This window comes from Pristiophorus japonicus, chromosome 8 (genome assembly GCF_044704955.1).
Source record: "Pristiophorus japonicus isolate sPriJap1 chromosome 8, sPriJap1.hap1, whole genome shotgun sequence".
Taxonomy (NCBI): domain Eukaryota; kingdom Metazoa; phylum Chordata; class Chondrichthyes; family Pristiophoridae; genus Pristiophorus; species Pristiophorus japonicus.
Window position 1 is genome coordinate 118,879,024 of NC_091984.1, and position 72,089 is coordinate 118,951,112.

The 72,089-nt window shown below is 45.1% G+C and overlaps 1 protein-coding gene across 2 annotated transcripts; it reads left to right on the forward strand.

Moving 5' to 3' along the window:
- Positions 1–9,323: 9,323 nt before the first annotated feature.
- On the forward strand, positions 9,324–52,764 carry LOC139268157 (coiled-coil domain-containing protein 190). 2 transcript variants are annotated; one of them, XM_070886201.1, is made up of 4 exons: positions 9,324–9,443; positions 31,838–32,047; positions 35,049–35,202; positions 50,700–52,764. In XM_070886201.1, exons 2-4 carry the CDS (start codon positions 31,852–31,854, stop codon positions 51,388–51,390), a joined length of 1,041 nt encoding a protein of 346 aa, XP_070742302.1. In that variant the 5' UTR covers positions 9,324–9,443; positions 31,838–31,851; the 3' UTR covers positions 51,391–52,764. The 2 variants fall into 2 exon arrangements, with proteins under 2 accessions (XP_070742302.1, XP_070742303.1); XM_070886202.1 differs by lacking the exon at positions 9,324–9,443 and adding an exon at positions 10,143–10,274.
- Positions 52,765–72,089: the final 19,325 nt, after the last annotated feature.

Genomic DNA, 72,089 nt, shown 5'->3' on the forward strand with positions numbered 1-72,089 from the left:
TCAAAAGCAATTACTTAGTTTTTTCTCACCTTTGCGCAATAACACATGTAGGGGCTCTAAAACGGTGCTTAACCCCGGTAGGAAGTTACCAAAATAGTTGAGGAGTCCCAGGAACGACCGCAGCTCCGTGACGTTCTGTGGCCTGGGCACATTCCTGGTAGCCTCTGTCTTGCCGTCTGTGGGCCGAATGCCGTCCGCCGCGATCTTTCTCCCCAAAAACTCCACTTCTGTTGCCATGAAGACGCATTTCGACCTCTTCAGCCGCAGGAGCTACACGATCCAGTCACTGGAGGACCTCCTCCAGGTTTTGTAGGTGCTCGGCGGTATCCCGACCCATGACCAATATGTCGTCCTGAAAGACCACCATGTGTGGTACCGACTTGAGTAGGCTCTCCATGTTTCTCTGGAAGATCGCTGCAGCCGACCAAATTCCAAACGGGCATCTGTTGTAGATGAAACATAGAAACATAGAAAATAGGTGCAGGAGCAGGCTATTCAGCCCTTCTAGCCTGCACCGCCATTCAATGAGTTCATGGCTGAACATGAAACTTTAGTACCCCCTTCCTGCTTTCTCGCCATACCCCTTGATCCCCCGAGTAGTAAGGACTTCATCTAACTCCCTTTTGAATATATTTAGTGAATTGGCCTCAACTACTTTCTGTGGTAGAGAATTCCACAGGTTTACCACTCTCTGGGTGAAGAAGTTTCTCCTCATCTCGGTCCTAAATGGCTTACCCCTTATCCTTAGACTGTGACCCCTGGTTCTGGACTTCCCCAACATTGGGAACATTCTTCCTGCATCCAACCTGTCCAAACCCGTCAGAATTTTAAATGTTTCTATGAGGTCCCCTCTCACTCTTCTGAACTCTAGTGAATACAAGCCCAGTTGATCCAGTCTTTCTTGATAGGTCAGTCCCACCATCCCGGGAATCAGTCTGGTGAATCTTCGCTGCACTCCCTCAATAGCAAGAATGTCCTTCCTCAAGTTAGGAGACCAAAACTGTACACGATACTCCAGGTGTGGCCTCACCAAGGCCCTGTACAACTGTAGCAACACCTCCCTGCCCCTGTACTCAAATCCCCTCGCTATGAAGGCCAACATGCCATTTGCTTTCTTAACCGCCTGCTGTACCTGCATGCCAACCTTCAATGACTGATGTACCATGACACCCAGGTCTCGTTGCACCTTCCCTTTTCCTAATCTGTCACCATTCAGATAATAGTCTGTCTCTCTGTTTTTACCACCAAAGTGGATAACCTCACATTTATCCACATTATACTTCATCTGCCACGCATTTGCCCACTCACCTAACCTATCCAAGTCACTCTGCAGCCTCATAGCATCCTCCTCGCAGCTCACACTGCCACCCAACTTAGTGTCATCCGCAAATTTGGAGATACTACATTTAATCCCTTCGTCTAAATCATTAATGTACAATGTAAACAGCTGGGGCCCCAGCACAGTACCTTGCAGTACCCCACTAGTCACTGCCTGCCATTCTGAAAAGTCTCCATTTACTCCTACTCTTTGCTTCCTGTCTGACAACCAGTTCTCAATCCACGTCAGCACACTACCCCCAATCCCATGTGCTTTAACTTTGCACATTAATCTCTTGTGTGGGACCTTGTCGAAAGCCTTCTGAAAGTCCAAATACACCACATCAACTGGTTCTCCTTTGTCCACTTTACTGGAAATATCCTCAAAAAATTCCAGAAGATTTATCAAGCATGATTTCCCTTTCACAAATCCATGCTGACTTGGACCTATCATGTCACCATTTTCCAAATGCGCTGCTATGACATCCTTAATAATTGATTCCATCATTTTACCCACTACTGAGGTCAGGCTGACCGGTCTATAATTCCCTGCTTTCTCTCTCCCTCCTTTTTTAAAAAGTGGGGTTACATTGGCTACCCTCCACTCGATAGGAACCGATCCAGAGTCAATGGAATGTTGGAAAATGACTGTCAATGCATCCGCTATTTCCAAGGCCACCTCCTTAAGTACTCTGGGATGCAGTCCATCAGGCCCTGGGGATTTATCGGCCTTCAATCCCATCAATTTCCCCAACACAATTTCCCGACTAATAAAGATTTCCCTCAGTTCCTCCTCCTTACTAGACCCTCTGACCCCTTTTATATCCGGAAGGTTGTTTGTGTCCTCCTTAGTGAATACTGAACCAAAGTACTTGTTCAATTGGTCTGCCATTTCTTTGTTCCCCGTTATGACTTCCCCTGATTCTGACTGCAGGGAACCTACGTTTGTCTTTACTAACTTTTTTCTCTTTACATACCTATAGAAACTTTTGCAATCCGCCTTAATGTTCCCTGCAAGCTTCTTATCGTACTCCATTTTCCCTGCCCTAATCAAACCCTTTGTCCTCCTCTGCTGAGTTCTAAATTTCTCCCAGTCCCCAGGTTCGCTGCTATTTCTGGCCAATTTGTATGCCACTTCCTTGGCTTTAATACTATCCCTGATTTCCCTAGATAGCCACGGTTGAGCCACCTTCCCTTTTTTATTTTTACGCCAGACAGGAATGTACAATTGTTGTAATTCATCCATGCGGTCTCTAAATGTCTGCCATTGCCCATCCACAGTCAACCCCTTAAGTATCATTCGCCAATCTATCCTAGCCAATTCACGTCTCATACCTTCAAAGTTACCCTTCTTTAAGTTCTGGACCATGGTCTCTGAATTAACTGTTTCATTCTCCATCCTAATGCAGAACTCCACCATATTATGGTCACTCTTCCCCAAGGGGCCTCGCACAATGAGATTGCTAATTAATCCTCTCTCATTACACAACACCCAGTCTAAGATGGCCTCCCCCCTAGTTGGTTCCTCGACATATTGGTCTAGAAACCCATCCCTTATGCACTCCAGGAAATCCTCCTCCACCGTATTGCTTCCAGTTTGGCTAGCCCAATCTATGTGCATATTAAAGTCACCCATTATAACTGCTGTACCTTTATTGCATGCACCCCTAATTTCCTGTTTGATGCCCTCCCCAACATCACTACTACTGTTTGGAGGTCTGTACACAACTCCCACTAATGTTTTTTGCCCTTTGGTGTTCTGCAGCTCTACCCATATAGATTCCACATCATCCAAGCTAATGTCTTTCCTAACTAGTGCATTAATCTCCTCTTTAACTAGAAATGCTACCCCACCTCCTTTTCCTTTTATTCTATCCTTCCTGAATGTTGAATAACCCTGGATGTTGAGTTCCCAGCCCTGATCATCCTGGAGCCACGTCTCCGTAATCCCAATCACATCATATTTGTTAACATCTATTTGCACAGTTAATTCATCCACCTTATTGCGGATACTCCTTGCATTAAGACACAAAGCCTTCAGGCTTGTTTTTTTAACACCCTTTGTCCTTTTAGAATTTTGCTGTACAGTGGCCCTTTTTGTTCTTTGCCTTGGGTTTCTCTGCCCTCCACTTTTCCTCATCTCCTTTCTGTCTTTTGCTTTTGCCTCCTTTTTGTCTCCCTCTGTCTCCCTACATTGGTTCCCATCTCCCTGCCATATTAGTTTAACTCCTCCCCAACAGCACTAGCAAACACTCCCCCTAGGACATTGGTTCCGGTCCTGCCCAGGTGCAGACCGTCCGGTTTGTACTGGTCCCACCTCCCCCAGAACCGGTTCCAATGCCCCAGGAATTTGAATCCCTCCCTGCTGCACCACTGCTCAAGCCACGTATTCATCTGCGCTATCCTGCGATTCCTACTCTGACTAGCACGTGGCACTGGTAGCAATCCCGAGATTACTACTTTTGAGGTCCTACTTTTTAATTTAGCTCCTAGCTCCTTAAATTACGTTTCGTAGGACCTCACCCCTTTTTTTACCTATGTCGTTGGTACCAATGTGCACCACGACAACTGGATGTTCTCCCTCCCATTTCAGAATGTCCTGCACCCGCTCCGAGACATCCTTGACCCTTGCACCAGGGAGGCAACATACCATCCTGGAGTCTCGGTTGCGGCCGCAGAAACGCTTATCTATTCCCCTCACCATTGAATCCCCTATCACTATCGCGCTCCCACTCTTTTTCCTGCCCTCCTGTGCAGCAGAGCCAGCCATGGTGCCATGAACTTGGCTGCTGCTGCCCTCCCCTGATGACTCATCCCCCCCAATAGTACTCAAAGCGGTGTATCTGTTTTGCAGGGGGATGACCACAGGGGACCCCTGCACTACCTTTCTTGCACTGAACAGTCCCTTGTGTGCGTTGATGCAGGTGAGGCCCTTCGAAGACTCCTCCAGCTCCTGCGTCATGTAGGCCGAAGTCAGGTGGAGCTTGGCGAACGTCTTGCTTCCTGCCAGCGTCGCAAATAGGTCGTCTGCCTTAGGTTGCGGGTATTGGTCCTGTAGCGAGAAACGATTAATAGTTACTTTATAATCGCCGCAAATCCTGTCCGTGCCATCACTTTTGAGTACTGGAACAATCGGGCTGGCCCACTCGCTGAATTCCATTGGGGAGATGATGCCCTCGCGTTGCAGCCTGTCCAGCTCGATTTCCATTCTCTCCCTCATCATGTGAGGTATCGCTCGCACCTTGTGGTGAATGGGTCGTGCCTCTGGGACCAAGTGGATCCGCACCTTCGCTTGGAAAAGTTTCCAATGCCTGGCTCAAAATGGGAAGGAAATTTGTTCAGAACCTGGGTACATGAGGCCTCATCGACATGTGATTCGCTCGGATGTCATCCCAGTTCCAGCGGATTTTGCCCCGCCAGCTTCTTCCAAGCAGTGTGGCGCCATCGCCCGGGACAATCGAGAGTAGCAGTTCGTGCACCGTGCCCGCGTAGGTGACCTTGACCATGGCATTGCCCAGGACAGTGATAAGCTCTTTGGTGTACATTCTCAGTTTTGTGTGGATGGGGCTCAGGGCTGGTCTGAGTGCCTTGTCGCAGCACAGTCTCTCAAACATCTTTTTACTCATGATGGATTGGCTAGCACCGGTGTCCAGTTCCATGGCTATGGGTAAGCCATTCAATTTTACGTTTAGCATTATAGGTGAACATTTTGTCGAAAATGTGTGCACCCCATGTACTTCAGCATCTGCCTCCTCTCTCTGAGGCTCAAAATTGCTTTGATCCACCATGGACCGATCTTCCTCTGCCACGTGGTGGTTAGCAGGTTTTGCAGAGCTTGCAGCTCGTTTGCAAGCTCGTTGGAGGTGCCCCATTGTTCCACAGCTCTTGCAAACCTATCCTTTGAAGCGGCATGAATAGGCTGAATGGAAGCCTCCACCACGCCAACAAGATGTGAATTGCCTTGCATTCATCCTTTGTTGCAGACTCTGAGTCACCTGGATCACCTGAGATCTGCTGGCAGTTGCAGACTCGTGAGTTCTGCCCTGTACATTTCTGCTCGCAAACACAGTTCCAGTTAATTTATGAACATTGCTAGCACTTGTGTGCTGAGAGATTTGTTTGGTGTTATCACTGGTGGACATGAACTCCTGTGCTATCGCAATGGCCTTACTGAGGGTCGATGTCTCTACAGTCAAAAGTTTTCGTAGGATGGTCGCGTGGCCAATGTCCAGTACAAAAAAAGTCTCTGAGCATTTGCTCCAGGTAGCCATTAAACTCACATTGTCCTGCAAGTCACCTTAGCTCGGCGACGTAGCTCGCCACTTCCTGACCTTCAGATCGCTGGTATGTGTAGAACCGATACCTCGCCATCAGCACACTCTCCCTCGGGTTAAGATGCTCCCGAGCCAGTGTATACAGCTCCTCATATGACTTATCTGTGGGTTTCACCGGAGCCAGAAGATTCTTCATGAGGCTGTAGGTCGGTGCCCCGCAGACTGTGAGGAGGACCGCTCTCCTTTTTGCAGCACTTCCTTCTCCGTCCAGCTCGTTGGCTACAAAGTACTGGTCTAGCCATTCGACATAGGCTTCCCAGTCCTCACTCTGCGAGAACTTCTCCAGATGCCCACAGTTTGCTGCACCTTTGCGTTGGATTCGTATTCTCGTCGCCAGTTATTGTGTTCCTAACACAGCTGAGGCTGCACACAGGGAGGTTAAAGTAACAGTGACCTCAGTCTTTAATAAGACACTCCAGAGTGAGGAACAGGCCTTAGGGGCCGGTTTATATACAGTGCTCCCAAGGGATGCTGGGATCCCTTGGGACTTCAGGGGATGAGCTCCCTGGTGGCGGAACATGGGAGTGCATGCTTTACAGATACACAACACTATTTTTATGCATTTATGTTTGTACATTTTTGAAAAGGATTTGACTACAATTTGGACATTTTGAATTTTTAAAAGTTTTCAGCGAGCAAAAGTTTGAAATAGAAACTTTTAACTTTTTTCTATTTCAGAAACTGAGTCAAACTGAGGACAGATGAGACAGACAGGAACTGAAATGTGCAGTGGGTTGGACTTCCCTTTCCTCACACCTCTGAGACCTGTGTTTCAATCCAGGTGATTAGACTGATGGGATGAAATTCTTCTCCATCTAATGACTGTGAAAGGCTCTAATTAAAGAGTGGGCCGTCAGCATTAACCTGCCTCTAATTTGACCCTAATCGACAATGTTACTCATACAGGTCTGAGGATGGTTAGTGTGGGAATGAGGAAATCAGGATAAAATGCCACACTGGCACAGAAGAGGAGTGGGTCTGAAGCACATTGTTGAGGCAGAGTAGAGGGAACTATACTCTGAAGCTGGTTGTGCTATACATGTCTTGCTTTGTCATTGGATGCCTGGAATGGAAAGTATTCATTCCTCAGCACTGACTTCCTTCACCTTGATGAGCAGGAAAAAGAAGCCAAAGAGGTAGACCAAAATACAGTAAAAGCTCGGCAAGAATTTTAAAGAACTGAAAACTAGTTTCCCGGATTCCAGCTGGGAATGCTATTGGGAGAAAGACGTAAGGCACAGGAGCAGTGAGAGATGGCAGCAGAAAGCAGGAAAGTGGGAAATCCAGCCAGTGCATGCAAGCGTGGCGTGCAGAAGTGGCAGCAATAGGAAGCTAGGAGAAGCCCGGTCTTTACAGGCCTCAGGTGCGGCGGACCTTAGAGACAGGGGGTTGGGGGGAGGGGAGGGTCACAATCAGTGGTACGTATAATAAATTGTTCCATTTAAGCATAACAGACAGAAGTGTGACAAAAATAGCATAATGGAAAAAGCCTGACAGGAAAGTGATGCAAGAAGTGTTAAAGTTACAGGAACTGCATGCAAGAGTATTAGTTTGTTATGGAGATATATATTTACATGAATAGATAGAAAAATAAAGCACAATTAAAAAGTGGAATAATGCTCCTTTAAACTTTTATGTCAACCTAATACCTGTAATGGCTAATTAACTTCGATGTCTGTTTTTTTTCTATATACCTGTACTACGTATAAATTTTTCTAAGACTAGAAATTATGCTGCACTATATAATGGCACCAATGCTTAAAGTAAGCCAACCAATGCCCCTGTTATAATAGCTGACAGAAGAATTTGCTATGCAGACATTAGGCCTTTGTACAATAATCTCGCACAGTGTAATTTCCAGGGTAAAACGAATGCTAAACAACTGAGATCACATGGAGTTTACAGCACAGAACCAAGCCAGTCTGCCCACTCGTCTAGGCTCCACCATACTTTATCTAACCCTATCAACATATTCTTTTATTCCTTTCTCTTTCATGTATTTATCTAGATTCCACTTAAAGGCAGCCATTCTACTTGTCTCAACTATTCCATGCTGTAGCGAATTCCATATTCTCACCACTCTGAGTAAAGAAGTTTCTCCTGAATTCCCTATTGGATTTATTAGTGACTATCTTAGATTTTTGACCCCGAGTTTTGGACAACCCACAAGTGGAAGCATTGGCTCCGATATTTACCTGGGTAGGATTTTCAAGCGGTGGGGGGAGGAGTCCTGGTGAACACTGTGGCGCTTTAACTCCACAGTGTGTGTTTTTTCTTCAACGCAATCCCTGCCTGGCAATCGCTGATTGACAGGCTTGGCTCCCTGTTGGGCAGGGAACGTTATCGCAAAGGCCACAGCCCAGGAGCAAGTAGGTTTCCTGCTGCTCGAGGTAGAGATCGTGGGGGGAGGGGGTGGGTACAGCGTGGTTTGAACGGTCAGGTAATGATCAGGGGGGGGTTCGAAAAGAGATTGGAGGGAGAGATCGGAGTGGGAGATCGGAGGGAAAGATCGGAGGTCGGAGGGAAAGTCGATGATTGCGGGGAAGGGGTCCAATTGCTGGAGAGGTTTATTCGTTTGTTTTAGGGGGCCTAGGAGGAAAGCACTCCTGATCTTTCTGGCCCACAAGCAGTGTTTTAAAAGCACTTCTCTTTTCTATGCAGCAGTCTTTGCCTTCTTTAATAGTCCTCTGGCTGCTGGGTTTCCCTGAAACACAGATAAAATCTTAGGCACACAAACTCAATTAAATATTTAAATGAGCGTCCCATCTCCTGTAAGTGGGTTGGTCGCCCTCTCCCATCTCCGTTAAAAGTGGAAGTGGGCGGATTCGAGGCGAGTTGGGGTCGGGTTTGAGTTTTTTACATTTTAATTTCCCACCAGACCCAAACCCACCTGTTTTTGAGGGTTAAAATTACCCCCACTTTCTCTACGTTTACCCTATCAAATCCCTTTATAATTTTAAAGACCTCTATCAGGTCACCCCTCAGCCTTCTCTTTTCTAGAGAAACGAGCCCCGCCCGTTCAGCCTTTCCTGATAACCTCTCTGTTCTGGTATCGTCCTTGTAAATCTTTATTGCACCTTCTCCGGTGCCTCTATATCCTTTTTGTGATATGGGACTGGACTTTCCTTAAAGCCCCTCAACGCCCGATTGCCACCCAGAAAAACCGCTAACATTCTGCAACTAACCCGGCGAGAATTTCCATAATTAAGGTAAAAAATATCGCGAGAAAATGGATCTTGCACCAATATTCTCGGCACTTTTTCGGCGGTTAAAGGCAAAACTAGGTGAAACTGGAGGTTCTAAAAAATGTTTTTTAAATTTACACCGAAGCTGCGGTTGGGCCTAGGGAGGGGGGGAAACTTAAAAAAAAATTTCACCCCAAAAAATAAAAAGTTAAAAAAAAACATTCCCAAGATAGTTTTACAGTTAATCGCCATTTTATAATTAAAAAAAAAATAAAGAATCTTTAACTTACCTTTCTTTGCCGAGTACTCACCTACCTCCCTGTTTAAGCAGCTTTCATAGGGCGGTTTTCTCGGTGATCTGGACAGGCTTCTGTTGAGGCCAAACTTCCTGGCGATTTTCTCGGCGGTGCACGTCAGCAGTTTTGCTCCTGGCGGGCGTTTCGAGATGTGGGTGATACCATTTAAAAAGTAAGGGGGACTCTTTCGCTGGCCGGTTTCTCTCCCAAAAACAGCTGTACCGCCGAGAAAACCACCGAAAATGAAGCCGAACATCTCCCCCTTTGGAGACCAGAAGTGTACACAGTACTCCATGTATGGTCTAGCCAAGGTTTGATACAAGTTTAACCTAACTACTCTGCTTTTCAATTATATTCCTCGAGAAATGAACCCCAGTGCTTGGTTTGCTTTTTGTATGGACTTGTTAACTTCTATCGCTACTTTCAATGCTTTGTGAATCTGTACCCCTAGATCCCTTTGCTCCTCTGCCCCATTTAGATTCTGGGGTTTAGATAAAAGGATTGGACAATCTGAAATACACATCTAGTTCAGCAGCCAGGAGAGAGGTGGTGTAATGAAAGTGGAGACGCTTACTGAGAACCAGGGAAGGCCCAAGGATATGTGAAACCACTTTCTGAGCAAAGGTTCCACCGCAAACATTGAACCCTCTTTTCAGACCTGCTGTTTGTTTCCTGAGGGATTTTTTTCAAATTAACCTAGGGCTCTTATTGTCATGCACTGGAAAAACGTTCTCTTGCTCATTCTCCACCCCCTCACATTACAGAGCAATTTACTTTCACAAAGTGGAGTTGCAGAGAAATAAGAATAGGCTCGTGTGTCAAAATTTGACGGACACCTCGTTCCCAGTGGCAACGCTGAATTTAAAAGGCCGGTGTCCAGCAGCGTGCCATTGAGATGCTGATTTATACAAGGGGCTGGGATCGGCAAACAGCAGCAGAGAGTGAGTGAGTGAGTGAGCAAAGAGAGCCCAGGCAGGCTGTCTTTAGCACAGCAAAAGCTCCGCCACCGACTGAGGAGAGAGACCCAATGTGACCACAACATAGACTCCATCTCCGGGGTACACTGATTCTCTGGGGAAAGAGAGAAGGTGGCCTGAGTTTTATTCCACGTTATTTTTCCACCCAGCTTTCCCCGAGGGGGGGTAAGTATAACTTCCTTTGAACATTAAGGCTGGTGGAAGGGACATACAGAAACTAGGCTGGGAAAGTAACATAAAAATAGCGGCCAGGAGAGAGAGAGGGGTGTAATGGTTTCAATGTAGTGTCTGCTCCAGTAACCCTTGATGTGCAGTGATTACTGTGCAGTGATTACTAATCTTTCCAATTGCAAACCCTGTTCATTTTTTAATTTAAATGGCTATTTATTACAGTTTTTGTATCTTTTCCACCCTCCATACATGAACTTTGCTGTCAGAATTTCTGCCCAAATGCTATTTATCTGTCTATTAGCTTTTTTTAAGTAGTGACTGTTGTAATGTAAGAAATATAAACAGTAATGTGATAATGATTAGGATACTGGAGTGAACTCCACCTGCTCTTCTTCGAATAGGGCTATGGGAACTTTACATTCACCTGAGAGGGCAGATGAAACCTCGGTTTAACATCTCATCCGAAAGACGGCAGTGACTCTGACAGTGCAGCACTCCCTCGGTACTACACTCAAGTGTCAGCCTAGATTTTGTGCTCAAGACTCTGGAGTGGGACTTGAACTCACAACCTTCTGACTCCGAGGCACTGAGGCTGAGAACGAGTCAGGTCTGCAGTATTGCAGAGGCAGTGTTGATGACTGAACAGCCACCCTCTCTTGCTATTGGAACCTAGAGGAGTCGGCCTGTTGCTGGGAGCTGGGATTGTTCTCACTCATTTCCATAGAACATGGCAGGCCAACGGGTCCTAGCTGGACCACTGCTCAGTTTTGGTAAAACTGCTCAGTTTTATCTGATTAGATTCTGTCAGAATCCTCTGTGCGCACTTGGGGACCCCTAAGCCTTGACTCTGCCTAAGCTCTCAACAACAACAATTTGCACTTGTATATATGCCTTTAACATAGAAAAATGACCCATGTCACTACAAAAAGGTATATTCAAAAGATTAAGCCCCAGTTTAAACTCGGTGAGAACGGGGTGCATTCGGATTGGATGCCCCATTTACACCTTCTCCATTTTCGGCTCCATTGGAGTGGAAAACGTGGCAGGGTGTAAATCAGGAGTCCAACCAGGACATGCCCCATTTTCGTCGGGTGCATTGGCGTTAAAATGGAGGATTAACTCTGGAGTTAGTCAAATGGGTTGTCTTCCTACAGAGAGAGGTTTTCAGTAACTTGGTGTGGAGACTATTAAACTTAGTACACTAATGGATTTCCATGCATGGCTGACCTAACTGATCAGGCTGATCAGAACAAAACTGAAAAGATAGCTCTGCCAATATCCAATTTCTTATATAAAAACACATGGAAACAACAGATAATCCTAGCTTGTCCTATATACAGAATTACTTGTTCATAAAAAGAAATAATCTCAAGTCTACAATTTTACCAGTCACCTTAAGAGTTCCTAACAGATGGTTAAAATTCAGTCGGACAGTGGTCCTCGGCATCTAGCATGACACCCATTAGCAATAAGATCATTAATACTGAAACTAATGTCAAGATGTTTTGTCATTCAAATAATAAAGACTGCTCAAGTTTCCTTCTCACAGTTTATGCCATCCTCTAGATTTCTGACTAGTTATAATCACTTCCAGTTATCCATTATTCTCTTTTAAAACTGGTCGGACTCAACCTGGGAGCAGATTTTTGTGTTGAATTCCATCTTCAGTGACATCACATAGTTCCTTCACAGTGATGATATGGGCCTTGTTTACAAGAATACCTGACATTATTCTGTCTTGTCACAGAAGGCAGAATTCAGTACAAACTATCTTCTCCCATGTTGCATATGACCAGCCATATGAAAGAATAAAACATGGCAGGGACTGAGATGCGCCAGTACGTGTACAGATAATTCCCTTTTATCATTTAAGGCTACATGGCACTTTTGTAGAATACCTTTGCTTTGATAAAAATAAAACATTATTTCTATACACAAACAAAAATAAATAATACAAAGACTTGACCACGACCATCCTCGTGAAGCCATGAGTTCAAACATTGTGCATACTTTCAGGCAGATTTTAGACTGATTCTTTGTCAAAGGAACATCATTACACAACTTTGAAAGGTTTGCTGTGTATGATTTTAAAAGATTCCCTTTCCAATGATGTAAATATTTTCAATGATTTTGTTACCACAAGATTAATGATACATGCTTGGTAGTTTAGTCAACATAAAACATGGTACATAAGTATAGTCAACATAAAACATTTCAGAATCACTTACAACGGACACCAATAAGTGAAGCTTATAGCCAGGCAGCTAAAAGTAGAGTCAAAAGTGTGATGGAGCAGACATTACAAATCGTAGTGAATGCCATCATTGTAACAGCAACAGGATTGCCTCATTGTTTAACTTTTTTGTGGCTACAAGAATTATCAAGTGGATGTGAAAATGCTTCAGTAAGATTAGTTCATGCTACACTTACACCTCCAAACTACCAAGCATGTATCATTAATCTTGTGGTAACAAAATCATTGAAAATATTTACATCATTGGAAAGGGAATCTTTTAAAATCATACACAGCAAACCTTTCAAAGTTGTGTAATGGTGTTTTTCTCCTCTAATTTGTTGTCGAAAAGAGCAAAGTGATCTATGAGGAAATAAACATATAGAGACACATTGGAGCAATTTATATTTGTGGGTCATAGATGTTTTTAATATTGACTTACACTTGGGAAGTGAGTCACTCACCTCTTCTCATTCCCAAGATTCTGGCTCTGCCCTGGTTATTCGAATAAAACGGGGGAAGATCTCCTCAGTATAATATGTAATGAAATCGTAAATGCGTTTGAGAAGAGCAAAGGAAATCTCCCACCAACGTGGTAATAGGAGACATTCACAAGCTCTCCAAAGGCAATGGTGCAAAGAAGGCTGTAAAATGGGAACTTTTTACTCAGCGCTTAATATATAGTGTACTGAAACAATGTTGAAATTCACTGGGGGTATTTTTGCCCTCACTGCCTGGGCGGTAATCCTGGTGGACCAGATCACCCCACTGTTGTAGAACCCGTCCGGATTTCATCCTATTGGTGGTGAAGGTGAAAACTACCTCCAATATGTCTGATTCTGTTAACTCGAGTTTAATATAAAGCATTGCGGCGCTACAGATGAACACATCTTTATTACTGATACAAGAACCATCAGAGAAGAGCACAGCCCATCATTTAAATTATTCATTTCTTTTTTTGTGTGGATGAAAAATGATTTTATGAGATATTTTTAATGAAGAGTATTATTGTGTTATCACTGTCCTCATGAAATGAAAATGGCAAGCGTTAAGTGATTAGTACAGAATCAATCTTCAAATTACAGAATGAAAAGAAAAACAAAGAAACAGAAATAAAACAAAACTGCAAATGCTGGAAATACAGAATGGGTTCGATTAGTCAATATCTGAAAGAAAATAAGAAAGATGGGATAAGGTTTTGGGTGCAAGCCCTCATTGGAGTCTTTGCCTCAAGCTGTGTAGGATTTTGGGTTCACTGCTCATTTGATTAATTACCAATCACGTCCTGTAGGGGTAGGAGTACAACAACAGCACTTCAGCAACATGGATAAGAACAGAGAGTGTCTACTTTAGGAACAGTGATTGATCCCTATAACCAACAGGGCAGGAAGAATGTGTTTTCTCAGCAGGGTTTATTTCTCATTAATTTTGAAATGTTTTAAATTCAGTTAAAACACTAAATATTGTCTGCTTCACTCTCCTTTAAAGTTGTCTACAGGTATCACTAGGTTTATTTTTAAATCAACGTTATTCAGATTTAGAGCTAATACATTGGATAAGGAGGTTTCCTGGTTTATCTGACAGCCTGATCTCGTTGTTAGCAAGATAGTTTCCTTTTACAGCAGGATTAATAGCCAGTGAAGATAATGTCACAAAGTGAGGGGGAAAAAATCAATAACAAATAAGTGAGCTTTGCAAAACACTGCAAGGGTCTTTGTTTGAAATTCTGCTAGGTGCTATGAACAGGAATTTGCTCCTCCCCTGTTTATCACTGCAGCTAAGATAAAGGGCTCAATTTTCCCCAATGACTTTTTTTGGCGTATTTCAAGAGTTACACCGATTTTTTTGGGCCCCAATTGCTCCAAAAAAAATAACTTGCAAGTTTCCTGGTTCTAATTTTTTAAATTGCCGCTGTGCAGCCTGTCCTTTAGCTTCGGGGGTGGAGCCTAATGTCTGTGCTGAAAAACGGTGACCCCCGGCCCCCCCACCCTTCTCACATGCGCGGAAAAAAAATGACATTTTTTATGTGACTGCTCTGGGCGCGCATGCCCAGTACACCTCCCAGTCTGCATTCGGCCATTTTTAAAGAGCCAGTTGTGTGTCAGAACTTTAATTCCATCCCTCAAATTGGCTACTGGCATTTTTAAAGAGCCTGTTTGTGTGCGAGAACTTTAATTCTTAGTGGAAAAATCAGAGCTGCAATACAATATGCAACGCGGCTCAAGGACCAAGAATTTCTCACAGGACGAAGTGGAGGCACTAATTACTGTAATTGAGGCCAGATGGCACAAGCTGGACACCAGCAGAGGTCACATAAAAGTTTCACCAAAAGAAATGAAGAAACGCTGGAACCAACTTGCAGAAGATTACTGTGCAATGGTGACCACCCCGAGGTCTGGAGGCCAGTGCAAAAAGAAGTGGCAGGATCTTGGTCAAATAGTTACTGTAAGTAATATTTCATTTATTCACTGGAATTGCAATTCTAAATGTGATCATCTGTATGTCCCACCCAGCAGAAAGACACCCTCTCTAAAAAGTTATATTTTCATCTTTGCAGAGGAAAGTGGCACACAACAAAAGAGAGAGAATTCGAACAGGAGGAGGCCCAGCAAATCTGCACCCACTGACACCCTTGGAAGACAGGGTCGCTGCTTTGATGGGTCCTGCCTGGAGAAAAGCAACCAACACTGCACAAGCTGGCCCACACTCGAGGGAGAGGGTAAGTCCTGCAAATTCCACAGTCTGGCTTTGATAAAAAGTTAACTACGGTGCGGGCTAGCCATGCAGAACTTGAGGCCAACCCTGATGCAGCTGAAACCGATGCAGAAGAAGATTCATGCGTGGATGAGCCTGAAGAGAGTGCCTTCCAATCCTACCTTTCAGATCAGGAGCCTGGGGGTGAGGGGGAGGGGGAGGGGATGGGGGAGGATGAAGCCCCCACTCTTGTACTCACTCTGGAGGAGGTACTGGTGCCGCCCATTGAGGTGCCAGCCCCTTTCCTGAGTGGTACGAGTGTTGGGACATTACATGGTTTCTCACAGTCCGAGGCTGCAGGTCCCAGTGGGATGCAGCGAGGCACACCCAGAGTGAGGAGGGTAAGGAGAGCTCAACAGCACTCTCCTGAGGTGCAGGATGTAACAGATGTGGTTCAGATGATGGCAATGAGTGCAGAGAGCATTGACCTTACGCGATCACTCCTGGATACTATCAGTGGGGTGGGTGATGAGGTATCGGGACTGTCGGGAGAAGTAACAACACTCTCTCGAAATGGGAATACTGTCCGGGCACATTAGGGATGGAATGTTGCAGGTAGCTGATACAATGTCGGTGCACATGAGGGATGGAATGTTATAGGTAGTTGAGACGTTGTCGGGGCACATGAGGGAGGGAATGTCGGAGTTAGCTGCTGCAATAAGGGAACATGCCCAGACCTCGCGGCCATTGACAGAATCAACTACCACTCCCATTCCAATCTCCAGACCAGCCTCTGAAGAGGCCCAAGCCGGATCTTCCACATAACCGCCTGCCTACACCTCAAGCAGTGCGCATTACCCAAGATGCTCAAAAGAATAATCTTGGTACCAACCCGAGAAACACTGAGCCACCACCTGCGGGCAGAGGTGGAGTCACCAAGACCAAGCGCAGCGGGCTTAAAATAAGGGTGAGTAGAGATGGGTGCAGCCTTTCTTTGCTGCTGTTGTTGTTATTATTGTTGTTACTGTTGTAACGGTTCTAAAATTAAGTTTTTTGTAAGTGATGTAAGTTTAAAAGTTTGTAAGTGATCTTAAAGTTTGAAAGTGATCTTAATTTTGAATAGTTTAAAGTTTGATACAAGAATATTTTTATTAAAGTTAACTTAAGTACAAACAAGTGTTAAACTTTTGAATAAAATCTATTTTAAATTATAACTGAATCATTTCCATTATTTGTTCCATTATTAACACTGTTGTGTATCTGTAAAGCATGCACTCCCATGTTCCGCCACCAGGGAGCTCATCCCCTGAAGTCCCAAGGGATCCCAGCATCCCTTGGGAGCACTGTATAGAAGCTGGGCCCTAAGACCTGTTCCTCACTCTGGAGTGTCTTATTAAAGACTGAGGTCACTGTTACTTTAACCTCCCGGTGTGCAGCCTCATTTGCGTTAGGAACACAATAACTGTAGACGAGAATACGAATCCAATGCAAAGGTGCAGCAAACTGTGGGCATCCTGCAGAAGTTTTCGGAGGGTGAGGATTGGGAAGCCTATGTCGAACGGCTAGACCAGTACTTTGTAGCCAATGAGCTGGACGGAGAAGTAAGCGCTGCAAAAAGGAGAGCGGTCCTCCTCACAGTCTGCGGGGCACCGACCTACAGCCTCATGAAGAATCTTCTGGCTCCGGTGAAACCCACAGCTAAGTCCTATGAGGAGCTGTATACACTGGTTTGGGAGCATCTTAACCTGAGGGAGAGCGTGCTGATGGCGAGGTATCGGTTCCACACGTGCCAGCGATCTGAAGGTCAGGAAGTGGCGAGCTACGTCGTCGAGCTAAGGCGACTTGCAAGACAATGTGAGTTTGATGGCTACCTGGAGCAAATGCTCAGAGACTTTTTTGTACTGGGCATTGGCCACGAGACCATCCAACAAAAACTTTTGACTGTAGAGACACCGACCCTCAGTAAGGCCATTGCGATAGCACAGGAGTTCATGTCCACCAGTGATAACACCAAACAAATCTCTCAGCACACAAGTGCTAGCAATGTTCATAAATTAACTGGAACTGTGTTTGCGAGCAGAAATGTACAGGGCAGAACTCACGAGTCTGCAACTGCCAGCAGATCTCAGGTGATCCAGGTGACTCAGAGTCCGCAACAAAGGATGAATGCAAGGCAATTCACATCTTGTTGGCGTGGTGGAGGCTTCCATTCAGCCTATTCATGCCGCTTCAAAGGATAGGTTTGCAAGAGCTGTGGAACAATGGGGCACCTCCAACGAGCTTGCAAACGAGCTGCAAGCTCTGCAAAACCTGCTAACCACCACGTGGCAGAGGAAGATCGGTCCATGGTGGATCAAAGCAATTTCGAGCCTCAGAGAGAGGAGGCAGATGCTGAAGTACATGGGGTGCACACATTTTCGACGAAATGTCCACCTATAGGGCCCAAGTTTCCACAAGAAAAAAAACAGGCGCCCCTCCGAGCTGGGCGCCCATTTTTCGCGCCTAAAACGGCGCCTAAAAAAATCCTCGGTATTCTCCACCGACTTACAGGTCCTGTGGCACTCGGCGCAGCCGGCACGAGCTGTGGGGGGGCGGAGCCAGATCCCTGCGCTGAAAACAGTGCCGGGACCTCTGCACATGCGCGCTACAGTCGGCACGCAAGTGCAGTAGCTCCAGGCGCCGAACTGTGTGGGAGGGGCCCGAAGCACGCAGCCCCTAGCCCTGGCCCAATGGCCTCACTGGGGCTGCGTGAATGAGGCTCCTCCCACGGCCAGCTCCTGCTCCCCGCCCGACCAGACCCGACACCCGAGACCCGAGACCCGCTCCTCCCCGCCCCGACCGAGACCCGAGACCCGCTCTCCCCCCCCGCCCCGACACCCGCTCTCCGCCCCCCCCGCCCCGACACCCGCTCTCCCCCCCCCCTCCCCGCCCCGAGGCCCGCTCCCCGCCCCGACCCGAGGCCCGCTCCCCCACCCCGACCCGACACCCGCTCCTGTTCCCCGACCCCCCCCCTCTCTTCCCTCCCCCCTCTCCCCTCCCCTCCCTCCCTCTCTCTCTCCCCTCCCTCCCTCTCTCTCTCCCCTCCCTCTCTCTCTCCCTCCCCTCCCTCCCTCCCTCTCTCCCCTCCCTCTCTCTCTCTCTCTCTCTCTCTCTCCCCTCCCTCTCTCCTCTCTCCCTCTCCCTCTCCTCTCTCCCTCCCTCTCTCCCGCCCCTCTCTCCCTCCCTCTCTTGCTCAGCGGCACGAACAACTGCAGAATTCTCCCTGGCTGAAGCACTTTAACACAGGTAGGAAGATGGTTTATTTAATCTTTTCTTGGCTTATAAATGTTTATTCAGGTTGGATTTATTTGTATAATATTTGTAGAAGTATAAATAAGGATTTATTGTCGAATTTAATGAGTTCCCTTCCCCCCCCCCTCCCCCCACCTCATTCTGGACGCCTAATTTGTAACCTGCGCCTGATTTTTTAATGTGTAGACAAGGTTTTTTCAGTTCTACAAAAATCTTCACTGGCGCCATTCTACTTTAGTTTGGAGTACATTTTCACTGTGGAAACTTTCAAATCAGGCGTCAGTGGCCGGACACGCCCCCTTTTGAAGAAAAAATTCTGTTCTAAACTAGAACTGTTCTACCTGACTAGAACTGCAGAAAAAAAAATGTGGAGAATTGCGATTTCTAAAATAGTCCGTTCTCCACCAGTTGCTCCTAAAAATCAGGCGCGAATCATGTGGAAACTTGGGCCCATAATGCTAAGCGTAAAACTGAATGGCTTACCCATAGCCATGGAACTGGACACTGGTGCTAGCCAATCCATCATGAGTAAAAAGATGTTTGAGAGACTGGTGCAACAAGGCATTCAGACCAGGCCTGAGCCCCATCCACATGAAACTGAGAACGTACACCAAAGAGCTTATCACTCTCCTGGGCAGCGCCATGGTCAAGCTCACCTACGAGGGCACGGTGCACAAACTGCCACTCTGGATTGTCCCGGGCGATGGCCCCACACTGCTTGGAAGGAGCTGGCTGGGCAAAATCCGCTGGAACTGGGATGACATCCGAGCTCTATCACATGTCGATGAGGCCTCATGTACCCAGGTTCTTAACAAATTTCCTTCCCTTTTTGAGCCAGGCATTGGAAACTTTTCCGGGGCGAAGGTGCGGATCCACTTGGTCCCAGAGGCACGACCCATTCACCATAAGGCGCGAGCGGTACCTCACATGATGAGGGAGAGAGTGGAAAACGAGATGGACAGGCTGCAATGCGAGGGCATCATCTCCCCAGTGGAATTCAGCGAGTGGGCCAGCCCGATTGTTCCAGTACTCAAAAATGATGGCACGGTCAGGATTTGCGGCGATTATACAGTAACTATTAATCGTTTCTCGCTAAAGGACCAATACCCGATACCTAAGGCAGACGACCTATTTGTGACGCTGGCAGGAGGCAAGACGTTCACCAAGCTCGACCTGACTTCGGCCTACATGACGCAGGAGCTGGAGGATTCTTCGAAGGACCTCACCTGCATCAACACGCACAAGGGATTGTTCATCTACAACAGATGCCCGTTTGGAATTTGGTCGGCTGCAGCGATCTTCCAGGGAAACATGGAGAGCCTACTCAAGTCGGTACCACACACGGTGGTCTTTCAGGAAGACATATTAGTCACGGGTCGGGACACCACCGAGCACCTACAAAACCTGGAGGAGGTCCTCCAACGACTGGATCGCGTAGGGCTGCGGCTGAAGAAGTCGAAATGCGACTTCATGGCAACAGAAGTGGAGTTTTTGGGGAGAAAGATCGCGGTGGATGGCATTCGGCCCACTGATGCCAACACAGAGGCTATCAGGAACGCGCCCAGGCAACAGAACATCACGGTCGTTCCTGGGACTCCTCAACTATTTTGGTAACTTCCTACCGGGGTTAAGCACCCTTTTAATTGCTTTTGAGAAAGCCAGAAACATTTTATGCTCCAACAAGCTGCTTGCATTGTATAACCCGTGTAAAAGACTTGTGTTAGCATGTGACACGTCGTCGTACGGAGTCGGGTGTGTATTACAACAAGCTAACGTTGCGGGGAAGTTGCAACCTGTCACCTATGCCACCAGGAGTTTGTCTGAGGCCGAGAGAACCTACTGCATGATTGAGATAGAGGCATTAGTGTGTGTGTTCGCGGTAAAGAAAATGCATCAGTATCTGTTTGGCCTCAAATTTGAGCTGGAAACCGATTACAAGCCCCTCACATCCCTGTTTGCTGAAAACAAGGGGATAAATCAGCGTATAACTATACCATCCGCCACAGGCCAGGCAACAAGAATTGTGCGGATGCTCTCAGTCGGCTACCATTGCCCACCACGGGGGTGGAAATGGCGCAGCCTGCAAACTTGTTGATCGTGGCGCAGCTCACAGACGTTGATGGTCATGGAAGCATTTGAAAATGATAAATCACCTGTCACAGCCCGCCAGATTAGGATTTGGACCAGCCAAGATCCCCTGCTGTCCCGAGTAAAAAACTGCGTACTGCATGGGAGCTGGGCCAGCATCGCCGTTGAAATGCAAGAACCAATCAAGCCGTTCCAGCAGCGAAAGGACGAGCTGTCCATTCAGGCAGATTGCCTGTTGTGGGGTAACCGCGTAGTGCTACTCAAAAAGGGCAGGGAGATGTTCATCTCGGATCTCCACAGCACACACCCGGGTATAGTAATGATGAAAGCGATAGCCAGATCCCACATGTCGTGGCCCGGTATCGACTCTGATTTAGATCCTGTGTACGGCAATGCAGCGTATGTACTCAGTTGAGCAATGCGCCCAGAGAGGCACCACTAAGTTTGTGGTCCTGGCCCTCCAGACCATGGTCGAGGATCCATATCGACTATGCGGGCCCGATTCTCAGTAAAATGTTCCTGGTGGTGGTGGATGCTTTTTCAAAATGGATTGAATGTGAAATAATGTCGGGAAGCACCGCCACTGCCACCATTGAAAGCCTGAGGGCCTTGTTTCCCACCCACAGCCTGCCTGACGTACTGGTCATGTTTCACCAGTGCCGAATTTAAAGAATTCATGACCCGCAATGGGATCAAACATGTCACCTCGGCCCCGTTTAAACCAGCCTCCAATGGGCAGGCAGAGCAGGCAGTACAAACCATCAAACAGAACCTTAAATGACTCACAGAAGGCTCACTCCAAACCCGAGTACTGCTCAGCTACCGCACAAGACCCCACTCGCTCACAGGGGTGCCCCCGGCTGAGCTACTCATGAAAACGACACTTAAAACCAGACTCTCGCTGGTTCACCCCAACCTGCATGATCAGGTAGAGAGCAGGCGGCAGCAGCAAAATGCAAACGATGGTCACACCACTGTGTCACGGGAAATTGATCTGAATGACCCTGTGTATGTGCTAAACTATGGACATGGTCCCAAGTGGATCGCGGGCACGGTGATAGCTAAAGAAGGGAGTAGGGTGTTTGTAGTCAAACTAGACAATGGACAAATTTGTAGAAAGCACCCGGACCAAATGAGACTGTGGTTCACAGACTGTCCTGAACAACCCACAGCAGACACCACCTTTTTCGAGCCCACAACACACACCCAAAGGATGAACGACACCACCCCGGACCAGGAAATCGAACCCATCATGCCCAACAGCCCAGCAAGGCCAGGCTCACCTAGCAGCCCTGCAGAGCCAACAAGACGTCAGCCCAGCGAGGGCACAGCCAACACACCAGAACAGACATTTGTACCAAGGCGGCCCACTAGGGAAAGAAAGGCTCCCGACCGCCTCACATAAGAACATAATAACATAAGAATTAGGAACAGGAGTAGGCCATCTAGCCCCTCGAGCCTGCTCCGCCATTCAACAAGATCATGGCTGATCTGGCCGTGGACTCAGCTCCACTTACCCATCCGCTCCCCATAACCCTTAATTCCCTTATTGGTTAAAAATCTGTCTAGCTGTGATTTGAATACATTCAATGGGCCCAAGTTTCCACATGATTCGCGCCTGATTTTTAGGAGCAACTGGTGGAGAACGGACTATTTTAGAAATCGCAATTCTCCACATTTTTTTTCCTGCAGTTCTAGTCAGGTAGAACAGTTCTAGTTTAGAACAGAATTTTTTCTTCAAAAGGGGGCGTGTCCGGCCACTGACGCCTGATTTGAAAGTTTCCACAGTGAAAATGTACTCCAAACTAAAGTAAAATGGAGCCAGTGAAGATTTTTGTAGAACTGAAAAAACCTGTTCTACACATTAAAAAATCAGGCGCAGGTTACAAATCAGGCGCCCAGAACGAGGTGGGAGGGGAAGGGAACTCATTAAATTCAACAATAAATCCTTATTTATACTTCTACAAATATTATACAAATAAATCCAACCTGAATAAACATTTATAAGCCAAGAAAAGATTAAATAAACCATCTTCCTACCTGTGTGAAAGTGCTTCAGCCAGGGAGAATTCTGCAGGCGTTCGTGCCGCTGAGCGGGAGGGGGAGGGGGAGAGAGAGAGAGAGAGAGAGGGAGAGAGGGGGAGAGAGAGAGAGAGAGGGGAGGGAGGAGAGAGAGAGGGGAGGGGGGGAAGAGAGAGAGGGGAGGGGGAGAGGGAGGGAGAGAGAGGGGGAGAGGGAGGGAGAGAGGGAGGGAGGGAGAGGGGAGAGAGAGGGGAGGGGGAGAGGGAGGGAGAGGAGAGAGAGAGAGGGGAGGGGGAGAGGGAGGGAGAGAGAGAGAGAGAGAGGGAGGGAGAGAGAGAGAGGGGGGGCGTCGGGTCGGGGAACAGGAGCGTGGGTCGGGTCAGTCGGGGTGGGGGGGGGAGCGGGTATCGGGTCTCGGGTCGGTGCGGGGAGAGCGGGTCTCGGGGTGGGGGGGGGGAGCGGGTGTCGGGTCGGGTCTGGTCGGCGGGGGGGGGGGGGGGGAGAGCGAGTGTCGGGTCTGGTCAGGCGGGGAGCAGGAGCTGGCCGTGGGAGGAGCCCCAGTGAGGCCATTGGGCCAGGGCTAGGGGCTGCGTGCTTCGGGCCCCTCCCACACAGTTTGGCGCCTGGAGCTACTGCACTTGCGTGCCGACTGTAGCGCGCATGTGCAGAAGTCCCGGCACTGTTTTCAGCGCCGGGACCTGGCTCCGCCCCCCCCACAGCTCGTGCTGGCTGCGCCGATGGCCAGAGGACCTGTAAGTAGGTGCAGACTACCGAGGATTTTTTTAGGCTCCATTTTAGGCGCGAAAAACGGGCGCCCAGCTCGGAGGGGCACCCGTTTTTTTTCTTGTGGAAACTTGGGCCCAATGAGCTAGCCTCAACTGCTTCGTTGGGCAGAGAATTCCACAGATTCACAACCCTCTGGGAGAAGAAATTCCTTCTCAACTCGGTTTTAAATTGGCTCCCCCGTATTTTGAGGCTGTGCCCCCAATTTCTAGTCTCCCCGACCAGTGGAAACAACTTCTCTGCCTCTATCTTGTCTATCCCTTTCATTATTTTAAATGTTTCTATAAGATCACCCCTCATCCTTCTGAACTCCAATGAGTAAAGACTCAGTCTACTCAATCTATCCTCATAAGGTAACCCCCTCATCTCCGGAATCGTCTAGTGAATCGTCTCTGTACCCCCTCCAAAGCTAGTATATCCTTCCTTAATTAAGGTGACCAAAACTGCACGCAGTACTCCACGTGCGGCCTCACCAATACCCTGTACAGTTGCAGCAGGACCTCCCTGCTTTTGTACTCCATCCCTCTCGCAATGAAGGCCAACATTCCATTTGCCTTCCTGATTACCTGCTGCACCTGCAAACTAACTTTTTGGGATTCATGCACAAGGACCCCCAGGTCCCTCTGCACCGCAGCATGTTGTAATTTCTCCCCATTCAAATAATATTCCCTTTTACTGCTTTTTTTTCCAAGGTGGATGACCTCACATTTTCCAACATTGTATTCCATCTGCCAAACCTCAGCCCATTCGCTTAACCTACCTAAATCTCTTTACAGCCTCTCATGTCCTCTACACAACCCGCTTTCCCACTAATCTTTGTGTCATCTGCAAATGTTGTTACATTACATTCTGTTCCCTCTTCCAGGTCATCTATGTATATTGTAAACAGTTGTGGTCCCAGCACTAATCCCTGTGGCACACCATTAACCACCGATTGCTAACCTGAAAAGGACCCATTTATCCCGACTCTCTGCTTTCTGTTAGCCAGCCAATTCTCGATCCATGCTAATACACTTCCTCTGACTCTACGTAGCTTTATCTTCTGCAGTAACCTTTTGTGTGGCACCTTATCGAATGCCTTTTGGAAATCCAAATACACCACATCCATCGGTACACCTCTATCCACCATGCTCGTTCTATCCTCAAAGAATTCCAGTAAATTAGTTAAACATGATTTCCCCTTCATGAATCCATGTTGCGTCTGCTTAATTGCACTATTCCTATCTAGATGTCCCGCTATTTCTTCCTTAATGATAGCTTCAAGCATTTTCCCCACTACAGATGTTAAACTAACCGGCCTATAGTTACCTGCCTTTTATCTGCCCCCTTTTTTAAACAGAGGCGTTACATTAGCTGCTTTCCAATCCGATGGTACCTCCCCAGAGTCCAGAGAATTTTGGTAGATTATAACGAATGCATCTGCTATAACTTCTGCCATCTCTTTTAATACCCTGGGATGCATTTCATCAGGACCAGGGAACTTGTCTACCTTGAGTCCCATTAGCCTGTCCAGCACTACCTCCCTTGTGATCGTGATTGTCTCAAGGTCCTCCCTTCCCACATTCCCGTGACCAGCAATCTTTGGCATGGTTTTTGTGTATTCCACTGTGAAGACCAAAGCAAAATAATTGTTTAAGGTCTCAGCCATTTCCACTTTTCCCATTATTAAATCCCCCTTCTCATCTTCTAAGGGACCAACATTTACTTTAGTCACTCTTTTCCGTCTTATATATCGGTAAAAGCTTTTACTATCTGTTTTTATGTTTTTCGCAAGTTTACTTTCATAATCTATCTTTCCTTTCTTTATTGCTTTCTTAGTCATTCTTTGTTGTCGTTTAAAATTTTCCCAATCTTCTAGTTTCCCACTAACCTTGGCCACTTTATACGCATTGGTTTTTAATTTGATACTCTCCTTTATTTCCTTGGTTATCAACGGCTGGTTATCCCTTCTCTTACCGCTCTTCTTTTTCACTGGAATATATTTTTGTTGAGCACTATGAAAGAGCTTCTTAAAAGTCCTCCACTGTTCCTCAATTGTGCCACCGTTTAGTCTGTGTTCCCAGTCTACTTTAGCCAACTCTGCCCTCATCCCACTGTAGTCCCCTTTGTTTAAGCATAGTACGCTTGTTTGGGACACTACTTCCTCACCCTCAATCTGTATTACAAATTCAACCATACTGTGATCACTCATTCCGAGAGGATCTTTTACTCGGAGATCGTTTATTATTCCTGTCTCATTACACAGGACCAGATCTAAGATAGCTTGCTCCCTTGTAGGTTCTGTAACATACTGTTCTAAGAAACAATCCCGTATGCATTCGATGAATTCCTCCTCAAGGCTACCCCGTGCGATTTGATTTGACCAATCGATATGTAGGTTAAAATCCCTCATGATTACTGCCGTTCCTTTTTCACATGCCTCCATTATTCCCTTTATTATTGTCCGCCCCACCATGAAGTTATTATTTGGGGGCCTATAAACTACGCCCACCAGTGACTTTTTCCCCTTACTATCTCTAATCCCCACCCACAATGATTCAACATTTTGTTCATTAGAGCCAATATCGTCTCTCACAACTGCCCTGATATCATCCTTTATTAACAGAGATACCCCATCTCCTTTCCCTTCTTGTCTATCTTTCCGAATTGTCAGATACCCCTGTATGTTTAATTCCCAGTCTTGACCACCCTGCAACCACGTTTCAGTATTGGCCACAAAATCATACCCATTTGTAATGATTTGTGCCATCAACTCATTTACTTTGTTTCGAATGCTGCGTGCGTTTAGGTAGAGTGTTTTAATACTAGTTTTTAAACCATGATTTTTAGTTTTGACCCCTCCTGCAGCCCCTTTATATTCATACATATTGTCCCTTCCTATCACGTTGTGGTTTACACTTACCCCAGTGCTACTCTGCTCTGTTGCTTCCTGCCTTTTGCATTCTTTCTTGGAGTTCTGTTCACCTGAGCTCTCACCCACTCTAACTAGCTCAGAGCCCTCTCCTGGGTTCCCATCCCCCGGCCAAGCTAGTTTAAAGCCCTCCCAACCACACTATCAAAACCACCCATGAGAACATTGGTCCCGTCTCTGTTGAGGTGTAACCTGTCCGACTTGTACAGGTCCCACCTATCCCAGCAGCAGTCTCAATTGTTCAGGAAACTAAAGCACTCCCTCCTACACCAATGCCCCAGCCAAATATTTATCTGACTAGCCTTCCTATTTCGACCCTCACTAGTACGTGGCACTGGCAGTAATCCCGAGATTACCACCTTTGAGGTCCTGGCTTTCAATCTTACTCCTAGCTCCCTAAACTCAGCTTTCAGGACCTCACCCCTCTTTCTACCTATGCCGTTAGTACCAATGTGGACCACAACCACTGGCTGTTCCCCTTCCCTCCCCAGAATGCCCTGCAGTCGCTCAGTGACATCATTGACCCTTGCACCAGGGAGGCAACACACCATCCTGATGTCACTTTTGCTGCCGCAGAAGTATCTATCTGCTCCCCTAACTATTGAATCTCCTATCACTATAGCCCTTCCCGTCTTCTTCCTCCTCCCCTGTGCAGCTGAGCCACCCACGGTGCTGTGGACTTGGCCCTGGCTGCACTCCCCAGTGGCATCACCGTCCTCGCCAGTAGTCAGAATAGAGTATTGGTTGGAGAGCGGGATAGCCTCAGGGGACTCCTGCACTACCTGCCTCGCCATACTCTTGTGTGTGACGGTCACCCATTCCCTATCTTCCTGTACCCTTTTAATCTGTGGGGTGACCCATGCCTGAAATGAGCTATCCACGTACCTCTCATTCTCTCGGACGCTCCTCAGTGCCTCCAGTCCTCGCTCAAGCTCTGAGACGCGGCGCTCGAGTTGGAGGAGCTGGAGACACTTCCTTCACATGTGGTCAACCCCGTTGCGGGAAGCATCCAGGAATTCCCACATGGCACAGGTGTTGCATTCCGTTTGAACGAGCTGCCCTGCCATCCCAATAGTTACCCTTAAATTACCCAGCAAAAACACTGACTCCCACTACACACACTAAACAGCTATTTAGTAATTTATCCTCTTATGTATTAGAACACAAAATCAAAGAGATATATTCACCAGCCGATCAGCCAACCACTTACCAGATTGGCTGTGACGTCACTTTTTGATTTCTTGTCCCTCCTTCCCGCACTGCTCGCTCACCGACTGCCGCTGGGCCTTTGTAGGCCGCTGACCTTGGACTGCCGCTGACGCTGCTCCTCCCCGCACTGCTCGCTCACCGACTGCCGCTGGGCCTTTGTAGGCCGCTGACCCTGGACTGCCGCTGACGCTGCTCCTCCCCGCACTGCTCGCTCACCGACTGCCGCTGGGCCTTTGTAGGCCGCTGACCCTGGACTGCCGCTGACGCTGCTCCTCCCCACACTGCTCGCTCACCGACTGCCGCTGGGCCTTTGTAGGCCGCTGACCCTGGACTGCCGCTGACGCTGCTCCTCCCCGCACTGCTCGCTCACCGACTGCCGCTGGGCCTTTGTAGGCCGCTGACCCTGGACTGCCGCTGATGCTGCTCCTCCCCACACCTTGTAAATAGTTTTCACTTTGACATTGCGGGGGTGGGGGGGGGCAGGTGATGTTGTGTATCTGTAAAACATGCACTCCCATGTTCCGCCACCAGGGAGCTCATCCCCTGAAGTCCTAAGGGATCCCAGCATCCCTTGGGAGCACTGTATATAAGCCGGCCCCTAAGGCCTGTTCCTCACTCTGGAGTATCTTATTAAAGACTGAGGTCACTGTTACTTTAACCTCCCTGTGTGCAGCCTCATCTGTGTTAGGAACACAATAAACACAACTTTTGAACTAAAGAAGAATCATTTCCATTATTTGTTCCATTAACACAACACAACATTATGGAACAGGTCCAAACAGTAAACATGTCCATGTGGAATAGTTGCCGCTGAGCCTTCAGGCAGCAAAGCGTTCATAGATAAGCTGCTGGTGCAAGGCTCAAGCAATTGTTAAAGGAGCACGACGGCCCGCTCTTCTCCGCCATCGTGCTCCGGATTCAGATAGTTGCATGGCTTCCTTGTTCTCCTCCTCGTCATCTGCATCTTCCTCCTCATCATCAACCACTCTCACCTCAGGTGGGTCTTCTACTACCAGCTGCTGTCACCTCATGATGGTTAAGTTGTGCAGCATGCAGCAGACAACAGTGAACTGACCCACAATCTCAGGGCAGTTTTGCAAGTAGCCTCCGGAATAGTCCAGGCATCAGAAACACTGTTTCAAGATGCCAATGGTCCTCTCTATTATGCTGCGAATCGCAATGTGCGACATGTTGTATTCCCAGTCAGCTTCCGTCCGGGTTACACGTAGGGGCGTCATGAGCCATACCCTTTGTCCCCCAGCAGCCAGCTCTGCCCTTCTGGCTGCTGCTAAAACATGGCAGATATAGTGCTTTCGGGTAGGATGTACGCATCAAGGGTGCTCCCAGGGTATCTCGCATCAACTGACATGGCAGATATAGTGCTTTCGGGTAGGATGTACGCATCATGGGTGCTCCCAGGGTATCTCGCATCAACTGACATGATGCGATGCATGTTGTCACACACGAGCTGCACATTCACGGAGTGGAAGCCTTTTCTGTTCCTGTACATCTCGGAATCCTCCGAAGGTGCTCGCAAGGCGATGTGGGTACAATCAATGTAGCCTTGTACCTTTGGGAAGCAGCAATCCTGAGAAACCCACAGCATTGCCTGGGTGGTCATGGGAAACTTTATGTAGTTATTCCTCCGGGCATATAATGCAGCAGTCACCTGCCGAATGCAGATACGTGTTGTATGTTGTGAAATGGCACGCACATCTCCAGTTATGGCCTGCAATGATCCAGATGCATAAAATGAAAGTGCAGCTGTAACCTTTACTTCAACTGACAAAGCAGTCCTTCTGACGCTTCTAGGGTGCAGGTCTGCTTTTATTAACTCACAGATCTCAGTTACAACCGTTTTGCGGAAACGCAGCCTTCTCACAGTCTGCATCCCTCAGGTGCAGGTATGAATGCCTGTCTTGATATACCCGAGGTGGGTAAGGCCTCCTGCCCATTATCCTATGTGCTCTGAGGTTCCTCACGTGATGATGTCTAATCAATCTTCTCCTCCGCAGCACAAGTATGCAGAAGCCTTGCACGAGGTGTGGCATTGTCAATATTGCCCCATAATTTAATTGTAGCTTTGCAGGAAGCTGAAAACAGCAGGACAAAGCACTCACACCTTCTTTCCTCTCTCTCTCACCAAAATGGATGCCCTAGTATGGACCACACCCTGGGCTGCACATGCGCAATAGGCTTGCTTAGAATGGGAAGCTAGGCATTCAATGAAGAAACAAAATCTAATGCAATTCTTTAATTAAGATTTTTTCCAAGGTACCACCCCACGACTGAACGTCTTCTCACCAAGCTCAAGGGTCAGCCAGCAAAATTGCTTCCTCGCCCGGACACAGGCTTGGCGTCCATCCCCTCCCCGCGGCGGTTTTCTTTTGAAGCTGCTTAATAGCCTAAGGGTTCTCAACCCTTCAGTTCGGCTTCCACCCCACCCTACCCCTCACCCCGGGTTTCTTTTGAAGCCAAAGCTGAGAGCCTCTGTGTCCAGGCGAGGGAGCGATTCTGATGGCCAACGCTCCGGCTCGAGCCCGGTGAGGAGACATTCAGTGGTGGCGTGATACTTGGAAAAAAATCCAAAATTAAATAATTGCATTAGACTTCCATTTTCTCCCTTTGGACTTTGAAAAAATTAAGCTACATGGTGCACATTCTTTGCCTTCTTGACTCCCTCCAAAACTTCGCCTAAAAGCAATGATGTCTTTCTGCGCCGATTTTTTAATGTGCGCTGGTTTTTCTAAGTGCCCAGAAGTTTTTTGGGAGTAGCCACATACGCCGTCCGAGGAGAAATGTAAGTTGTCCAAACATCCTTAAATGTGAAAAACTGCTGCAGACATCAGATTCCGCCCCCTATGATGCAAAAAAAAACTAACCAAAAGAAATCGTAACTGAGTTACGCTGGCGCAGAAACTTTGGGGAAACTTGGAGATTTTAATTTACGGCCAAAAAAATGGTGCACGCCAAAAAAACGGCGCAGATAACTGGGAAAAATTGAGCCTAAAGAGTCGAGGATTTGTGTTACACAGTGAGCTGCAACACTCACACAACTGGAATGGGCAGATTCAAACAGCAGCCTGCGCTGGTTCAAGGACACAACACATAACAGTTGTTCAATACAGATTTCACTCACTTGCTGATTTTAGTGAGCAGTGTGTAAAAATTGTCAATACATATTTTAAAAGCTATAAATACAATGCATTACGTAATTGACTGTTGACTCCAAAGCATTCCAGCATGGGAGCTAAGTGCAATTTCATTAAATGATTTTTAATTCTGAATGTCTTTTTATCAGATCTAGTCCAGTACCACCTGAGTCTTAGTGACTTACTGATTGCCAAACCTCACTGTTACAAATCCGTACACCACCTTCAGCTAACACTTGAATTAGCCTGGTCTTATTCGGCCGTATTCTCTTCCTTCCCAAACAAATATACACAAAACTGTCCTTAAAGCTGTTCACCTCCCCTCCTCCAGTTACTCTATTTACTCATAATTAAAAAGCCCGTTATCATAATTAACGTTGGCCTTTATCTCAAGAGGGCTGGAATACAAAAGGGATGGAAGTCATGCTACAGTTATATAAAGCTCTGGTTAGACCCTATTTCGAGTATTGCGTTCAGTTCCGGGCATCGTACCTCAGGGAGGATATTTTGAATTTGGAGGGTTGCAGCGCAGATTCACCAAACTGATAACGGGGCTAAATTAAATTCTGAGGACAAGTTGTATAGTGGAGGCGTGTTTGCCCTTCAGTAGAGAGGATTAAGGGGTGATCTAATTGAATTGTTTAAGATGATTGAAGGGGTTGATAGGGTAGAAAGAGAGAAATTATTTCCTCTGGTGGAGGGAGTCCAGAACAAGGGGGGCAGAATGTTAAAGTTAGAGCTAGGCAGTTTAGGGGTGATGTTAGTAAGCACTGCTTCACACAAAGGACAGTGGAAATCTGGAACTTTTTCTCCCTCTCAAAAAGCTGTTAAGGCTGGGGTTGAACTGAAAATGTCAAAACTGAGATTAATAGATTTTTGTTAGGCAAGGGTATTAAAGGTTACAGAACCAAGGCAGGTAAATGGAGTTAAGATACAGATCAGCCATGATCTAATTGAATGGTGGAACAGGCACATGGGGCTGAATGACCTACTCCTGTTCCTATGTTCCAAACACAGATTGAAAACCTTTAGATCTCAATCACCCAATGTGCCCAAATGGTACCAAAAGTATTTTCTGTTGCTGTGCTATTAATAAGGATTGGTCCCAATATTTGCAGGATTGTCTTTGCATAGGTGTCAATCTACAGTGTGGCTACTAATGTTCACTTTTCAGCTTCCACCAAGAAAATGCAACGTCTTAAATCGCACATTTTAGAGGGGGACATAACCAAGCAGCTGGAGGCAGAGAGGCGCGAGTCCAAACGTGCAGAAGCCAGGCTCAGGAATGGATTACATGATCTGGAGGAGGCAAGGTTTTATTGCATCAACAGAATGATCAAAGAACAGAGACGCATCCAGAGAGACCTTTTGAGAATAAAGAATGGTGAGTTGCCCCCTCTTAAGATTGGGATTTCCATATACTCTATGTCTTGAGGATGGCGATGAGCAGTACTGGGGAGTAGAATATCTTGCACCCAGTGGCAATATCATGCACTCGTAGGCCAGCTATTTCATAGGTTTGATGCAATACCAATCTCCCTAAATGCAAATTATCACAACCTCCATGCTCCATACAGTCTCCTTGTTCTGGTCCCATACTCTATCCTCCCCCTCTCTCTCTCTCTTTCTCTCAAAATAAGAAATCATCCTCACTAAGGAAGAAACAGTAGAGAGATAGAGTGAGAAAAAAAACACCCTGGCCTGGAATATCCTGGAAAATTTCAGCATAACTGTAACATAAGCGGGGAGTCACATGTTTTTCTCTGAGGAAATTTGCATGTAACTAATTTCTGCCAGTTTTCCATTGAAACATCGTTATCCATGAATTTCGCTGATTGTTTCTGAGATACATCTGCTGAAGCCCACTGCCACTCGTTTACATAGCTCCACCCAAGCGCAAAAGACCAGCTCATGCAAGTTTCCTGGATTTCCGTGAATAATGCGCTGGCGTAGATTTATACTAACCACAGCGTGGTCTCAAGTCATCTGAAATTGGCGTAACTGAGCTTTCTGGAGTTTGATAGCAATTTCCTTCACAGTGTTTTTTTTTGAACTGTGACTTGCAGTATAAAGAACCAAAGTTCTCAGTCTCCGAGCATCTGAAATGATTTGAACTCCCAACCCCACAGGTGTTCAGCACCTGTAATGGGTGTACCCCTGTTCTGCATAACAATGGCAGAGGAAGAGAAGCAGCAGGGGGCAAAAGACTCCAAGAGTGAGACCTCAAGGCAGAAGACAGCAGCCCACCTGCCATTACTCCTGTTGATGGTGTTTCATTGGCTTTTGTTGTACAGTGGTTTTCACAATTAGGTACGGGCAAAAGAGCACCACAGGAAATTCGGGCGCAAGTTCCCATTGGCAAGATCAGTGCAGCAACCAGAATAAATTTCAGTGTCATTCCCAGGTGGGTGTAATCCAGGAAATTCAGGCTATCTGGAAGGTATCAGGAACTGCAAACTGTACAGAGAATATTCTCCAGCTGAGAAAGAAAATAAACCATTGGAAATTCAATGCCCTCTCCATTATTAACGGTGGCAGTGATTTGAATGCTGTTGTGGGTTAATATCAGCTGTAACTTAATGTGATTAAATGTGAAACACATCTTTAATGTGCAAAACAGACGGGTAAAAATAAATAACATGTAATAGATTGGCACTGAAGAGATGACCTAGAATCTTCTTTCTTATCATCGCTTACTCAGATTAATACTTCTCATTCATCGGATCATGAAAAGCACGTAGTTTTCAGAATTTAAAACTTGACAGACTCCATTATGGCAGTGGCCCTGTGTTCAGAGACCCCATGATGCTTACATTGTACCCCAAAATGATATTCGTTCCTAATTACTACAGAATTTAGATTTTATGTGGCAGGATTTGGAAATCATTGCTTCAATATTTTATCTTTTTGCCACAAAACTCCTATTGATCCTAATCAGACCTTCATAATCGTAAATATATAAAAGATGGAAGCCATCTGGTTTATGTTTCCATAGCAACCGACAGTTCCCCCATTACATCATCCAGCTACCTCCTGAATAAGACATATGTTTTTGCCCCCACTGCCCTCGAATCATTCAAGAGTATCAGTAAAAGTCATGTATATTACCACCGGACACGTTTAGTATGGTTTGTCCCATATGCATATCATTACAAATCGCAGGATCACAAGGTAATTAAACAGATGAAGGCCATCTGGATCATCTTAATTCATCCAACCAAAAGCACTCTACAGTCCTCCCCAGTGCAGCAATGAATTGCTTCTTAAAGAATTCCAGAGCTTTTCCTCCACTGTTGTGTGCAGGAGTCCATTCCAGGTGTTGATCATTCTTTGCAGTGAAGAAGAACTTCCTGATGTCAGTTCTAAATTTTCCTATTAACTAGTTTGAACCGATGTTCCCTTGTCCTTCTCTCACAAGTTTCTTTAAAGTAATATTCTGGATTTAATATTTCCAGACCCTTAACTACCTTGTATCTCACTAAGATTTCTTACCAGGCTGAAAAGGCTAACGCTTTGAAATTGGCCCACCTACCGCCATGAGTTTTCGCCACGATGGGCCTAAAAATGGCGATCGCCATTCTAGCACCCTTCTAAGCATCGCATTCGGTGGCTGCCATTTTGGTGAGGACCTTAGCACTGCCAATAGTAACGTTGGCCCTTGAAATATAAATTAAGGGAGGATGACGTCAGCCCTGCCAAGAATGACCTGCACCTTCTCCTCCAAGAAGGTGAGGTGAGGCTAGAAATGGGAGGTGTGCCTCGGGTTTTGTACAGATTGTTGGTAGGTGAGTGATGTTGTGCTTTGAGCAGTGTGAGGCTAGTGGTGCGGTTGGTAGGTGACAGCTTTTGAAGATGCCCTCACTGAGCTTGACCAGTGCTCTGAGGTCACGAAGCTTCTTTGGGCACTGCAACCAAGGGGTGAGGGGCAACACTGCTGCGGTGACGACCTCGGTGATCTGGTCCCACATCATTCTTTCTGGCTCCTGTGGGTAGACAACCTCTCTTGCAGTGTTCACCCCCCTGCACAAAGCTGGGGTGCTGCGTGGAAGACCCTTCCCTGGCTCACTGAGCCATTTGTGTTAGTGCTGAAGCACGATTCATATTTTTTTTAGGTGCGGAAGGGAATTCAGCTTTAAGAGCAGTAGATTCCCATTTGGGAATTCCTTTTAATGTTAAGTTTTTTCAGGAGCTGTAAGGGCTTAAAAACTGCATGATTGTACATAATTTTTATTTTTTATCCTTTCAGAAGACATTGCCCTTTTAAGAAAACAACATTGCATTGTTGCAGTGCAGTGGAGTAAATATGTTATTTATTTTTTCCTCCGATGTGGAGCACATCCACTGTGACTGGCTCTTATGTTTACAGCCTATTTAATATTTCCCAGGCTATTCCAAGAAGAAGGCGGTAAGCAGTTTCAGAAGGCTGTGTCCGGACAGTAATATTCCAGCCAAAGGAAAGTCTGGCTCCAGCAATACTGTTGTACCCACCATCCCAGCTGTAAAGGACCAAGCTGTCATACTAGACTCAGAAGGAATCAGGTAGCAAAATATGGAATTGTATAAATGTACAGATCCTTTTGAACTTGTAACATTTAATGATAGTTGTGCAACATTTAGGCTGAAGCGGGCACTTTGGTAATCCTGAGAACTTTGTTTTAACTTTAAATCTAAGGAGATGTAATAAAAGGTAAAAAGAAGATATCTGACGAGCCTTTTTAGCCCTTTTCACCTGGTGGGGAAAGCCACAGCTGACTCCCTCGCTCAGGCCGGTTAAAATCGGCCGATAACATCATCAGATCCCGATTAGCATATATGAGTTAGGACCCTACCGGCTTTGGATGGGCAGCTTAGCCGTCTGTCCAGAAGCCTCACTTAAAATTGGAAACGCCGATAACTCCAGGGTAATTAATTCAGAGTTTCAACTGCCCGCTCGCCAGCTCGGTTACCGCTGGGCAGATAGGGTTAAAATACCCCCATTGTCTTGGCATGTATCGTGACCATTATTAGTCTCCCTGAACCAGCAGCTTTTCACAGATCAGTTAAAGCACAGAATGTTCTACATTTCAAAAATCAGCTGAGCACATCAAATAAAGTGCTGCAATCTTTAGATTAGTTGGAATAACCATCCTCCACATTCCTCCCACCCCACCCCTCCACTCTCCAATCGTAAGTAGATTCTGACCCCTTACCTCAATGTTCCCTTCCGTCCCTGCCCCCATCCCCTTCCAAGTGCCAGCTCACTGTATGTTATAGAAATTTGTAAGAATGCTGACACCTAGGGACAGCTATCTACAGGCTAGCCTGAAAACATTGGCATATCTGGGCTGCCCTCTGATTGTATGTATACATCTATATCTGTATCTTTTCAGGGTGTTTAGGAACACACTTACTAATTATTTCTGTGGCCAATTTTGAAACAATTTATCGGTCTGTACTTCCATATCCTAACCAGATGCTTCCTGGAGCTCACCATTTTTCCTCGCAGTTTGCTGTTTTTTTCCTGTAAACACACCACCACAAACATACCAGGGGATGATAAGTATGGACACAATAGCCCGGAACATGCGGTGAGTAATGACAGCGAACTAACAGCTTTTGCCGTCATTACTTCTCTGAAATTGACCGCCACTTTTGGATGTAGCGCATGCATATCTAAATGCCGAAATCCTGAAGTTATGGTCAGTCACTCACTGCTCCGACACAGGCTGCGCTTCGGACCCCCCACCCCCCCATCACAATCAGTGTAATTAGTGAAACTGACAAAAACTTGGGCTTTTCCGCAGTAATATCCCTATCTCTGTAATCTCCTCCAGCCCCACAACCTTCCCCTGAGATGTCTGAGCTCCTGTTTATAATTGCCTTCTGTTGCCTAGGCCCCAAGCTCTGGAACTCCCTGCCTAAACCTCTCCACCACTCGACCTCTCTTTCCTCCTTCAAGACACTCCTTAAAACATACCTCTTTGACCGTCACCTGCGCTAGTTTCTACTTATGCAGCCTGATGTCAAATGTGTTATCTCATAATACTCCTGTGAAGCGCCTTGGGACATTTCACCAAGTTAAAGATGCTATATAAATACAAGTTGTTGTTGTTGTTGTTACAACAGTGGCAACACTCCAAAGGTACTTCATTGGCTGTAAAGCACTTTGAGATGTCCGGTGATCATGAAAGGCGCTATATAAATCCAAGTCTTTCTTGTTGTTAAATACCCCATTATATGCTAAGCCTTGTTGGAATAGTTGTAGCTGGGGTTTCAACAGTGTATCGACTAGTTAACAAAAAAGTTCTGGCCCTGAAAAAATATGTTGTCAAATTTCTCCATTATAAAAATTATAATTCTTTTAAAATAAAAAAAAATTCAAGTTTGTTTATGATATTTCAGCTTCTACCTTATCCCCATGCGAAAGCCCCAATCTTTGTTTCGTTCTCTTTAACATTTTTTAAAAATCTGGATAAAAGCAGGTTCTCATTTCCTGATTTCCTGTCTGTGAGAATTCTGCAATGTGATTGGCTGCTTAGACAGCTTGTTGACGTCACAGTAGCATCGCTCATTGGATTCCCACTAACAAAGCGCTGAAATCACTTGAACGTCGAAAAAGGCAAACTTCTCACCACAGAGATCGCGAGGTCTCCGTAGTCAGCTTTCTTCAGGGCTTTGCCGCTGACTGCAAATTACAGGCCAATAAAATTGAGTCCATTTTAATCTCTATAGGCTTTGAAATTATGTTGTGGGATACTTGTGTACAAAAGGGGTAACGTTGTCTGAAGGGAGTAGTCTGCCAGCTTTGCCGTCCCAGCATGGAGCCTTGCTTGCCAGTAGCACATCTTGGAAATTAGGGCTCAGGTTGTGGGGAGCGGGCAGGGAAGTGGAATTGAGGCCAAGATCAGATCAGCCATGATCTTATTGAATGACGAAGCAGGCTCGAGGGGTCAAATGGCCTACTCCTGCTCCTATTTCATGTTCTTATGTTGGAATTTCCATTATGCCCTCCCAGTGGGAGAAACTCTCTGAAGAGAGCACAATATCAGAAAATTATCCGTGAAATTCCTTAGTCTATTTTAATGGAGACATCAAATAATGGAGTCTTAGAATCATACACCACAGAAGGAGGCCATTCGGCTCATCGTGCCTGTGCCAACTCTTTGGTAGAGCTATCAAATTGGCCCCACTTCCCTGCTCTTCCCTTATAGCCCTGTAATTTTTTTTTCCCCATCAAGTCGTTATCCAATTCCTTTTTGAATGTTACCTATGAATCTGCTTCCACCACCTAATCAGGCAGTGCATTCCAGATCACATCAAGGGGTAAAAAAATATTTCCTCATGTTGCCTCTTGTTCTTTTGCCAATCACCTTCAATCTGTGTCGAGGAAATTTCTAAGTTAAATTAACTCAGGCGGAGGCTTTCAGAGCCGTGCTTCGAGAGAATTTTATTTAAAAAAGCGAGATATCTCGGAGAGCCTGCTTGGACCGTACCAAGGCAGAAAACTCTGACCTTTACAGGAAAACTCGCTCTATCTTTATACAGTTGAAACAGGAATCTAAAACACACCACACAAGTACATTAATCATACATTCGTGTCAATGCAATCAAAGCAAGAACTTTATCTAAAACACCTCATATGAGCATTAATCATACATCTTGTAAATACAAAGGTAATTTCAGGAGGCAGACTTTTATCTTGTCCTTCCATAGTTTCTCCCTGTCCGTTTTCTGATAAGCAGGGTATCTGGAAACTCATGTAAACACTAGACAGTCATGTATTTACAACATTCTTTGTTCCAAGATCTGAGAGGTTTGGGTGTTTTCTTTTCTAGCTCCACTAATTTAATTAACTCAGCAAGAAGTCAACTTAACCCTTTCCTTAAAAATAGGGCTTAGATCATTTTCTTCCACAATTCCCTCCTTGTTGATCTTTTACTAGATCAACACAGTTTCTTATATATTCTTTTCTTGTTCAAAAGGGGGTTCATACCCCTCAGGGTAGGGTCGCATTTTAAGACATTCCTCTTCATTGTAATCATCTACTTTTCCCTCTATGCGATTTAACCTTCCTTTTATGGACACACTTTTCCTTTCTACTTGGGATACCAGGCTCATTATTTGACTAATTAATTTTTTCAACTTTATCCATATTCCACAAATGATTATTAATAATGTAAGCATCACTACACCCATGATTATTATGGGGTGTACAGCTAGCTTCAGTACTGCGGAAGCTTTTGGGGACCATCCGAAAAACACATCCCACCAGTGGTGTACCGTCAAAAAGGTAACTTCATCTGCGATTCTTACTAGCTGCCCCTTCTTGTAACTCATTTCGACTCTAAATTGGTGGATGTCTCTGCCTCTTTTTGACAGAGCTTCCTCAATTTGCTTGACATTACGTATCAAATTGTGCAGTCTGGTCAAATTAATTACAGGGGGTAAGGGTTCAATCTTGTGCACAGACAGATATTTTTCTACATTTTGCCATTGCCCAAAGGTATAAGTTCTTTTTTCTTCAGGGTCATACAATGTTCCATTGATCTCCCGACTCTCACCCTGGTCCGTGCTGGTCAGGCAAGTCATGTCCACCTTCCAGTTCAGGGATATATTAAATCCTTCCTCACTGGTCACTTTCACTTCTCCTGATCGCTGATCTATTCCTACCCCGCAAGCTTTACACATCACTGTGAAATTCCCTATCTTACAATTTTTTCCCTCTGGGCATGTAAAGTTACCTTGCTGCGTTGCCTTATCAGTTTTCTCCCACTTTACATCTCCCTTCCATACTTTTCCTTCTTCAAGTAATTCTTCCTCCTGTCTGACTCTCCTTACTGCTAAAATGATCAGAACGCCCAATGTCCATTTATAGTTTTTCCAAAAGTCCCACCTCATCTTCTCTTTTCTGTTTTCTTCTATAACATTCTTGAACTAGTTAGTTACAATAACAACACGCAAGCGCGATGGTAACCGTAACCAAAATAATAAATGCCCAGGCTGGCGCACAAATGAGTTCTGACATTCGTCCCTGGATTTTTGAGTAACTATAGATACTTTTAAGTCCACAATACACAATTGGGAGTGAACACGAAATAAGGGCAGGTACAGTTCTTTAGCGAGAAGATGGCTGTTTTCTTAGTCGGGCGACCGTAGCTCGTCCTGGTTCAATGCCTTTTCTTTCGGCTGTGATTCGTCGGGGAAATAATATTTGGGTTGCATGCACCCAGTTCGGGTGTTTTTCCAACTTCAAAGCGGTTCGTGTTGTGAGAATTATCTGATACGGTCCTTTCCACCTAGGAGAAAAGGATTCTTTTATTTAATGTTTTTACTAACACTTGATCTCCAGGCCTGAAAGGGTGCATATTTCCTTCTGACGGGGGCACCTGTGTCTGCTTTATTTGTTCGTGCAGACTCCTCGCTATTTCACACATGGCTTGAGCATACTTTAGTGATTTTTCATCATTCCAAATTAATGCTATTTCTTCAGCCACCAATGGTGGTTTTATGCCGGTAGGCATTGGTCTTCCCAACAAGGCTTCATGTGGTGTCAAATCAGTGTTTCAGTTTTTTTTTTGTTTCTCATTGTATACAGTACCAATGGTAAGGCATCTGGCCATTTTAGTCCTGTCTCCTGACACACCTTGGTGAGGGTAGATTTTATTATCCCATTTACTCTCTCTACAATTCCCGAGGACTGTGGTTGATATGGTATATGTAACTTCCACTGGAATCCTAATGCTTCTGCAAGATTTTGCACTATTTTTCCTGTGAAGTGTGTTCCCCTGTCACTGTTGATTCCCATAGGTATCCCATATCTTGGTACTATTTCTCTAAATAGAATTTTTACTACTGAACGGGCATCGTCTCTCCTAGTGGCGTACGCTTCTACCCATCTTGTGAACATATCTACTATAACTAATAGATACTTGAGACCTGATACTGGAGGCATGTGGACAAAATCAATTTGCAAATTTTCAAAGGGCATACTTGGCTGGGGTAGATGATCATATTCAGCAGGTGTTTTACCTCTGTTATTTTGTTGACAAATTTGGCATGTTCTAGCAATTTTTTCAATTACTACTGTTATTCCTGGTGCATACCACTGTGCATTAATAGCATGTATCATCCCTCCTTTGCCCATGTGAGCCTGACCGTGTGCTAGGCGAGACAGGGGCAAAAATAGAGACCTAGGGCAAACAGTTCGCCCATCAGGGTGATACCAAATGTCGTTTTTGAGAAAACAACCTCGGTGTTCCCAAGTCCTTCTTTCTTGTATAGTAACTTGTTGTTGGGCTGTTTTAAGTTGTTGGATGTCAAGCATCTGTGGAGGGGAGACTGAGACTGCTTGAAGGCAGTCTGCCTGTGCCGAAGCGGCCTGTTTGGCTGCTGCGTCAGCCCTCCTATTTCCTACTGATACTTCATCCTCACCGGTTGTGTGAGCTGCACATTTGATAACGGCTACCTTACTTGGCAGCTGAATGGCGTCTAATAGATTAAGCACCAGTTGAGAGTGCTTAATATGCTTTCCACCAGAGGTGATAAAGCCTCTGTTTTTCCACAGTTGTCCAAAATCATGGACCACACCGAATGCATATCTAGAATCAGTATAGATATTAGCAGTTTGATCTTTAGCTATTATACAAGCTCTAGTGAGGGTAAACAATTCAGCAGCCTGAGCCAAGGTTCCGGGAGGCAGGGCAAATGCTTCAACAGTTTCGTGGGGGTTTACAATAGCATAGCCTGCCAAAAGCAAATCATCTGACGGCCTGTACGATGATCCATCCGTATAGAGAATAAGATCTGGATTGTCCATGGGCTCTGTGAGCAAATCTGGTCTTGGTAAGGTGGCTACTTCCACTGTTAACAGACAATCATGCTGGTCTGGATCCTCTACTTCTTTAGTAGGGAGAAAGGTGGCTGGGTTCACTACCGGTGCGCGTCGAAAGGTATAGTTAGGGTGTGACAGCAGTAATACTTCATAACCTGTTCTTCTAGAAGCTGTAAAGTGTTGTATGGCAGCTGAATTCAAAAGTAACACAGCATGGGCTGTAATGACAGTACATGGATAGTCCAAAACAATAGATACCGACTTCTCCACCATGACCGCAGTAGCAGCTACAGCACGTAGACATGCTGGCATTCCCCTTACTACTGGAGGCAGCAAAACCGAATAATGAGCAATTGGTCTATTTCCCCCACCATGTTCTTGGGTTAGCACTGCGGTTGCAAATCCTTCTTTCTCATTCACAGACATCTGAAAAGGTTTACCATAATTCGGAAGTCCCAACGCCGGAGCATTAGTAATGGCTTTCTTTAACTGTTTAAATGCCTCCTCTCTCTCTGGGGTCCACTCCACCTTGGGTGGGGCATCATTCAGGGCAGCTGATCTTAGGACCGCATCCCATTCTCGGTAATCGGGGATCCATTGTCTACAGTACCCAACCATCCCCAAAAATGACAAGATATCCTTCTTTGTCTTTGGTATGGTGGCACTTTGATTTGTCTGAATTCTTTCTGGTCCTAGCTGCCTCTGCCCTTGAGATATGTGAAAACCCAGGTACTGGACTTGAGTCTGACAAAATTGTAACTTTGATAACGACACTCGGTGCCCTCTTTCACATAGGTGCTGTAACAGTTTCAGGGAATCTTGCATGCACCTGTATCCGTGGCTAGAAGCCACAAGCAAATCGTCCGCATACTGCAACAGCACAGACTGGTCTGATAATGAACAGTCTTCAAGGTCTCTTTTTACTGCTGCTGCATATACTGCGGAGCTTTCGGTGTATCCTTGGGGCAATCTGGTCCATGTGTACTGCTGCTTCTTGTGGGTGAAAGCAAACAGATACTGACTTTCTTGATTACTGCCCAAGGTTGATAGCCTTGTTGCTGTTTTTCTTTTTCTATTCCTACAATCATCGGACCCATATCTTTAGGTTTCGCTGGCGGTTTTGTAGCCAATGTCAGATGGAGTGTCAAGTTCGCTTCTCTATACCGCTGCTGCTGTAAGGGTGTCAAATCAATGGCTACCCCCAATCCTTCTGGTCCAAAATAAATGCGGGGCGTAGCTTCTACTATTTTTTTTTTTAAAAAGGATTGTACCAGACACTGGTAAGTTTCAGCTTTTTGTCGAGTGTACCAGGCTGTACAATGAGGCTGAACTGCCTCAAAGCTTGTCAAAATTATATACATCAATTCTTCAGTATTAGGGTCGATTTTAGCTTTTAAATTTTGTATAACTTCATGTATCAAAGGTGAGTAGAAGTTGCCATTCAATTGCCAACAATAGAGGGCAGCCTTTTCTTTGTTATCCTCCCTTTTCTCTTCTTTAATCCCATTAAAGAACTGATGAATTTTATTTGGAGGGAGCTCCATGAACATTCCTTCCTTTGTGCAATAAATTGTGGCTCCTAGTTTGCACAAAGTCTGTCTTCCCAATAAAGGGAGAGGTGTTGTTTTAGAGACTATCAAAGTCTCATCATTAATTGGTTGTCCTTCAATTATCAATTTGGTAGGTTCAGATAAAAATTCTTTCATGGGGATACCGGCCACACCCATACTTAAGACGGTGGTGTTGCTTACAGGTAATCCCACAGAGGATGGTACAGAAGACATAGTAGTACCAGTATCCACCAGGAATTTCACATAAGTGTCTCCTACTTTTACTACTGCCAGAGGGTTTTCTTCTATGTCTGCTGATAAGCGGAGGGCTGCCGCCTGTACCACTAAGCCTCCGGGGCATCCCTATGCTGATTGGTGCGGGTTGGGGTTAGAGAACGAAAACTGAGGGGCCAATGAAGGTGGAGGTTCGGGGAAATCCCCTTGAAACCCTCCACCCTGTTTCGGGTGGCATCTGCAATCGCGAGCCCAATGCCCTTTCCTTCCGCAATTTCTACACTCATCTTGGGAGCGGTCTCGTTGGGGCCACTGTTCTCTCCCTCTTCCTCATCTTCATCCCCCAAACCCTCCTCTATTATTCTGTGCTTGTCCTCTTCCCTTTTGCTGATAGTACTGACCTGCTGTTTTAGCCTTATTTTCCTTATAGGTGAATAGTCCCTCCCTATCCATGTTGGCCAAGACTGTAATTGTTTCCTTCCAACTTTTTCCTTGCCAGTCCAAAACCTTAATTTTATAGGTTCTTGCGTGTTGCGGCAACATACAATTTAACAAGGTTTGCACTGCCAAAGGTTCATTTTGATCCATCGGTATTCCTGCATGCTCGTCCCAACTATTTTCCATCTGCCTGCAAAATCTATTATTGATTCTTCTGCTTTCTGCAAGCAGCGGGTGACTTCCCCTATATCCCCATGCTTTTTAGCCCCTTGCAGAATTGTGTTCTTTCCTCGGTGTTTCAGCCAATGGGTTAATGATTCGTTGCCGGCATTCATCATTAACTCTCCAGTCTCTATTTTCCCCTGTTGGGATGGGGAACATATCTTTTACCCCCTGCCAGGAAGATCCATAGGCCGCTTGCAATAATAATTTAACATCTCCTGGGAGTGGATTGTAAATTGTACATGTTTGCTCAAGCCAGTTGTGAAATGCTACCGGTTTCCTTACCGGATTTGGGGGCGGCCGAGATCATATCTCTGGCTTCTCCAGGGGACCATGGTTTTAAGACTGCTGTAGTTCCTATCATTACCCTAGGATTTTGGCCGACGGGGGTTTGGGAAGTAGAGTCGGCGGCTTCTCTTTTAGCCACTTGCCCTCTTGTTGTTACCCCAGATCTGTGGTCTATGCCCCCTTCTCCGGAGGCTCTGGCTTCCCCTGACCCAGATGCTCCCGGGTCTCCTCCATCGGCTCCTCCACTAGGTGGCTGATCCGGAGGGGCTGCTAGTTCCCTCAGAGCTTGATTTCTATGGGCAGCGATTATTTCTATAAGTTCCTGCCAGCTATCTTGTTTTGGGGGTTCTATACGGGGATAGAGTCCTACTGCTGGTGCTGAGGGGATAGGAAAACCCGGAGGACTTTAAGAGGGAGGTTTTTCACTCTCCCCTCTTTCTTTTTCTTCTGATTTATTTTTAGGGGATTGATGCCTTTTAGCAACCTCTGTCCATTTTTTAAAACAGTTTTCCATATAGTCCCTATCCCAAGTGGGGTCTCCCCCTCCTTCCTTGGTTGTTTTTCTCCACTCTTCAATCAAAGACAACTTAAAACTTCCTCCATATGGCCAATCCCCATCAGACCAACCATACAAATCGCTACTAAACGTTACCGCGTATCTGTCATCTCCTGTTTCTTTAATTACAGTGTCCGCCGGCGAGCCGGGCGGCACAATGGATCTCCTACCTTCTCTTGTTGCTTTACTACCTTACGGATTCTTTTCTCGGTCTTAGGATGTACTTTCATTCTTTCAGTCGAGAGGTCGTCTTTCTTTCCTTTTCTAGGAGCTGGGCGCGAGCGCCCTGCTCGACTGGAGCTGTTTCCCATTCTTCCGGGTGCAACGTCTCGCGATCTTTTCTGAAATGAGAGTTAGGACAATCCTACAAAATATACAATAATTTACAAAGCGCTCACCGGTGTTCTCTTATCCGCTCAGCTCGGGGTCTTCTTTTGCCTTTTTGTTATTTTAGCTTCTTTGCGGTAGCTACCTTAAATTATGCCTCACCCTTCAGGGGATCTCGGCAGCTCGTCCCCCTTTCAGCTAGGACGGCCTAGGCACCTTCCTCCTTTCAGCTAGGAAGGTCCTTAAAATTCCTCTTTTCTCTTTAAAAGTTAAATTTAGTTCTTTTGGATCTCGTTTTTTAGAGATCCTGCCTGACTACGCCAGAATCTGTCAAGGAAATTTCTAAGTTAAATTAACTCAGGCAGAGGCTTTCAGAGCCCTGCTTCGAGAGAGTTTTATTTAAAAAAGCGAGATATTTCGGAGAGCCTGCTTGGACCGTACCAAGGCAGAAAACTCTGACCTTTACAGGAAAACTCGCTCTATCTTTATACAGTTGAAACAGGAATCTAAAACACACCACACAAGTACATTAATCATACATTCTTGTCAATGCAATCAAAGCAAGAACTTTATCTAAAACACCTCATATGAGCATTAATCATACATCCTGTAAATACAAAGGTAATTTCAGGAGGCAGACTTTTATCTTGTCCTTCCATAGTTTCTCCCTGTCCGTTTTCTGATAAGCAGGGTATCTGGAAACTCATGTAAACACTAGACAGTCATGTATTTACAACATTCTTTGTTCCAAGATCTGAGAGGTTTGGGTGTTTTCTTTTCTAGCTCCACTAATTTAATTAACTCAGCAAGAAGTGAACTTAACCCTTTCCTTAAAAATAGGGCTTAGATCATTTTCTTCCACAATCTGTGTCCTCTGGTTACTGACCCTTCTGTCACTGGAAAGAGTTTCTCCTTACTCTATCAAAACTGTTCAACACTTCTATCAAATCTCCCCTTAACCTTCTCTGCTCTAAGGAGAACAACCCCAGCTTCTCCAGTCTCTCCCCATAATTGAAGTCCCTCATCCTTGGTATCATTCTAGTGAAGCTCTTCTGCACCCTCTCTAAGGCTTTGAAATCCTTCCTTAAGTGTGGTGCCCTGACATGAACACAATTTTCCAGCTGAGGCCGAACCAGTGCTTTATAAAGGTTTAGCATAATTTGCTTTTGTACTCTCTTCCTCTATTAATAAAGCCTTCTCAACTTGTCCAGCCAAATTCAAAGATTTGTGTACATCTCCTTGTTGCTGCACCCCCTTTAAAATTGTACCATTTAGTACATATTGCCTCTCCCCATTCTTCCTACCAAAATGTATCACTTCACACTTCTCTGTGTTAAATTTCAGCTGCCATGTATCTGCCCATTTCACCAGTCTATCTATGTCCTTCTGAAATCTGTTACTATCCTCCTCATTGTTTATTACATTTCCGAGTTTCGTGTCATCTGCAGACTTTGAAATTATGCCCTGTATAGCCAAGTCCAGGTAATTATACATCAAAAAGGGCAGTGGTCCTAATCCAGATCTCTTGGGAATGCCACTGTATACCTCTCTCCAGTCTGAAAAACAACCATTCACCACTACTCTCCGCTTTCTGTCCCTTAGCCAACATTGTATCCATGCTGCCACTGTCCCTTTAATCCCATGGGCTTTAATTTTGCTAACAAGTGGTATTTTGTCAAAAGCCTTTTGAAAGTCCATATGCACAACATCAACCACACTACCCTCATCAACCCTCTCTGTTACTTCATCAATGAACTCGATCAAGTTAGTCAAACATGATTTGCCTTTAACAAATCCATGCTGACTTTCATTTATTAGCCCATACTTTTCCAAATGCCAATTAATTTTGTCCCGAGTTATTTTCTATAAAAGTTTCCCTATTGCTGACATTAAGCTGACTGGCCTGTCATTGCTGGATTTATCCATCTCCGCTTTTTTGAATAGGGGTGTAACATTTGCAATCCTCCAGTCCTCTGCCACAACCCCCTATCCCAAGGAAGATTGGAACATTGTGGCCAGTCCCTCCACAATTTCCACCTGCATTTACATCAGTAATCTTGGATGCATCCCATCCGGACCAGGTGACTTTTCTACTTTGCAGACTGCCCGTCTTCTAAGTATAACCTCTTTATTTATTTTTAGTCTGTCCAATTTCTCCACTGCCTCCTCTATTCCTGCAACATTGGCGCCGTCCTTTTCTCTAGTGAAGACAGATGCAAAGTATTCATTTAGGACCTCAGCCATGACCTCTGCCTCTACAAGAAGATCTTTTTGGTCCCTAATCAGCCCTATCCTTCCTTTGAATACCCTTATATTATTTATATGTTTATAAAAGACTTTAGAGTTCCCTTTTAAATTAGCCACTAATCTATTATCGCATTCTCTCATTGCCCCTTATTCCCTTTTTCAGATCTCCTGTACTATATGTATTCAGCTTGGTTCTCTACTGTAATATGAAGCACACATTTGCCATGAGCCTTCTTTTTCTGTCTCATTCTAACCTCTATAGTCAACCAGGGAGCTCTAGCTTTGGATGCCCTTCCTTTCCTCCTCGGGGCAATGTGTCTCTACCCGAACCATCTCCCTTTTGAAGTCCTCCCATTTTCAATTACTGTTTTACCTACCAATTTTTGATTCTAATCCACCTGGCCCAGATCCTTTTCAACTCACTGAACTTAGCCCTCCAGTTAATTATTTACTTTATTGCTCCTTGTCCTTTTCCATGACTATTCTAAAACTGATGATATTATGATCACTGTTCCCCAAATGCTCCCCTACTGAAACAGGCTCCACTTGCCCCACTTCATTCTCCAGAACTAGATCCAACACTGCTTCCGTCCTTATTGGACTGGAAACACACTGAAAATTCTCTTGTACACATTTCAGGAATTCCTTCCTCTCTGCCATTTACACTGTTACTATCCCAGTTTATATTAGGCTAATTGAAGTTCTCCATTATCACTACTCTGTAGTAACATAATATTACATAGAATATACAGTACAGAAACAGACAATTTGGCCCAATCAGTCCATGTCGGTGTTTATGCTCGACTCGAGCCTCGTCCCATCCTTTCTCATCTAACTATCAGCATATGCTTATCTAGCATCTATACATTTCGCCTCAACTATTCCCTGTGGTAGCCAGTTCCACATTCTCACCACTCTCAGGGGTGTAAAGAAGTTCCTTCTGAATTCTTGGTGACTATCTTGTATTGATAGCCTCTAGTTTTGCTCTTCCCCACAAGTGGAAACACATTCTCTCTGTCTACTCTATCAAACCTTTCATAACTTTAAAGACCTCTATTAGGTTACGCCTCAGCCTTCTCTTTTCAAGAGAAAAGAAACCCAGCGTGTGCATCCTTCCCTGATCAGTATAACCTCGCAGTTCTGATATCACCCTTCTAAATCTTTATTTGCACCCCCTTCATTGCCTCCATATGCCTTTTATAATATTGCGACCAGACCTATACACAGTACCCTAAGTGCGGTCTAACCAAGTTTCGATACAAATTTAGAATAACTTCTCTACTTTCCAATTCTATCCCTCTAGAAATAAACCCCAGTGCTTGGTTTGCTTTTTTATGGCCTTATTAACCTGCATTACTACTTCTAGTTCTTGCACCTTTCTGTAATTTGCCTGGAAATTTGCTCCTCTATCTTCTTCTCACTGTTTGTTGGCCTATAGTATACATCCAGTAGCATAATAGCTCCTCTAATGTTCCTTACATCTAACCAAATAGGTTCTGTTTTTGACCCCTCAACCACATCATTCCTCTCCAGTGCTATAATCATTTTTTGATCAATACTGCCACCCCTCCTTTTTTTCCTTCCTTATCTTTCCTGAATACCTCGCAGCCAGGAATATTAAGTTTCCAATTTTTCAATTCTTTGATCCAAGTCTCTATTATTGCCACTAAATCACAGTCATATATGATGACTTGTGCCTGCAGCTTACCAACCTTACTTACCACCCTACGTGTATTTACATCCATGCACTGTAAAATATCTTAGACTGCCTTGTACTTGCCCTTGTCTGATCCCTCCAATAATCTGTAATGGCAGACTGAGCACTTTAGGGCATCCTGAGGTAGTGAAAGGTGCTACATAAATGCAAGTTCTTCCTTTCTTTACACTAGTATCCTATAATGTGATTCCAAGGTCTCTGTGTTTTTAATTATCTGTATACGGGTTTCTATTTAAATATTATACAAGAATATTTGTAACTTTGTGTTAGCTCTCATGTTCTCTCAGTTTCTTTGCACGTCCTTGTTACTTTTCATTTCTGATTCTTTTCGTTTGGTTTTACTGGAGGGTTTCGGCCTTTCTCTCTGATATTACTTTTCTTCCTCCATCCACTGTTACTTGTTAGTTTTTCCCCAATTCTCCAGCTGTTTCCTTTTTTTTGTTTCTCTCAGGCCAACCTCTCCATCAGGTGGTTTTTCCTTTTTATTTCCAAATTTTTTTTTTAGGTTTTCTTGGGTTGTGTGTGATACTGTTAAGGCTTAATTTGTTATTCATCCCAAGTTGCTCTGGGTCCTTGTTGTCCAGACTCTGAATTAAGCAGTTTATGTGTAATTGCAAACAAAATAAATATGGCCACCATATGTTTCCAAGTTCCTTCGAGAGAATATATAATTTCCCCTCAAAGTTTTGATGAATCTTGGCAACCATTTTTATAATTTCCATGGATATCAGAAACCCTCTAACTTGCTTCAGGAATTCTAAATTGCATCTGTTGAATCCCACAAAATTTTAAACTCACATAGCAATAGGAGCAGTATGCATAAACCTCCTTGATAAAACTAAAATCTCTGCAGCTTTCTGTACAGTCTGACATGTATTTCTCTGGTAGGATACGCCTGGTGGAATATTTCAAACATCTGCTGATGTCAAGCAGACAAGTGCGAGACATAAGTACATTAGAAATAGGAGCAGGAGTAGGACATTTGACCCCTTGAGTCTGCTCCGCCATTCAATAAGACTATGGCTGATCTGATCTTGGCCTCAACTCCACTTTCCTGCCTGTTCCTCATAACCCTTGTCTCCCCTGTAGCTCAAAAATCAATCTATCTCCACCTTGAATATATTCAATGACTCAGCCTCCACAGCTGCTTGGGGTAGAAAACTCCAAAGATTCGCGAGAGAAGAAATTCCTCCTCATCTCTGTCTTAAATAGGTGACCCCTTATTCTGAAACTATGCCCCCTAGTTCTAGATTCCCCCACGAGGGGAAACCTCCTCTCAGCATCTACCCTGTCAAGCCACCTCAGAATCTTATATGTTTCAAGAAGATCACCTCTCATTCTTCTAAACTCCAATTAAGACCAAACATCTTGATTTAAATTTCTAATAACCAAAATTTCCTATTGACAGCTTTCAGCCCATCAAACTCTGAACTATCCCTTTTTCCACTTCAGTCACTCCAGTAGGAGTGAATTCGAGCTGCATTGACATGGCTGGTACTTTCAGGCTCAAATCAAGCGATGATTTAAGGTGCCCTGCTTGTGTTGGCACCAACAAGAAAAAGAAAGCGCAACATACTACAAAGAATTGGGATGTTTTCTTCATGACGTTACAGCTCAAATGATTTTTGCTTTGCTTTATCATTTTAGGACGCAGAACTATTACTCCACAAAGGCTGGCAAGGTTGTGATACCACCTAGTGCCTCTCTCGCTCTACAGATGCAGATAAACGATTTCCTCAACGGGTTCAGTAGCAGACAGGAAAAGTCTGATGCGCACACAGGAGCAGAAGAGGCGCACCCCTCCCTGCCACCCAGCACATGCAGGCTCAAAACCAAAACCTCGATCGACAGCGTCAACATGACGGGCCTGAAAGATTCCGTCGCCAAGCGCCTGAGCATCTCTGGGAAGCCAGCCGGCCTGGACGTGGCCAACAGAAGGGAAAACCAAGCAGCAGATGGCCAAGCAGAGCCAGGAGCGAGCGACGCCAAGACAAGTGGCAGCGTTGTCACCGGCGATCCGGCGCCAAAGCCAATCAAATCCAGGCAGTCCGCCAGCAGCCCGCAGCTCTCACCTTACCTCGAGAGCGCTTCCCATGATTCCGAGTTTTACGCTCCGGATGGGCTGCCCAGAACCATGCACACCATGCCCAGCTTTCTTCAGGCCTTTGCGGAAGCGAAGAAAGCTAGGTACATCAGGCACCGAATCAGAACCGAGGATGAGAGGGAACTGTCCATCGGCGAAATCTTTGGAAAGAGAAGAGAGCCTGTCCAAGTCATCGCTGTCAAAGAAGTGGAAACCGCCAAGGACAAAAACACCACACGAAAAAATTCAGATTAAAAGGAGCATTCCAGGATCTATTCGAACAAATAAAAAAAAGAAATACTTGGCACATGACTTCCATACTCTTTGGTGATATCGGCCCCAGATGTGCTTGGGTTTCAATCCCAGTGGTTTCAATCCCAGTACCCGATGGTGCCCTCCAGCGCTGACCCCACTGGAGTTTGCAGGGTCAGTGGGAGGGCATCTCGTTAGCTTGGGGCAGGCGGGCGCAACCATGGCTTCGGGCACACCTCGGACGCCTGCATGCCCCGGCCTCGTTCTGCCCAAATAAAATGTGGGGAGTGGTTTTCCAGGCTTCCCTCTTGACCCTAGCACAGGTCCCATCGACCCCAAGCAAAGAAGCCGCAATCTGATTGTGTTCCCGGGAAAATACAATTGCCCGACCTCGATTCCACACGCACATTTGCGGAGGTCGGAGCACCTCACCGCACTGAGCCTACTGACCACCACAACAGCACCCACCTCTCTACCAAGCCCTGGCTTCAAAGTCCCTGCCCAATATCGCTTGATACCCTGACCTGATAAAAATCTAGTGCTCTAACGGTCTTGAAAGCTCCAATTGGCCCACCATCCCAGCCTTTTGGGGGAGAGAATTCTAGATTTCTCTACCCTCTGTGTGAAGAAGTGCTTCCTGATTTCGCTGCCTGGCTCTAATTTTAAGATTATATCCCCTCGTTCTTGATTCCCGCACCAGAGGAAATAACCTCTCCGTTGCAACCCTTATCAAATCCCTTTAATATTTTAAACACCTCAATCAAATCACCCCTTCTGTACTCAAAGAGAATACGAGCCAGGTTTATACAACCATAACTCAACTCACTGAGCCCCGGTATCATTCTGCTGAATCTGCGCTGCACCCTGTCCGAGACCAATATATCCTTCCTGAGGTGTGGTGCCCAGAACATCAATGTTTTTAGTGTTAGGAGGAAAGAGACACTCCTGCCTGAGCACTGGTAACTTTAATAAAATAACTGCAGGGGAGCAGAGTCCTGTGCACAGGTCGGAGCACGAATACACCGAGATCATTTGTCACTGATCTCGTTGCACCGCTGACAGTAACTCCAGTCTGCTGGCAGTGTGTCACACTTCCACACACCGAGGCCTGCAGCTGCAATAGAGTTTGAGCTTTAAGTTGTGCCTTCCAGCCAACCGGGTAGGCAGCACGTTTCTTTAATGAAAAAGGCAAGTACAAGGACCGCTGGAGGGGCAGCACATACATTGAATGAGATTGGCTCAGATTTTGCTGCCAATAACGGCGGATTTAATGCGCTCACCATTATTGATGTATAAATCATCCTGCGACTTGTGGTGAGGAAGAGATACCCCTGTGAACCGCGAATCTCCACAAGTTGCTGGACGATTTGTGCCACTCCCCCATTAGACTCGTGAAAAGGGCAATAGGCCTCAATTTCCACGTGAATTTAAGGAAATTGCTGCACTTCCACATCCATTGCCAATTAACCTCGCCGCAGAAAGTTAGGGCTGGAACTTAAGAGCGTAAATAGTTTTTTTAATGAGATTTATGTTCTTGCAATGCCACTCAACCTCTCCAACCCAGAATGAGAACAATTGAGACTGTGGAGTCTCATTCCTACAGGTAGTAAGTTGTTCTTAGAGATTAATTACATTCTTACTCTTCCTTTCTCTTTTTTTTCTTGTTCTGTCTTTCTTTCCATCTCTTTCTCTTTCTGTACCTGATTTGGCTCTAATTCATGCTTTTCTTTCTCCATTATTCATTTGCTGTAAAGCACTTTGAAACGTCCGGTAGTCATGAAAGACGCTATATAAATCCAGGACTTTTTTTGCCCAGAAAGTGAACAATTAAAAGTGTGGAGACTCATTCCTTCAGGTAGAGAATTGTTGTTGGAGATTTTAAAAATGTCTTTTTTTTAACTACTTTTCCTTGCTGTCTCTTTTATCTCTCAATCCAATATTTCTTTCCCTCTCTTTATTTCTCTTTCTGTACCTGATTTGACTTTAATTCACCCTCCTTCTCAGATCTTCATCTGTTTCTTTCTCAATCCTTTAATCTCATTAGTTAAGGAGAAAGACTGTTGGTCCTGTTGCTCACCAAGGTCCCAGATGCCCTTTTGCCCTCGCCATGCTGTTACAGCTTGCACTTCCAGCAACCTTTCAGGGCAAAAACTTTTCAAAAAATTTATCTAACGGGGCACGTCCCAAGATTCTCCGCTCCAGCAAAATCCAGCCCAATTGCGAGAATGGATTAGGGGCAGCACTGAAATGAATCTAAGTAAAGCTTAAGCCCATTGATCTCTGCATAGAAACATAGAAATCTACAGTGCAGGAGGCCATTTCGGCCCATCGTGTCTGCGCCGGCCGACAAAAAGGCACATGGCCCTCGATCAGCAACCCTGAGGGTTACATATAAACCTATGAACAATGAACAATGGCGGAAAGGTAAAGAGTATCCGGCCCAACCAGTCCGCCCCACACAACTGTGACACCCCTTGCACCGCAACATTCTACACTCCACCCCAACTGGAGCCATGCAATCTCCTGGGAGAGGCAAAAAAAGATAAAAACCCAGGCCAATTGGGAAAATAAATCTGGGAAAATTCCTCGCCGACCCATCCAGCAGTATCTGTGCCAGCTGTGAGGAGGACGCTAAGAGGCTGCAGGGTGACTTGGACAAGTTAGGTGAGTGGGCAAATGCATGGCAGATGCAGTATGATGTGGATAAGTGTGAGGTTATCCATTTTGGGGGCAAAAATACGAAGGCAGACTATTATCTAGATGGCGGCAGATTAGAAAAAGGGGAGGTGCAATACCCTTTCCTTATTAGCCATTCCAAAGTGCATCACCTCACACTTCTCTGAATTAAATTCAATTTGCCACTGCCCACCTGACCTGGCCTGCTTGGTTTAATAAATAAAAATCATCAACTAAGAAATCACTGCAAAATTCTTAAAGCAGAAAAATTGTTTGGATGCAGCAACTGCAGAAATTGGAGTCTGGGCTGTGTGCATTTGTTAGTGATTTGAATGCCCCAAGCTAAATTTTTACACATTGGTAACATTTTGTTTAGCTTCCCCAACTTAGTTTCCTGTGGCTCCATTTTAATACTAATGGTATATAGTGCAATATTATGGCAGTGGCAAATTTTCTTGCAGAACCAGATAGGTGTTTAACATCCATCATTGTATACAGTGGATCAGTGTAAGAAGTGCTGAGCATTGGGTCTTCAGGTGATGATTGCTGACAACTGAGCATTATCGGAATTCTGATCAATACCACTTCAATGAAGTCAGGAAGTCTGAGACCAGACTCCAAGCAGAGACCAGAAGTCAAGCGAAAACCTCAATATAGGAGTAGACTTCATGTAACTTTGAATATTTTTGGATCCTGTTATCAAACCTTTTGCGCTAAGTCATAAATTTTTGCCATGTGTTTTTCCTTGTCTCCCCTCTGCCTTACTTTTCCCAGATCTCCTGATGGTTTGAACTCAAATGGAATTAAACAGTGCTCGATTGTTCAATATGAGATGACTGATTGACTCATCCATCATTTAGCCACGAACGTCACAAGTTAGACCATTGTGCGTCCGAATACTCAGGTGGCGAATAATTCGATCATGGGATGTGAGCATCCCTGGCAAGGCCAGCATTTATCACCCATCAATAATTGCCCTTGAGAAGGTGGTGGTGAGCTGCCTTCTTGAACCGCTGCAGTCCCTGTGGTGAAGGTACACCCACAGTGTTGTTAGGGAGTTCCAGGATTTTGACCCAGCAACGATGAAGGAACAGTGATATATTGCCAAGTCAGGATGGTGTGTGACTTGATGCTCCCATGGGCCTGCTGCCCTTGTCCTTCTAGGTGGTAGAGGTCATGGGTTTGGGACGTGCTGCCGAAAAAGCCTTGGCGAGTTGCTGCAGTGCATCTTGTAGATGGAACACACTGCAGCCACGGTGCACCGGTGGTGAGGGAGTGAATGATTACGGTGGTGGATGGGGTGTCAATCAAGCGGGCTGCTTTGTCCTGGATGGTGTTGAGCTTCTTGAGTGTTGTTGGAGCTGCACTCATCCAGGCAAGTGGAGACTTGTGCCTTGTAGGTGGTGGAAAGGCTTTGGGAAGACTGGAGGTGGGACACTCACCGCAAAATATCCAGCCTCTGAACCACTCTTGTAGCCACAGTATTTATGTGGCTGGTCCAGTTAAGTTCTGGTCAATGGTGACCCCCCCAGGATGTTGATGGTGGAGGATTCAGTGATGGTAATCCGTTGAATGTCAAGGGATGGTGGTTAGGCTCTTGCTTGTTGGAGATAGACATTGCCTGGCACTTATGTGGTGCTAATGTTACTTGCCACTTAGTAGCCCAAGTCTGAATGTCGTCCAGGTTTTGCTGCATGTGGGCATGGACTGGTTCATTATCTGAGGCTGCAGGGTGACTTGGACAGGTTAGGTGAGTGGATAAATGCATGGCAGATGCAGTATAATGCGGATAAATGCGAGGTTATCCACTTTGGGGGCAAAAGCACGAAGGCAGAATACTATCTGAATGGCGGCAGATTAGGAAAAGGGGAGGTGCAACGAGACCTGGGTGTCATGGTTCATCAGTCATTGAAAGTTGGCATGCAAGTATAGCAGGCGGTGAAGAAGGCAAATGGTATGTTGGCCTTCATAGCCAGGGGATTTGAGTATAGGAGCAGGGAGGTCTTACTGGAGTTGTACTTGGTGAGACCTCACCTGAAATATTGTGTTCAGTTTTGGTCTCCTAATCTGAGGAAGGACGTACTTGCTTTGAGAGAGTGTAGCGAAGGTTCACCAGACTGATTCCAGGGATGGCTGGACTGACATATGAGGAGAGACTGGATCAACTGGGCCTTTATACACTGGAGTTTAGAAGGATGAGAGGGGATCTCATAAAAACGTATAAGATTCTGACGGGACTGGACAGGTTAGATGCGGGAAGAATGTTCCCGATGTTGGGGAAGTCCAGAACCAGGGGACACAGGATAAGGGGTAGGCCATTTAGGACTGAGATGAGGAGAAACTTCTTCACTCAGAGAGTTGTTAACCTATGGAATTCCCTGCTGCAGAGAGTTGCTGATGCCAGTTCATTGGATATATTCAAAAGGGAGTTAGATATGGCCCTTACGGCTAAAGGGATCAAGGGGTATGGAGAGAAAGCAGGAAAGAGGTACTGAGGGAATGATCAGCCATGATTTTATTGAATGGTGATGCAGGCTCGAAGGGCCGAATGACCTACTCCTGCACCTATTTTCTATGTTTCTATGTTTCTATGAGGAGCTGCGAATGGCACTGAACACTGTGCAATCATCAGCGAACATCCCCACTTCTGACCTTATGATGGAGGAAAGGTCATTGATGAAGCAGCTGAAGATGGTTGGGCCTAGAAAGATGGCTGGGGCATAGTATGATGTGTTCTGCTGCAGAACTCATATGTCTGGATTTGTGCTTAGTTTACTAAATATAATTGCTGGTAAGTTAATTTAACACTTACTGATGCAGTGCCTTTTCCAGCTTGTTGAAAGTCTCCAACGGAATTTTGCATTCCTCTTCCTTCAATACAAATCGACCGCTTCCAGGTCAGTTCTGGTTCAGTGTAAGTGACAGCGATGATCAAACCAGCATTAATCTAGCTAACTGGATGGGGCCATTGATTTTATAGGGGGCTGAGCTCTGATAATAGAATTCTCACTATTTCGGCGAAGATCGTGGTGCAGAGGGTCTCAGGAAAATTTGGGGTGGTGCTAGTAATGACTGGTGTTACCTACGCCATGATTTCTCTGCCAAAGTATTTCAGCAAATCCCAGCCCAATGATTTCCATTTATTTAGTGCTTAGTGCAGTTAAAGATCCCAATGCATTTCACAGAGGAGAAACAGACTCGGAGCAGGAAAGAAAGCAAAGAAATAACTTGGATTGACATTGCGTCTTTCACGCTCCCAGCATGCCACTGCGGCCAATGAATTACTTTTGAAGTTTGAACAATGCAATGTTTGAAGTTTGAACATCATGCACGTGCACATATTTAAGTCACACGCACAGCAAATGAGAAGAATAACCGATTAACCAGGCTTTCCTGGTGGTGTAGGTTGAGGGGAGAATGTTGGTCAGGACAACTTCCTGCTCTTCTTCGAATAGTATCGTGGGATCGTTAACATCCACCTGAAGAGACAGAGCCTTGGATTTATATCTGATCCAAAATAGAAGCTGGGCAGTAATAGACGGGGTGACTGAAAACTTTGTTGAAAAGAGAGATTGAGAGGAGGCTTTTAAAGGCAGAGAGGGGAGTTGCTATCAAGAGGGGTTTAGGGAAGGAATCCCAGAGTGTGGGGCTGAGGTGGCCGAAGGTATCATCACAATGGTGGAGAGAATGGGATGCTAAAGGTGGCTGAAACCAGAAAATAAAGGACATAGGCCACTAGATACAGTTGGGTTATGGCCTGTTTTAGTAAAGCAATATCATTCTTTGTGATGTTCATTTCACTTTAGATAAAAAGTTTTAAGTAAGAATTAGATGTAATTATAAATGTTAAACGTGAGGAGTGTTACTCAGTTGATTATAGATTGATTGTGATAAGAATATAGTGAACCTTGTCCCCACCGCCCCACCACTAAGATACACAGCGATGTTTGCTTTCAACCACCGTGAAGTCTTCTCCAAAACTGTTTTATGGAGATGACATACTGATAAGTTGTGTAACAGCAGGAGTAAACCAGAACCAAAGGGGCCAAACAGACAAAGCAAGCCTCCAACCAATTTTAAAATATACGAGTGATGCTTATTACTTGGCAAACCTGTAAGTAATATTGATAAAATGTAATATTGAATCTTTATTCTTGCTTTTAGCATTAATGTTAATGAAATTACTTTAAAAAATTAGATGTGCCAAGTGCTTTTTAATACTTTTAGTTGATATTTAAATCTTCATTGCAAAATATAGTCAGTACCCATTGCAAAATAGGCTGCTTACAGCATGAAGTGCATGAAACCACTGCTCAATATTAAGAGAACAGTGTAAATTTCCAGTCTATAGCACCGAGTAAAATGAATGTATAAAGCTGTGGCAGAACAAATTACATTTCGCATCTATGTCAGTTCCAAGATAGAGTTTGCAAATAAAATGGAGCCACGATGATAGATAGATATATCCTATTATATACTTATTACAAGGCTTCTACTTTAAAACTGTGAGTAGTCCAATCCATTAGAGTATAACTATGTAATTTATCTGGTGTTCTATACTTGCCTGATTTCATTCCCTATGTTGCTATTTTGTTCCATATACAATTTTTTTTTAACTGAAAATTACACACTTTTTCCTGATTTACATGAACTAAAACTGAAATGTAATATTTCAGCTCTCACGTGTGTGCCCTCAGGATAACTTGTGTGAAGTTACTGAGTGTAGGAAGTAATCTAATCTCTGTTTTACAAACAAGGAAATGTAGAAGAGGCAAACATAATTCTACTTTCTAAATGTGTATATTAATATGAAACAAATAATGATTTGAAATTTCTCATCACCACAAAGTAATAACATACTAAATAAAGTATTGTGTGTAAATGTGGAAAAGTTTGTGTTATTTCTGTACTTCTGTCTGTAAGTCTTGCATAGAATAGGTACCTCAGGAATTCTGCAAGTATCATTAGCTCGGAATTATTTCCCCCTGCCCTCCCCTCCTGAAGAATTTTATGCTTCAACAAGATGTCCTTCGGTCAAGTGGCCATGGTTCATGTGTAAGCCAAGATGGCGATTTGGGCAGCAATTCTACCACAGGAGCATCACAGCTGAGACCAAGCCTGACCCTGCCTGAAATCCGTGCACTCGCACTTACAGCAGGAGTGGCTAGATGGTGATCAGCAGCAAGACTTAGTGCAATTTAGGTGATGTTTAGCAAAGTGGTATTTTTTTCCCAAACAACAGCTATGACCCAGTTTAACTTTCAATGATAGTTAGAAAACTTTTCAGCATTTTCTTTTCAGTTTTTGCTTATTCACCCTTTTCTCACATAATGGCACAATCATTAGAATCATGCAATTATCACAGTGTGTGGATAATACAGTACTTGCTTCAAAGTTTAGAGAAACAATCCTAAGCCAAACACTTCCTTGAGATCAGTTGATCATTGATTGGAATTAGCTTCATAGCAATCACTCAACTAAACACCAACGATCACTTGCATTTATATAGCGCCTTTGACGGAGTAAAACATCCCAAGGCGCTTCACAATGACCTCAATCTTCCCAATAATTGGAGGAAATTTCTGCTCATCCAAGATTGGATGTCAGACAAGCAGAGAGGCAGTGAAGGGGTCGAGAGAGGTGGGGGTGAGATAGTGTTGGGGGTCATACGTGTGGTACCTGACGTTTCTGTAGATGTTATCGCCACGGGGCAACAGAAGCCCAAATGCCATAGAAATCCAGGGGTTGTGATATTAAACCCCTGGCATATGATCATCAGAGCCCTGCCATTGTCTTGCTCGTCCCAAGGAAATCTCCCCTCAATATAACACAGGACAGAGTACCACAAGTTGGCACGACCTGCAACACATAGACGGTCTGCTGTAAACAAAACGTAAAGCAGCTGCATTCGGTGCCCGTCTTACACTGTGCCCACTTTTCTTGTCCATTGTGGAAAATTGAGTGCGATAAGCCGTCATCCGTCACCCCAATAACCCCGTCACCCCAATGAACCCCAATAAACGCCAATGAACCCCAATAAAACCAATAACCCCATCACACCACATGTGTTTGTGTTAATTAAATCCAACATCAGTTCGACCTCTCACCAACCGCACTGACAACATCTTAAAATGAACAGGTACAAAGGACCATCCCACCCCCTGAGATTGATCCACCCAACAGCTGAAGGATTGCAATTCTCCATGAAGTGTGGAATGCCACTTAGAACCATGGAAGTTTACAGCACAGAAGGCGGCCACCATGCCTGTGCTAGCTCTTTGCTCGAGCAATCCAATACTAATCCCACCGTGCTACTCTCTCCCCAGAGCTCTGTATCTTCCTCTTCAAATGTTTATCCATTATTCCCTTAAAAGATGCCATGGCCTCCACTCCCTGTGACAATGTATCCCATGTTCCAGCAACTCTTCTGCAAAAAGAAATCGCTCCTAACCTCTCTTCACTCGATAAGTGACAATTTTGAATAGATGATTCCCTCATTACTGATTCCACAAGCAGAGGAAATAATCTTCTGATTTACCCTGTCAAAACCTTTGATAGTTTCACTGGAACCAACAGAAATTCTGCAAACAAAGGCCAGACTAGAGTATAATGGGTAGCAAAGTGGACAGACAAATTGTGAATCACTACGTTGCTGAAGCTTAGTGCTCAACAAGTCACAAGGACTTCAAAGGTACTGCTACTAATTTCATTTTCGGCATTAGAAACGATATTCTGAAAATGAGCTGTTGTGAAGGTACAAGGGGGTGAGGCTGAAGATGTTAATTCCCTCTATTTTGAATGAGAGTGAAGCTCCACCACTGAGCAGCGGCTTTTCCTTGGTAGTTTATTGAATATGTTTTTTCCAGACACACACAAAATTATGTCACAGAATTACTGCATGAAGGATGATACTTTGCTCTATACATATTCTGCGTTCATTATTGACAGACAAGCTGAAGGAGAGCGCAGGTTTCCATCAGTGGCAACATGAAGAGGTCCCTTTTAGACTGCCCCCTATTGGTGCTCGAATGCACTTGTTTTATTTAATAATGTCCCTGCAAGCTTTAGCCCCGCCCCTCCCTTCTCTCTCGTTCCAGGTTCCAGATTTCATTTACTTACCAACCAACAAAACAAACCAGTTCTTTCACCCTGCCTTTACAAGATTTACTGACGCATGCAACTTAAAAATATTTTGACATCAACAGCATTCCAATAAATCACAATTTGACTGCAGTAATATGTCAAATAACATGTTTTTGTCTCATCCCCTTGCACCTGCTCCGGCCTCCACACTGCAGGCACATGTCACCCAGGGACAATGCTTTCCTACTTTCAACTGTAATGCTGGCCACAAACATGTGGGTATTTTTCAGCTGTTTAATCTTTTATTCAGTACACGGGCTCTCTCTCTCTCTCCTTCGTTCTTAATTAGGCTCAAAAGTCAACCAGCTGTGGTTAAAGCAACACGTCTTCTTCAACGTGAGTTCAGCGAGGCCGGACAAACACAGGCTGTAACATCAAATCCCCTCTGTGCCTTTCAGTTCTGCGCGGTGGGGACTTCTGCACGGGCTGCTCTTGCACACTCCCCACTTTGCCATCCTCGTCTGCCATCCGGACACGCCATGGCACACCATCTTGCCACCCGGAGGAGGCGGGGGTCCCCAATGGAGGGCTCTCTATGCAGGAGTCCTCCCCTTATTTATTGGAAACTTGGCCTGGAGGATGTTGCATGGAGCAGTCCCGTGCAATCAGTTCTTAAGTCAGTTCACGAGCTCCCAGGCCGCCTGCAATTTCTGCGGTCTGGAAGAGTCCCTGTTCCATGTTTATGTGGAGTGTGTGAGGTTGCAGCCTCTATTCCACTATTTGAAGGGGCTGCTCCTCAAATTCTAGTTGCACTTCAGTCCCACGCTCCTGATCTTTGGGCATCCTGTGCAGAGGGGAGCGGGCAGATCGTAAGGCCTCCTCATAGGACTGCTCCTGGGCATGGCCAAGGTGGACATTAACCGGTCCAGGCATTGGGCGGTTGAGGGGGTCGGTCAGCTACAGAACTTAAAGTGGAACAAAATATATCATTATGGGGGGAATTCTTTTTCACCATACAATTGCAACAATGGGCCGCAAATTGCGGCCTCTCTGGGTGTGCACAATGTGTGCACACACCCGAAGAGGCCTCGTAAATGCCGGTTCTCGACGCGCGATGCGCACGTGCCGAAATCCGGCACTTGCAATCTGTCAAAATGTCAGCATCCCCGGGAGAAGGACATTCGCGGGCGGAGATTTGGGCTATTTGCCCAACTCCTGTCCAGCGAATGTCCTTCAAACTCTTACGCCTGGTAAAAGCAGGCATATAGCCTTCTTTTACCAGCGTAAGAGTTTTAAAAGATAGAAAAATTAAATTTATCACTAATTTTTATATTAAAATCTCTGTTCATTAAGGTAAGTTTATTTTTACCCCCCTATTAAAACATATTTTTAAAAATTCTAAAAAAATTGTTTTGTCTAAATCATTTAATTAAATTCAATTTCAATTCATTTTAAATATATGAGGTGTTTTTTTTATTGTGTTGTGTTTCTGTGTTTTGGAGGTATTCTCATTGATAGTAATGAGAGCTCGTACAAACGGAGCTCCCATTATGATCAATGAGAATACTTCATGTTGATTGGTGGTCCAGGCCCATGTGATCCCAGGTTGCGCTTATGTTCCTGGGATGTGTGGACCCATACACTGGACTGCGAATGGAGGCTTCGGACTGCAAATATATGTTCCTCCGGGACCACCAGATATTTTCGTTAAAAAAATTCAGGTCAGAAGCATCCGCCTGCAGGAAGCCTCTGATCACAATTTATGGGCCATTAAAAGTGAATCCAGGACACCAGCACAAACCACATGCAGCACGACTCACATTGCAGAATGTAAGAATACTGATAGCAAAGTGGGCACAAGTATATTAATGGAGCAGTGGGCAACATTGATTCAATAAATTCATGGAGTTAGGGGTGTGGGGAGAAGGTGAGGGTTAGGACTGCAGGAGGAAATGTGCATTTAGGTTAGTGGAGTGGGTCACATGGGTCAGGGGTCTCTATGGGGTCAGAGGTGGTGATGGCCTGGAGTCACGGTGATTAGGAAGGGGGTCAGAGGTTGCAAGGGTGTAGGGTCACAGTGGGGTCAGAGGTCGCAATGTGGGGAAACAAGGCCCAAAGTGACACTTGTGGCCTGGTGCTCCGTCACCAGGCTGATTAGATTGGCACACGATGGAGTGGCCAGCTATTTTACCCTCAGTGAGGGCTGGTATTTGGCGGCCCCAGCCAGAACTGGTAAAGGGGAGACCTGTGAACAAGTAAAGGAGTCCAAGATTCTCTGTTGATCACCAAAAAATGCAACAATCACATCAAAAGTGTAAAAAGATGGCTGCTAGAATTGTTCGACGGAATTCAAAAACTCAGAGGAACTCACGCCAGAGTGCCAGAACCTGCACATTATGAATCATAATTTTTTGTAGATGTGTTTCATTTAACCCTAGAGTAACCCACTATGGTTATAAAGTAAATCATTTAGTCAGTCGCAATAGGTTTCGTCAGATAAACTGGAGCAAATTACCTTCTATGTTGCCACGTTGCTGCTTTTTATTTTGGTTTCCGACTGTCCATTTATGGCAGACATACCATTGGAGACTATAATATATGGTTCCATCTAGAGGACTACTGCTCCACCTAGTGGACTACTGTGGTAATGCAGCCATTGCTGTCTTCACGATAAAGATATCAGGTGACAAAGTTCCTGGAGTTAACAGCCATCTTAAAGTTTGTGTGTTTGTGAGTTCGTAAAGAATATATCACATTAGCAATGAGGATGGGATAATCGGATTCCCTAGCTGAAATTTTTGTAGGTGGATGATTCCAGCCAAACAACAGAAGGACTAGAGAGGCCCTTTATTTGCAGAACAGCTAAAATCCAAGGTAAACTACAAACACACTTGGCTGAACTGCCAGAGTCTAGATGGCCACACCTATGGGAATAATGGGGCGCTTGGGTGAATTTCATCGTGACTGTGAGACTTTCGGAGCATATGTGGAGTGGCTAGAAATGTTTTTCATCGTGAATAGTATCATCGAAGTCCCCAATGATGAAAACTGTAACCGGGTGGTGTTAGAAAGAAAACAGGCTATTTTCTTCACTGAACCAGGTATGAAACCCTGAAAAATTTGCTTGTTCCCGTCAAGCCAAAGGACACATCACTTACGGAGATTGTAAGCAAATTAGAACAGCACTACAATCCTGAGCCCCTGGAAATTGCTGAAAGTTAGCGTTTCAGAATACAAGATCAGCTAACCGATGAAAGTATCAGTGAGTACATTGTAGCATTGTATCTATTCACTGTCATTTCGAAAACTTTCAGGACCGAGCATTGCGCGACCGTTTTGTTTGTGGGTTGAAAAATGAAGCGATCAGAAGAAAGTTGTTGACAACCCCTAACTTGACTTTTGCTTTAGCTTGACAGACAGCTATGTCAATGGATATGACCGATCAATATTCTCGAGAGTTTCGTACCATTTCCAGTTGTCAGACAACCAAAGTGAATCGCCTGCAGGTTAAAAGTAAAAGGTAGTTGGGCACCAAGGCCTCAGTAACTGGCCATGGTAACAGAGCATTGAAGTCATGCTATTGGTGCCTGGGACAACACATTGCTCAAAGTTGTCCATATGTGAAGGCAGAATGTTTCTTCTGCAGGAAAACTGGGCATCTTGCGAAGACTGAAGAGTAAATCAACTTTCAAGGCTATAAGTAGAAATCCCCAGAGAGTACGTAGCATGCAAGAAAAGCAACATTATGAAGAGATACACATCATCAGGAGCACGAGGGTATCTAACAGTGATTCAAAAAATATCATCATCCAAGTAGATGTTGCAGGAACCAAGATACCCATGGAAATCGACACTGGTGCATCCGGAATCGCCATATCTCGACAAATTGCGTGATTTCCCATTGGAGAAATCCAAGATAGAGCTGCGAGGCTACTCAGGAGAAAACATTCCTGTGGTAGGTCATATCACCGTACCGGTGAAATACAAGGATCAATTTCGGAGCTTGCCTCTCTTAGTGGTGGCAGAAGACAAGCCTGCCTTCCTAGGAAGAAATTGGTTGGGATCACTAAAGCTGGATTGGAGTGCGGTTTTTCGTGTTGAAATGAGATTTGCATTGAAGAATGATGTCATCAAGAAGTATCTGAAGGTGTTCTGTGAAACAGGCAGTCTGATCCAAGGCTTCAAGGCAAGTGTCAAGTTACAGAAGGACACTAGACCAGTTTACTGCAAGCCACGTCCCGTACCATATGCACTCAGGAGAAAGTTGAGCAAGAGCTCAAAAGACTAGAGACTGAGAACATTATTTCTAAGATAGATCGATGTAATTGGGCTACACCCATTGTTGTTGTACCTAAGTCCGATGGTAAGGTAAGGTTATGTGGGGATTATAAAGTAACCGCATACCAGGTTCTAGAGGGTAATCTCCCCAATACATTTCCAAATGTAGAAGATTTGTTCACAACTCTGGCAGGTGGTCAGATCTTCTCAAAGTTGGATCTTACAAATGCCTACTTACAACTTGAACTAGCTGAAGAGTCCAAGTCATGCTTGTCTATAAATACTCATCTAGGCCTATATCACTTTAATAGGCTACCATTTGGAGTGTCTGCTGCCCCCGCCATAATTCAAGGGGTGATGAACCAGATTTTGCAAGGCTTTGAAGGGGTAGTATCTTATTTAGGTGACATACTAAGTTCAGCAACTAACAGGCATATCCATAATAACATATTGAATGAAGTGCTCAAATGGCTAGAGAAGCACAGAGTATGAGTGACTGCTCACAAGTGTGCGTTATTTCAAAATTCAGTGGAATACTTAGGGCATAGAGTAGACAAAGATGGTTTACATCCAACCAAGGGAAAGCTGGATGCAATTAGAAATGCAACCACTCCCAAGAATGTCACTGAACTTCGATCAATTTGGATTCTTTTGAATTTTTATGGGAAGTTCCTACCAAATTTGGCTACAGTGTTACATCCACTGACTATTGAAAAAACAGGTCCATTGGAAGTGGTCAGAAGAATGCGATGCAGCATTCAAGGAGTGTAAAAGCCAATTGGTAGAGAGCACCATGTTAGTTCACCATGACATATCTGAAGAGAATCATGATAGAGGTAGAGTAAGAGAGAGAAGTGTGAAATTAAATCAGAAGGTGAGAGTGAAGAACCATCACCATAAATGGTTAAAGTGGTTACCAGGATGAGTAGGGAAGATATGTGGTCCTTGCACATATTTGGTCGAGGTATTTGATCATGGAAAGGTTAGGTTTGTTCACATTGATCATATTTTATCTACAGATGTGGAAGGGGTTGAAAGTTGGAATGATTCGATTATTTCTGACTCATCAGATAGTCTTATTACAAGTACAGTACCAGTAGCATATCCTGCATGAAATGTACTAGAAACAAGTCCAAGAGAAAGTCAGAATTTAAGTCTGAATCCGAGTCAGGCAGAAAAACAGTCTGAAGTTGAAGAGTTCAAATGTAGATCAAGGGCATTTCTTGGAGACAAATTCTCCTCAGGATCAGCCTAGAATGAGTCTAACTTCGACACCATGTTTGGAAAGTTCTGCTCGAGAGCGAAGGTATCCTCTTCAAAACAGAAAAACCAGTGCTTAAATTTGATTTGTAAATATGGCAAAATAAGTCCATGGGCTAGAATTTCCCCAAAGTTCGCCAGCGCCCAATTGCCGCCCAAAAAACCATTACGGCTGGGAGGATAATCGCCGGTGAAAACTTCCTGAAAAAAATGTAAAAATCCGCCCAGCAAAAAAATGGGCCTTGCACCTCCAATCTGGGCGGGAAAGTGCAATTTCGGCTAGATTGGGCGATGCCTAAAGAAAATGGGAGAAAAATAAAATATCTATAAAAATTTACACTGAGGCTAACACCAAAAAAATAATAAAAATAATTTTTTTTAAAACCTAACTAAAAATTCCTCAAAACATTCCCAAGACATTTTTAAATTAAATCACCCCAACAGATTTTGAAAATAATTTGTAAAAAACCTTTATCTTTCAAACTTACAACCTACCGCCTAGCTCCGCTGATCCTCATGGGCGAGTAAAAAAAAAATGTTATACTGAGTCGGGAGTTCGGTGAGTTGCTGAGTCAGGAGTTCGGCGAGTTGGTCGGCCCTGTGAGGTCGGCGAATTGGGAGTTCGGAGGCCGAGAGTTCGGAGGCCTCGGAGGTCGGTGAGGTGAGTTAGTAAGTAGCTCTCGTTTCTCTATTTCTTTTTAAGTAGATTTTAAACTAGATATGGCTAACTAGAGGGATGGCAGTCAGCTCAGTCCTGCGGCACGTGGGAAGTCCTGGAGGCTTCGCGCAGCCTAGACAATCATGTGCGCAGGAGGTGTCTCCAGCTTCAACTGCTCGAGCTCCGCGTTTTGGAGCTGGAGCAGCGGGTGGAGTCAATACGGTGCATCCGCGAGACTGAGAACTACGTGGATAGCACGTTTCAGGAGGTGTCACCCTGCAGCTTAAAGGCGTGCAGGTAGAGGGGAAGTGGGTGACCACCAGATGTAGTAAGTGTGCTTGGCAGGTAGCGCAGGAGTCCCCCCGTGAGTCCATCTCGTATTCAAACCAATAGGGGATGGTGGGGGGCGAAGAACAAAAGAGCCCTAGTTAGGGAAACAGACAGGCGTTTCTGCGGCCGTAGACGTGCCTCCCTAGTGCCAGGGTCACAGAGCGGACGCAGGACATCCGGGGGGTGGGGGGTAAACACCTAGAGGTCGTGGTTCATGTCGAGACCAACGACATAGGTAAAATGAGTGATAAGGTCCTACAGGAAGAATTCAGGGAGCTAGGAAGAAAATTAAAGGGTAGGACCTCAAAGGTAGTAATCTCCGGATTACTACCGGTGCCACGTGCTAATGAGTACAAGAATAGAAGGATAGAGAGGATGAACATGTGGCTGGAAAGTTGGTGTAGGAGGAAGGGCTTTAAATTCTTGAGGCATTGGGACCACTTCTGGGGGAGATGGGACCTGTACAAACCGGACGGGTTGCACTTCAACAGCGCGGGACCAATATCCTCGCGGGGAGTTTTGCTAGTGCTGTTGGGGAGAGTTTAAATTAGCTTGGCAGGGGAATGGGAACCTGAGAACGAATTCGAAAAGGAAGTAAAGCAGAAATTGGATAGCAAGAATCTAGAAAGCCAATTTGTAAGACAGAGGAAACAAGGCTTGGTATATAGTAAGCAAGGAGGCCTTCCTGTGCTGAATGGTTTATACTTTAATGCAAGGAGTATAGCGAATAAGGCGGATGAGCTAAGAGCACAGGTAGACACTTGGGAGTATGACATTATAGCCATTACAGAAACATGGCTGAAAGAGGGGCAGGTTTGACAGATCAATATTCCTGGCTACAGGATTTTTAGACAAGATAGAGAGGGGGGTAAAAAGCCGGGGTGGGGGTTTGTGTTGCGGTACTGATTAAAGAAACTATTACAGCAGTGAGGAGGAATGATATGTTAGAGGGATCAACAAATGAGGCCATATGGGTCGAATTGAAAAATAAAAAAGGGGCGATCACACTGCTGACCCCCGAATAGTGGGAGGGAGATAATGGAGCAAATATGTAGGCAAATTGCTGTGAAGTCCAAAAACGATAGGATAGTAATAGTAGGAGATTTTAACTATCCAAATATTGATTGGGACAAATTTAGTGTGAAGGGTATAGAGGGAGTGGAATTCTTGAAATGCATTCAAGAGAACTTTTTTAGTCAGTATGTAGCAAGCCCAACATGAGAGGGGGTGGTCTTGAATTTCGTTTTGGGGAATGAAGCTGGGCAAGTTGAAGGGGTATTAGTGGGAGAGCACTTGGGTGCCAGTGACCATAATTCAGTCAGATTCAAGTTGGTTATGGATAAGGACAAGAGTAGGCCTGGAATAAAAGTTCCGAATTGGTGAAAAGCTAATTTTGCTAAGTTAAGGATTTGGCCACAGTGGACTGGAAACAGCTACTTGTGGGTAAATCAGTATCGGAACAGTGGGAGGCATTCAAGGGGGAGATCCGAAATGCTCAGGCCAAACATGTGCCCTTAAAGAAAAAGTCTTGGAAAAATAATTCTAGAGCCCCCTGGATGTCTAGGAACTTACAGGGGAGGATTAAGAAAAAAAGGGACACTTATGTCATATACCAACGGCTAGCTACTATAGAATCTTTAGAGGAATATAGAAAGTTAAGAGGCAAAATTAAAAAGGATATTAGGAATGCTAAGAGAGAGCATGAGAAATTCTGGGCGAGTAAAATTAAGGAAAACCCTAAAATGTTCTATAAATATATTAAGAGTAAGAGGGTAACTAAAGAAAGGGTAGGGTCTATTAGAAACTTTGAGAGTAATCTTTGTGTGGAGGCGGAAGATGTTGGTCGGGTTCTTAATGAATACTTTGCATCTGTTTTCACAAAGGAAAGGGGCAATGCAGATACTGCTATCGAGGAGGAATGTGATATTGGATGAAATAAATATAGTGAGAGAGGAAGTATTAAGGGGTTTAGCAGCTTTGAAAGTAGATAAGTCCCCAGGCCCGGATGAAATGCATCCCAGGCTGTTGAGCGAAGGAGAAGAGGAAATAGCAGAGGCCTTAAACATCATTTTCCGGTCCTCTTTGGATCTGGGCAAGGTGCCAGAAGATTGGAGGACTGCTAATGTAGTACCCTTGTTTAAGAAGGGAGAAAGGGATAGGCCGAGTAATTACAGGCCTGTCAGCCTAACCTCAGTGGTAGGAAAATTATTGGAAAAAATCCTGAAAGACAGAATAAATCTGCATTTGGAAAGGCAAGGATTAATTAGGGATAGATTTGTTAAGCGAAGATTGTGTTTGACTAACCTGATTACATTTTTTGATGAGGTAACCAAGAGGGTCGATGAGAGTAGTACATACGATGTAGTATATATGGACATTAGCAAGGCTTTTGAAAAGGTCCCACATGGTAGACTGATCATGAACGTTAAAGCCCATGGGATACAGGGCAAAGTGGCAAGTTGGATCCAAACTTGGCTTGGAGGTAGGAAGCAAAGGGTAATGATTGATGGATGTTTTTGTGACTGGAAGGATGTTTCCAGTGGGGTTCCGCAGGGCTCAGTACTGGGTCCCTTGCTTTTTGTGGTATATATGAACGATTTAGATTTGAATATAGAGAGTATGATTAAGAAGTTTGCAGGCGACACTAAAATTGGCTGTGTGGTTGATAATGAAGAGGAAAGTCATGGGCTGCAGGAGGATATCAATCTATTAGTCAGGTGGGTAGAGCAGTGGCAAATGGAATTTAATTCAGAGAAGTGTGAGGTGATGCACTGTGGGAGGGCAATAAGGAAAGGGTATACACATTAAGTGGCAGGCCACTTAATAGTGTAGATAAACAAAGGGACCTTGGAGTGCTTGTCCACAGATTCCTGAAAGTAGCAGGCCAGGTGGATAAGGTGGTTAATAAGGCATACGGAATGCTTGCCTTTATTGGCCGAGGCATAGAATATAAGAGCAGGGAGGTTAAGCTTAAATTGTATAATACTTTGGTTAGGCCACAGCTTGAGTACTGCGTGCAGTTTTGGTAGCTGTAATATAGGAAGAACGTGATTGCACTAGAGAGGGTGCAGAGGAGATTTACTAGGATACTGCCTGGAATGGAGAATCTTAGTTATGAGGACAGATTGGATAGGCTGGGTTTGTTCTCATTGGAACATAGGAGGTTGAGAGAAGACCTCATTGAGGTGTACAAAATAGTGAGGGGCCTGGACATAGTGGATAGTAAGGGCCTATTTCCATTGGTGGAAGGGTCTATTACAAGAGAGCATAGTTTTAAGGTGGTTGGTAGAAGGTTTAGAGGGGGGGCTTCTTTACGCAGAGGGTTATGGGGATCTGGAACTCGCTGCCTGGAAGAGTGGTGGATGCAGAAACCCTCACCACTTTTAAAAAATGGTTTATGGGCACTTAAAGTGTAGTAACCTGCAGAGTTACGGACCTAGAGTTGGTAATTGGGATTAGACTGGATGACCTTTTGCTGAACGGCGCAGATATAATGGTAAGTACTGCAAGGAATAGAATACAGCCAGGGTGATCTCCTGGACTAGTTTCGATTGCCTGGATGGGTCGGAGACGAATTTTCCCAGATTTTTCTCCCTAAATTGGCCTAGGTTTTTATCTGGTTTTTGCCTCTCCCAGGAGATCACATGGCTCCAGTTGGGGTGGAGTGTAGAATGTTTCAGTTTAAGGGGTGTCGCAGTTGTATGAGGCGGACTGGTTGGGCTGAGTGCTCTTTGCCTTTCCGTCATTGTTCATAGGTTTATATGTAACCTTTAGGGCTGCTGACCAAGGACTGTGCAGCTCTTTGTCGGCCAGCGCAGACACGGTGGGCCAAAATGGTCTCCTTCTGTGCTGTAAATTTCAATGTTTCTATGTTTCTACTTACCTACGGGTCCCCGCTCAGCCAAAGATTGCACCAGGGCAATCTGTGGACTTTACACGCCGGCAGTCCGCTCCCCAGCGGTACTTCGAAACCGCTGGCATGCCTCAGGTAGGGAATTTTTCGCCGACCCGGTTCTCGCCCAAAACGGCCAATACCACCGATAAACCGGGCAGTGAAAGAGTGCAAATTCTAGCCCCGTATCTTTTGTTATGTATAACCATGCAAGTTATGTATGATGATTATTTGTTATAATTACTTCTTCATTAAGGAGGGAGAAGTGTAATATATAGTTCCATCTAGTGGACTACTGCTCCACCTAATGGAAAACGGTGGTAATGCAGCCATTGCTGTTTTCACAATAAAGATATCAGATGACAGGTCACCTGATGAGTTCCTGGAGTTAACAGCCATCTTAAAGTGTGTTATGCTTGTGAAGTCGTAAAGAATATATCACAGAGACAACCCTGTAAAGTGAGCAAAGCAGTAGCAGTGTCCCCTGAGGCACTGAATCTTTCACTGAGGAGGCTTCTCTCTGTG

What these genes read in the sequence shown, in the direction of transcription:
- LOC139268157 (XM_070886201.1), top strand. Translation starts at nt 31,852, where the DNA reads ATGCAACGTCTTAAATCGCACATTTTAGAGGGGGACATAACCAAGCAG. An exon ending in CCTTTTGAGAATAAAGAATG is followed by an intron (nt 32,048 to 35,048) that starts GTGAGTTGCCCC and finishes AATATTTCCCAG; the next exon opens with GCTATTCCAAGAAGAAGGCG. An exon ending in CTAGACTCAGAAGGAATCAG is followed by an intron (nt 35,203 to 50,699) that starts GTAGCAAAATAT and finishes TTATCATTTTAG; the next exon opens with GACGCAGAACTATTACTCCA.